Source organism: Amborella trichopoda, chromosome 2, assembly GCF_054954075.1.
Source record: "Amborella trichopoda isolate Santa Cruz 75 chromosome 2, AtrichopodaSantaCruz75HAP2 v2.0, whole genome shotgun sequence".
In the NCBI taxonomy this organism is placed as follows: domain Eukaryota; kingdom Viridiplantae; phylum Streptophyta; class Magnoliopsida; order Amborellales; family Amborellaceae; genus Amborella; species Amborella trichopoda.
This window is the reverse complement of record NC_142337.1, coordinates 56,894,880-56,966,968: the sequence shown is the minus strand read 5'-3', so window position 1 is coordinate 56,966,968 and position 72,089 is coordinate 56,894,880. Positions and strand designations below refer to the sequence as shown.

General features: G+C 34.8%; 3 protein-coding genes and 1 long non-coding RNA gene across 10 annotated transcripts in view; 3 read left to right on the top strand and 1 right to left on the bottom strand.

Annotated features, from left to right (window-relative positions):
- The window catches only part of LOC18431342 (major strawberry allergen Fra a 1.07), a 1,684-nt gene extending 773 nt beyond the window's left edge, over positions 1-911 (top strand). Inside the window, exon 2 of the mRNA XM_006841467.3 lies at positions 410-911. Within this exon, the coding sequence (XP_006841530.2) occupies positions 410-711 (302 nt within the window). The 3' untranslated portion in view covers positions 712-911. The remainder of the gene's footprint in view (positions 1-409) is intronic.
- Positions 912-32,157: 31,246 nt separating this feature from the next.
- LOC18431343 (cation/H(+) antiporter 19) lies at positions 32,158-37,735 on the top strand. Its single transcript, XM_011623948.3, has 2 exons — positions 32,158-32,626; positions 35,235-37,735. Exons 1-2 carry the CDS (start codon positions 32,432-32,434, stop codon positions 37,431-37,433), a joined length of 2,394 nt encoding a protein of 797 aa, XP_011622250.1. The 5' UTR covers positions 32,158-32,431; the 3' UTR covers positions 37,434-37,735.
- An 8,567-nt stretch (positions 37,736-46,302) lies between these two features.
- On the top strand, positions 46,303-58,671 carry LOC18431344 (SNARE associated Golgi protein family). Of its 7 annotated transcripts, XM_020665631.2 has the most exons (7): positions 46,411-46,612; positions 47,649-47,755; positions 47,868-48,063; positions 49,736-50,066; positions 51,213-51,449; positions 51,598-51,815; positions 58,051-58,671. In XM_020665631.2, the coding sequence occupies exons 4-7, from the start codon at positions 49,812-49,814 to the stop codon at positions 58,325-58,327; spliced, it is 987 nt and encodes a 328-aa protein (XP_020521290.1). In that variant the 5' UTR covers positions 46,411-46,612; positions 47,649-47,755; positions 47,868-48,063; positions 49,736-49,811; the 3' UTR covers positions 58,328-58,671. The 7 variants fall into 7 exon arrangements, with proteins under 7 accessions (XP_020521293.1, XP_020521290.1, XP_020521292.1 ...); XM_020665633.2 differs by lacking the exon at positions 47,868-48,063; XM_088858763.1 differs by having other exon boundaries at positions 47,649-48,063.
- Positions 58,672-64,780: 6,109 nt separating this feature from the next.
- LOC110006990 (uncharacterized) lies at positions 64,781-68,051 on the bottom strand. The gene is made up of 3 exons (XR_002280420.2): positions 67,627-68,051; positions 66,193-67,280; positions 64,781-65,159 (listed from the first exon to the last, which is right to left on the bottom strand). It is a non-coding gene; the product is annotated as an uncharacterized LOC110006990 (long non-coding RNA).
- Positions 68,052-72,089: the final 4,038 nt, after the last annotated feature.

The following is a 72,089-nucleotide window of genomic DNA, read 5'->3' as shown; positions in this document are numbered from 1 at the left end:
ATTGAAGTTGGGTAAATTCTTTTTAATACACTTATATTTAAAATTATTATATATATATATATATATTATTATTTTTTCTTCTAAAATCCAATCCAACCAATTCAACTAATGATTAGACCAGTTTGGACTGGACTGAACCCCTCATCCATTTGGTTGCTGGCCCAATTTTGATAACTTACTTTGTTCCAATAAAGCACTAAGCTCAGAAAACAGCAAAACAAGAAAAGTGCTTCGTAATAACAAGTTCTTATGCCTAATCCATAGAAAATGAATAGTGGTTTCATATATCTCTTCCAGTCAATTGGCTTGATATTTTTCTTACATTGGAGTTTGGATTCCTAATAATAGGAGTTTTTAATTCTTTATCTTCCTCAATAACAAGCCATCATGTGTGTTTGTGTCTCCTCAGAGATAAAGGGTTATACATATGTGAAGGATAAGACAGTGGCACTGGATGACGAGAAATTCTTCCTAAAATACTCTCTGATCGAAGGAGGTCTCATAGGTAAGAAATTCAAGTCTGTCTCAATCGAGTTCAAGTTCGAGGAGGGCGCCAATGGTGGGAGTGTGTCCAAGATGAAGACTGAATATGAGACCATAGGGGATGCACCTCTCTCTGAAGTTGAGGGGAAAGAGATGAAGGAGAACCTGCTTTCCATGTTTAAGGCGGTTGAGGGCTACCTCTTACAAAACCATGATGCATATGCCTAGGCTCTCTCTCTCTCATGTGTCTCTTTTGTTGAGGTTTTGTTTGTGCTGGTTGTCTTCAGTGCTTTGTGTGCCTTTCAATCTTTTACCTTTTCAAGAGTGGTTTCTCAGGTGAATAATAATGACATTGCACTGTCGCATTCCAACCTCGGTATGCTGTCTTTAATAAAATGGAAAGGTTTATATAACTCCTCAAAAATAAACCATAGAAGGTTGTTTTGATGTTGAAAAACCCTCTAATTGATCATGTCCATATGGAGATGTATGAATATGAAAAGAAAAAAAGATTTTGAGTCCTAAAAATAGTGTCTTGCAACAAATTATTTAGACCGTCTATTTTCAAGTATTTATAGATCTACTTGATTTGGACCATTTTTTGAGTTTAAGATTTTATATTTAGAGATGAAAATAGATTCTCAAGCCATACTAAGAATTTTTTACACCAAAATTATATTTATAATAAAATTTGGAGGTGCGTCTTAAATTGATTGTTTAATGTTGCAACCTTATACCTTAATAAAATTAAGAAAGTCTTAAAGTGCCCATGGGCAATTTGCTATTTGGGTTTGTTTGGGGGAAATTTATGGACAACTGGACAATTTTCGTGGTCTTTGATCTAGGTAGATCATTTTAGATGCAAATAATCAATTCATCTCGGAGCTCAAAGTTTTTTAGAAGGAAAAAATGATGGAAATTAAATAATTCAAAAAATTTCAAGAAGGTGGCACATATGAGGCCCTAATGGCCAATCGGCTCATGTGGACGCATGGGAGCCCCACACTGGCCCAAATGTTTCTATCTATTGAAAAATTTTCAATACAATTTTTCAACAAAAGAAAAAACCTCCAAGATCAATTTCAAATTCAGCCTCATCATTAGAAGGAAAAACTCGGATAACAAATTAAGAGATTTTTTTTTTTAGGAAGGTACACAAGTCTATAAAAAGGTTACAATTGCCTTGGCTGCCAATCTTCAAAATCTTGAAATCAAGTAGCTTGAAGTGACGAGTGATAATACTCGATGTTAAGAAAGTATTACTTGGGTTTTCCGAAAAAGGATACACTTATAGAGGATAAGTTCATATACGCAAGTTAGAGGTGATTGAGACATTCTTGTTTCAAACTTAAAAGTCAGAACAAATGATGATTATGGAATATGAAGAGTTTAGGCTGTGACCCAGCTCTTCGAATGTAGGGTAGGAGGAATAATTAAGATGGTTTATGTCTGTCATCATTTAAACAGGAGAGCACTTTGCTCAAAGTGCCCTTACAAATAGGAAATTGATCACTAATGGTAGTACTTTTCTCGAACCGCGTGAATCCTGCAATTGGTGTCTTGATCTTTGTAGCGTTATTGCTCTTTGCTGGTTGGTTCCATTGTCAGTTTGTCACAAAGTTGCTCCAAAATTGGCATAGTTCCAAGATGTAGAATCAACATTAAACCACCATCCTACTGTATCTTAAAGCGGCCCCAAAAAACTCCCGTTCTGGCTTGTTCAAGATTGCTTCCTCGGGAAATTGGGCTCTAAAAGAGTAAGGGATGGATCCAGGTTATAACATTACGTTATGTAGTATGCGCTTATGAAGTTGCTCTCTTGCTCTATTGTACTTCTCATTCTGCTAAGATGAACATATTAAATTGTAGAGGTCAAAACAAATAATAAAAAGAAGTGTCCAAACTACACTCGCAAACATTTTTTAGGCATGTATTAACCGAATTTTTCGAAATTTCAACTAATTTTCAGTGTAGGTGATTTGCCGTTGTAGATGCTAATCCTTCATACAGTTCAAGCCTAAGAGAGCAAATGAGGAGATTTTTGGGTTGAAGTTTAAGAATAATATTGCCAACTTTGGTATTTTGGATATGTCAAAGAACCACATGCTATAAAAGTTCACACCATTGAATACCCAAAATAACATGTTTGTATATGGTGGTTCTGCATATCCAAATGGTGCTTTCTCTCCAAACAAAACACTTAATGGGATACTGACCTTGTAAACAACAACAATAATCAACAAGAAGAGAAAATTACACATATATCTATTTTTTAATATAGTTACTTGTAATATTGAAATTGAGTTTTCTTGGGAGTTACTTGCGGTTCCTTGGATGACAGTAGCTTTGTGCTTGTATTTTCTCCCTGGTCGTTGGTGTTCCTTTACACCAAAGGATTGTGAGCTTAGGAGCTTAGAATCTAATTCGACCACTATTATATTGAACACATGTTTTATGGCTATGTGGAGAACAGCTACAATAAATTCCATATCAGCATTGTTGTTTAATCCTTGAATGCCAGCTATCGAATTCGACACTAGCGACACAGATGATTCAACAAGCGTCCTCTGTCTGATGGAGCGGTAATCTCATCAATACTTGATGTGGTGTGGGAACAGAGAGTTTTAACTCACTTCAAAGATGGTTGGGGAGGGAATTAGTTGCATGTCTATATCCAATTCCTGATAATTGTCGTTCTTGCACGTATGAGGGGTCGAGATTGGTAGAGTTACTGTTGTGTATGAAATCCGATGGGTTTATTTTTAGCAAATAAAGTACGAGAAATATGTGAAGAAACACATATCACAATAACACAAATATTTACGTGGTTCACCTCAGAAGGATTACATCCACGGCATGGCAAACTGAAATCCATTATATGAAAGATTTTGGAATGTAGAGTTACGTCTATTACCGCGATGAAAACGCCAAGCAAACCCTTTTAAGTCACTTTCTCTTCCTTCCTTTTACTTCTGACAACCACTATCGACAACACCAGATAGAGATACTAGAGCAACGAGAAATTGACTTCTCTCTAATAAAAAAGGGAACAACCCACAATCTCTATGGGAACCGCTTCTCTACGAAAAACACGTTTCTCAATCTCCAAGAACAAACATTTCAATCTCCAAAAGAACAAGCCTTTCAACCTTTAAATCTTCAGGAGTCTATAGGAGGCACCATCACAATGTTTTTCTCCATATGAAGCTTTCTTCTCTCTCTAGAGGAACCACCATTCCCATATGAGAATATCTCAATCCCACATAATATGGGATTTCTAATATTGGTGATTTTGAATAGCACGAAATCATTACATAGGTTATGTTCCCTCGATTCTCTCATATTTCTTTATTGTTATGTGAACCAGACCGAAGGCAAGGTTGTAGGCTTCTAGCATGCTGAAACCACCTTTAGAGGTCTTGTTATCATTTCATTGCATTTGAAATTTAAAAATTTGGAGCATCACTCTCTAGAATTGGTGTGTGAAGGGTGAGCACACCAATAAATGTTGGTTCTCTGCTTCACCTTCGCATAAGCTGGCAATTTCGACCCCTCCTTACTAGATTTTGGATGCTATGGCCTGCTTGGTTTGGAAGGCAAACCAAGTATACCAAAAAGCCCGGGGGTGAACATGCTTCTACCACATTCATTAGAATGTCTTCTTGGTGTTTGCCTTTATCAAATTAATTCATGCATGATAAAACTCATATAGGAAAACTTCTGAATATTTCATTAACAATTCACAACGTTATATACAATGAAAAATCTTGCATTGCAAGATTGGAGTACAAATTCCCTTTATACCTCCTAGATACAAAATATGCTTGTATCTAGGAGGGTATAAACAACTTATACATTTCATCATTGTACAATTGCCCATATGGTTCTATATTTAAGGATATCAATCCTTCTTGGAGTTTCACACCTAAATAGTAGTGTGACACAACCTTTTCTAGCAAAACTGTAGGGGACTTTTGCTCAAAGTGCCCTCACAAACAGGAAATTGATCACTAATAGTAGTACCCTTCCTGGACCGTGTGAACCCTGCAATTGGTGTCTTGGTCTTTGTTGCTCTTTGCCGGTTGGTTCCATTGTCAGTTTGTCACAAAGTTGCTTCAAAATTGACTTGGTTCCAAGATGTAGACTCAACATTGAACCACCATCCTACTGTATGTTGAAGCGGCCCCAAGAAACTCCCGCTCTGCCTTATTCAAGATTGCTTCCTCGGGAATTTGGGCTCTAAAAGAGTAAGGGACAGATCTAGGTTATTACATTATGGTCTGTAGTATGCGCTTATGAAGTTGCTATCTTGCTCTATTGCACTTCTCATTCTGCTAAGATGAACATATTAAATTGTATGTGTCAAAACAAATAAGGAAAAAAAAGAGTCCAAAGTACACTTGCAAACATTTTGGGGGCATGTATGAACCGGTTTTTTCGAAATTTCAACTAATTTTCAGTGTAGGTGATTTGCCGATGCTAATCCTCTATACAGTTGTAGCCTAAGAGAGCAAATAAGGACATTTTTGGGTTGGAGTTTAAGAATGAATATTACCAACTTTGGTATTTTGGATATATCAAAGAACTACATGCTATAAAAGTTCACACCTTTGAATTCCCAAAATTACATGTTTAAATATGGTGGCTCTACATATCCAAATGGTGATCTCCCTCCTAACAAAATACTTAATGGGATACTCACCTTGTAAACAACAACAACTTACATGTATATCCATTTTTTAATATTACAAATAACTATTGAAACATTGAAATTGAATTTTCTTAGGAGTTGCTTGCGGTTCCTTGGATGACAGTAGCTTTGCGCTTGTGTTTTCTCCCTGGTGATTGATGTTCCTTTACACAAAAGGATTGTGAGCTTAGGAGCTTAGAATCTAATTCGAACACATGTTTTACGGCTATTTGGAGAACAACTACAATAAATTCCATCTCAGCATCATTGTTTAATCCTTGAATGCCAGCTATAGAACTCGACACTAGCAACACAGATGATCCAAAAAGAGTCCTCTATCTGATGGGGCGGTAATCTCATCAGTACTTGATGTGGTGTGGGCACAGAGGGTTTCAACTCACTTCAAAGATGGTTGGGGAGGGAATTTGTCACGCCTCAAGAATTTATAATACTGATATTTCGAGATGTGACAGTCAAAACATATATATATCTCTTTTTAGGACAAATTTACAATGGCGAAATCTTACAAAGTAACAAAAGAAAGTTTAAGTACAACTACATTATCTTCCAGAGTTGATCTTGACGAGCACTCAAAATGAAACCGCAGTTATCTTGAAAAAAATGTTTACCATAATTTAATGAGTTTGGCTACTCAGTAAGTGATCATCATAATCTTAAAAATAATCATGGTTAAAAGATATCAATATTTTTAAAAAGAAGATCTATTAACAGAAATGCATTAACAATTTCACTTTAAAAAATACATAATTAAGTATAATCCGAATAATTGAAATGCATATAACATTTTTACGGCAGTGCATAATTCAAAGGATTTCACAAATTATCCTACTGGCATCCCAAGTAGGTCACTTATATACCCCATCAGCGTCTTGATGGGTCTACTTAATCCCTATCGACATCCCAGATAGGTCTACTTAATCCTTGCAGGTCCACTTATACCGCACCGGCGTACCGGATGAGTTCACTTAATCCCTACCGGCATACCAGATAGGTCCACTTATACCTCGCCGGCGAACCAGATGAGTTCACTTGCATACTTAAAGTATTTCTAAATCTCTTTAAACATTCGAAAGTAGCAATATCATGTACTCAACATATCACTGAAATTATTAATATGAATTTCACTGAAACCATTAATAACAGTCACTTTCAATAACATTTAAAAAATCACCAGTCAAATGTTTTGGGTTCAAATTTAGAAAGGTAGCAATTCGTAAGGACATTCTAGCATAATTGCCAATCTAGTATGTATAGAAAATTCTTATAGAAATCCAAAAATACGGAATTATCACAATTTATGGAATGTCAATTTTCAAATAAACATTTCACAGACAATGCTATAATCAAATGCAAAAATATCAGTTTTCAAATAATAAGGCAGTCATTTGCACATGAATTTTACAATGTCTAAATATTAAAAAACAGTAGAAAGAAATCTCACAATTTTACTAAAAGCAGAAATATCACATTTATTTCTAATAATTTTACAGTATCTAAAATTCTCTAACAATAGACAAGAAAAATAAATAAATTTATTTCTAAGAATTTACAGTATTTAAAATTTCTAACATAGATAAAACATCACGATTTTATTAAAAAGAATATTTTTCAAAATAATGAGGTCGCTTGCGCATAAAATTTATCGCTTCTAAAATTCATGATAATAAGCAGAAGTAATTATTTCATTTCATTTTTAAAAAGGACGGATTATTTTTCAAGATAATGAAGTCACTTACATAAAATACTTAAGTGGGAGCTTCCGATAATAATTCGGCTAGAGAGAGAAAGAGCTCACTGCGTTTCGATTAGAGAGTGAGATCTCAAAAATTTTTTTAGGGTGGAAATCCTCACCTCTCCTATTTAAATTCGTAAGACATATTATTATATTATCTTATTAAGCTCCACCTCATACATGAGGTGTGACAATACTATTAAACGTGAAACCTTTAAGGCCCACGTCACCTAAAGGACGTGGTAAAGGAAAGGAAAAAGTTAACAAAAGTGGTGATGGTCCCTAAGGACCATAATACTTATATGGACCATCACACTATAAAGAATTATTTATTTATATATATTTTTATTTTATTTTTTTTTTGTAAGTTTTAGGATTGTTACATAATTAGTTGCATGTTTATATCCAATTCTTGAGAATTGTCGTTTTTGCATGTATGAGGGGTCGAGATACTGTTGTGCGTGGAAGCTCTAAACCCGATGAGATGATTTTTGGCAATGAGAAATATAAAAAAAAACACATACCACAATAACACAAATATTTATGTGGTTCACCCTAGAAGGGCTATGTCCATGGGCATGGCAAACTGAAATCCATTATATCAAAGATTTTGAAATATATCGTTACCTCTCTAACCTCGACGAAAATGTCGAGCAAACCCTTTTAAACCACTCTCCCTTCCTTCTTTTTATTTTTGGGAACCACTACCGACAATACCAGATAATGATGCAAGAGCAACCAGAAATTGATGTTTTCTATAACTAAAAGAGGAACAACTCAGAATCTCTATAGGAACCGCTAAACAAGTCTCTCAATCTCTGGGAACAAGCCTCTCAATCTCCAAGAGTTTACAGGAGGCACCATTACAATGTTTCTCTCTATAGGAAGCTATCTTCTTTCTCTAGATGAACCACCATTTCTATATGGTGACCCAAATAGGGCTTCTCTACACTTTCATCTCATATATATATAAGGTTAAGCATCCATACTAAATAAGAAACTTCCTATACATGTTATATTTATTCCAAATCAACATGTATATTCATCCAAGAGTCTTAATCTTTATGGATTTCTATTTCATTTAAGAAACTTATCAATATCAATCCCACAAAATATGAAACTATCTCAGTCAAGTCCCATATAATATGGGAATATCTCAATCGCACATACTGTGAGATTTTCTAATGTGGGTGATTTTGGATAGCACCAAATCATTTCATGGGTTATACTCAATTCTCTCATATTTCTTTATTGTTATGTGGCCCAAGTAACCGAAGGCAATGTTATAGGCTTCTAGCATGCTAAAACCGCCTTTAGAGGTCCTCTTATCATTCCATTGAATTTGAAATTTGAAATTTTGGAGCATCGCTCTCCATAATTGGTGTGTGAAGGGTCAGCACACCAATAAATGTTGGCTCTCTGCTCCACCTTCACATAGGCTGGCAATTTCGACCCCTCCTTACTAGATTTTGGATACTGTGGCCAGCTTGGATTGGAAGGCACACCAAGTATACCACAAAGCCCGGGGGTGATCAGGCTTCTACCACATTCATTGGAATGTCTTCTTGGTGTTTGTCTCTCTCAAATTAATTCATGCATGATAAAACTCAAAGTCTGGGGGTGAACAGGCTTCGACCACATTCATTGGAATGTCTTCTTGGTGTTTGCCTCTCTCAAATTAATTCATGACTAATAAAACTTAGACAGGCAAGAAAACTTCTGAATATGTCATTAACAATTCACAATATTATATACAATGAAAAATCTTGCATCGCAAGATTGGAATACAAATTCTCTTTATACCTCCTAGATACAAAATATGAGTGTATCTAGGAGGGTATAAACACATTATACATTTCATCATTGTACAATTGCCCATATGGTTCTACATTTAAGGATATCAAACCTTATGGGAGTTTCACATGTGAATAGTAGTGTGACACGGCCTTTTCTAGCAAAACTATAGGAGACTTTTATCTTTTAGGCTAAAAAAAGTTGAAAATTCAAACTGGTTTATCAAAATACACCTAATTTTTCAATAATTCAAAAGTTTACTCTTTTCAGGGAGGTTGCAATCACTCTTGTCTGTCAAATTTTAAATCAGGTGATTGTGAGTGAATCATTGACTTGACTCAAAGTTCAAAATAAATTTAATAGCTACGATATACATAATGTCAAAATCAATTTTCTACTTCATGATATACCCAAAGTCATCTAATTCGACATCTAATGGCTACGAGTAACTTTGACCTCTTTGTACTAAAGATAAATGGTCTCATAGTATACAATCCCTTTCAAATATTCAAACTAATGGTTATGTGTGTTTTGAAACTATAAGTAAAATGTTAATAGTTGATCTTGTGATCTTGTGTATCTTGATAAAGTCCCCCCTAAATAATTATCCAAAGTTTTTAACATTTTGTTAAAAGATGTTATAGATTTGAAAGCATGCGAAAGAATATTGAAATACATGGCATCCATTATTTCAATAGAAGATTGCTGAGACCTTGGGGTGGAGACAAAACCCTCATTTACACGTAATTATTTTGCTTGAAAATAGAACCCCAATCAAAGCTCTCAGTGCTGTAGAGTCTAGAGAGTGCAAAGGCCATTGAGAGGAAACAAAATCCAACAAAAAGAGGCAAAGAATAGACGAACTTCATAAAATAATTCAATGAGACTTGAAAAATGAGGGGGAACCGATGTGAGAGAATGCACACCAAACAAAAGATAATGAACGAATGTTGAAAATTTTAACAAGTGTTGTGTATTTAAGTATGGTTAAAGATTTATGAATAGACAAGGAAATCATGTAGTATATAATTTCCATATAGGAATGGGTGATTGTTTAGGTAAATGTACACAAGTCTAGATAAAGGGTGCGGTTTGTGTAGAGCCAAGGCTCCAAACAATCAAGGTAGAGCGTACCTTCAAATAGTGTCAAGAAATGTGATTTCAATACTAGATATTTTTGTGATAGCCTTAAAATATAGTTTCATCGTTAATTATAAAATTTAAAGCTTAAACAATAGTGTAGATAGAGCAGATCTACGAAAACTTGAAAATCTTGAAAATTGACAGTCGAAAAATACATTACAAGATGCCTCAACTCTATATAAACTTTTTCCTTAAATAGAAGTGATAAGACAGAGTACAGGGTATGATTTCCTTGTAGATACTTGAATTGTAATGTGATTAAAGAAAGAGAAAATGATAAGCTCAAAAAGAGATACTAGGGGAGAGAGAGGCATATAGATATGAGAGAGAGAAAGAGAGAGTGTTTGAGACTATAAATAGAGAGCCAATTGCATCGACATCTCTTCTACTTTCTAATTCCTTAGAACTATTCTTTTAATTTTCATGTTTTTTGCAACCGTATAGAAATAGTTTGTCAGAATATTGTTTATTACTTTATTGTTATTTTTTTTCTTATGTCCAAAATTTTTGTGGGATTATCTATAAAGAGACAATTTATCTTTTGTACATGGAGATCATAATCATTATTATCCCTTAAATTTTAGAATGGGTAGTCGTAAGAATGTCATTAAATAGATACAAAGTTAAAAAAATAAATTCTCGGACTCCAAGACTTACCCCAAGCCATCCAATTTGACATTTAATGAGTATGATAGATAATGACCTCTATTTAAAAAAATTAAATGGTCTTTTTGTAGACGATCCCAATGTTTTATACTAACACTATGTTTGCATAAGCATTCTTATTGAACCTTGACAAAATGTTTTTCCACCCATCAAGATATGTTATAAATTTGATGCTTAAAAAAAAAAAAAGATATGTTCTAAATTTTTCTTTTTTTATTGATTTTGATATGTTCTAAATTTTTTTTTTTATTGATTTTTCAATTTATTCTTCCTATTGTCAAACTGAATATAGATTGAGCTGAGGATCAATGCTAAGAGAAGTAAATAATTCTTAAAGAAATTTCATATTGCTTTATTTTATGATAGTTAAATTTATGGTTATTACAATTTTGTTTTGAATGCAAATTCTATAAAGCCTAGGCTTTATGAAAAAATAATAATAATAAAGCTTCACCTCAAAACCTCGTCCGGAAAACACTTTGGCTATGAAAAATCCCTTTGATAGCTCTAAAGCGTATTTTCACCAATGTTTATAAAATTTGTTGCTAAAAAAAGAGTACATGTCTTGTGGTTCGGTGAACACCTGAAAATGGGCGGTCTAGATAATGTATATGTACTATTTTTAAAACTTGAAATCCTATTTTTTTCACAATGGCCAAGGTCAAGATAATTAATTTGAAGATTTTTTGATGCCAAAAGTACAATTTTGATGAGTTTTTTTTATGAGGCTTTACTTTTTTTCCATAAAGCCTAGACCCTATTTTACTCTTTTCTATTTTTTTTTAAAAATGCAGCCATTCTTTTTAGTTTTAAAAAAGTCATGTTTTAATAATCTTATTTTCCTATCATCATAAAAAATACTTTAATATATTTTATATTTAATGCATTTAATGCAAGTACGATGTTGTATTTCAATAATTAGTGATATGGAAAATATCATTTACATGGTCATAACCTACTACCAAATCATTAATGGGAAAAAAACATCCCAAATTTTCCTAAAAACGTATCCTTAAAAATATCCAAATTACCCTTATCTAAGTTCATAATAATCCTGAACAAGCAAGGTATTTTAGTAATTTAACCCTAGGCCTCAACAAAATGGAGTACCCCAGCCTTTTCAAGATAGGTAAAATAAGGAAATGTCTTTCTTTGTTTAGAGTTTTGAATTCTGTACAAAAGGTACTTTGAGCATTTTTTTTTTTCTTTTTTGACAAATGTTACTGCATTTTACTGATAAATAGTATTCATAAATACATCATATATTCTAGACATCGACGTGCCTTAAAAATCCGAGAAATCAGATACTACAAGCAACTGTTTAGTGATACCTAGCCGTACTAACCCATAAGCTAAATCATTAACCTCCTCGTAAACAGGTGTAAATGAAATCTCCAGATCAATACAAATATCCATTATCTGTCTCAAAGAATACCTTTAAAGTCTATGGTGGTGTGGATACTATGTTACACCAGTTGGTTATATTGAGTGATTCTCCTTTCACTACATATGGATACCATGTTACACCAATTGATTACATTCAGTGAATCTCCCTCCACTTCATGGAACTTTGCCTTTCTTTTAATAATTTCAATCCTTGTAAAAACGAAGAAATCTTAGCTTCATTTGCTGTTGCACTCCCACAGTAAAAGAACACAGAACCCTATGAATCCCTCACCACACCACCTGGATATTTTGTTTGAAAAATTGGAGAAACTTGGAGCAGCCCTCAAGATACTTTATTGAAAGAGACACCTGAGCTCTAATATTAATTGAGACCTTTTGACACGTTTAATCATTTTGCATATTTCGACTCCTAGATGATATTTTTACCTTATTTCTACTTCGTAAGAAGTTTGTGAAAGGGAAAATTATGTCCATATTGCTTTATTTTATTGTTATTATGTGATGGTCTAAAAATATACGATATTTATGTAGAGGTCTTTGTTCTCTCATGTTTTCATTTTTTTTACCAAATTTGCCCCTAGTCCGATGTTTTAACCATCGGATCGCATTAATTTTTTAATTTTTATTTTTTATTTTTTATTTTTATGATATTTGTATGTCAGATTGATGTAGAAAACATTGAATGCCAATTTTGTAAGGTGGTTCGATGTTCCAAGCATCTAACTGGCCTACACATTTTAGTCTGTCGGATGTCCCAAGCATTGAACCGCCTTAAACCTTCAAAAAATGAATTCTAAATGCACTCCGATGTTAGAAAGCTATGTCTCGTTCATGTACATCCATTAGTATTATCCTTAACATGCACTAATTAAGATTTTATATGTATTAGTACTTTGGAACACGACTCCCTTAATATTAACCAATTAACCAAATAATGTGGTCTGATGTTACAAACATCGGATCGCCCTTAAACCTCATTTTTTGAAGGTTTAAGGCGGTCCGATGTTTTGAACGTCACGCTAACTAAAATGTTTAGGGCGGTTGCAGTTTGATGCGAAAATAAATGTCAAAAAAAAAATTTAATACATGGTCTGATATACGAAACATCATACTAAGAGCAAACTTGGTAAAAGAAAGAACGAAAGAAAGAGAACAAGAGGAAACTTGGTAAAAAATAAAGGGAAAAGTTTATAAAGCCTAGGCTCTAAACAATCAAATTAGAACCTACATCAAAACTTTCACTAGAAGAGGTTGTTTTGATGCCCAAATATCATCAAATTGATCAGCTTGACATCAAGATGCATGGACGTGAGAAAAAAAATGGATTTCAAGTTTTAAAAATAGTGCATCTTGTAACGTATTTTTGGACTGTTAATTTTTAAGATTTTCAAGTTTTTATAGATCTGCTCGAGCTACACTATTTTTTAAGCTTTAAATTTTGTAACTAAAGACGAAAATATAATTTAAGGCTATCACAAAACTTTCCAGTATTGAAACTATATTTCTCGATACTATTTGAAGGTGGGTTCAAGTTTGATTGTTTAGAGCCTTGGCTCTATACAAACCAAACCGCACCCCTAAATAGAGAACAAACTTGGTACAAAACATTGTTTAAAGGGAAAAGTTTATATAAGGTTGCAACCTTAAAATGTAGAACTACGGATGCACCTCAAAAATCCATCGGAAAAGGTTGTTTTAATATTGAAAAACCCTCTAATTGATCATCTCGACGTCGAGATGTATGACTATGAAAAAGAAAAGATTTGAGTCTCAGAAATGATGCATCTTACAACAACTTATCTAGACCGTCCATTTTCGATATTTTCATATGTTTATAGATCTACTTGATTTTAATCATTTTTGGAGTTTAAAATTTTATAATTAGATATGAAAATAGATTTTGAGATAATCTTAAGAATATTTTAATATCAAAATTATGTGCTATGATAAAATTTGGAGGTGCTCCTTAAATGGATTGATTAAGGTTGCAACCTTATGGAAAGCCCACCGTTATTTAAATAGTGATCTGTTTGGAAGAAATCCGACTACGTTTCTCTCTCACACCACCCATTCTCTGCCACGTCACTATTTACATTGGAGCGATGATCTAATGCAATGGTTGTATCATAATATATTGCAACGATACTTCTAAAAAATCATGTTTGTCGTATTTGTATGACCCAAAATTTTGTACACACACTTTTCATCTTAATAATCAATCCCCCAAAAAAAAATTTCAATTTGAACTCTAGATATGGTCAAAATGAGTCCCTTCCAAAAACGAATTTAGACGACCACTCATTTGGTGAATTTCAAGATCCTGGCCTTTATAAACTCAAAATCATTTTTTTTCTATGTTAATATTATTCATCTAATGATAATAAAGCCATCCAAAAAAATGGAAAATGAAAAAATCCTTCTAAAAGCTAGATCTAAGCATCTAACCAAAATGAACGGTCAATGTTAATTAGGCAAAAAAAATACTTTTGAAGTTTTGATTCCAATTTTTTCTTTGTTGTGATTGTTTATTAGAATGAAAAGAGTGTATATATCAAATTTTGGATCAAACAAATGGCCATAACATGATTTTTAGGATTATTGCATCATATAACTATGCAATCGTTGCATGAAATCATCTTTGTCATTCATCTTTGTCATACTTAAAGAAAGAAAGCGCCCTTATCTATATTGGCTGTCATCCTCTTTCTTTTTATTGGCTGGAATTTGAAATTTTGAACCGTTATGATAAGGCCTTGCCCTAACGGCAAGCCAATCCACCATTGGCCTCGTATTCTCCAAAAACAGATGGAGAATGGGACATCAAAACATAATCTAAATTTTGATATTCGTCATTGCTATTACTATTGGGGGATAGTTCTCAAGTTGATTCTCTTGCCGAAGGAGGTGTCCACCAATCATCGTTGGTGATTATTGTTTGTATCACTTATAATTCTGATTTTTTATTCGTAAATTTTTTTTAATGTTAAAAAAAAAAAACAAACGGAGATAGAAAACAGAGATAAAAAAAAGGCCTAAGAGAAAAAGACAGAAAAGAAAGCAATTGGAGGAAAAGGGTGCACTGCAATTTTCCTTATATTTATTTTCCCTTGTGTATAAAAAATGTCAATAGATGATGTTTGGATGTAATGCGAAGATGGTTTGATGTGTATATATATATATACATACACAATTACACACACATTGGAAACTTAGGGTTAGGGAGGAATACTTGCAGTTTGATTACTTCTTCTTCGATGCTATGTTCTCTTTGAACTGGTAATTGTTCTATCAGTCATTGGGAAGCAACATACCAACATTCTTTTTCATTATTGTGATTTTGATTAGCTTTGCATAATTAAACCTTGTCTTGAGAAAGTTTGTTTCTTGATACCATGATGTTATAGTATATGTTTTATCATAGGAAAATTGTTTCATGCACGCTGGACCGCATTTCTACAATATGCGGTCCAAAAGCGTCCATATTAAAGATGGATGCAAATACGTGATCTATCAAAAAATAAGCATAACTAACGGTCCAAATGTTTTTAATATAATTATTATTGCTAGTTTTCATATATATATATATATATATATTCATCATCTCCATGTTAAAGATTATATATTCTCTAAAAATTACAATCAAATTATATTTAAAATATATATTTATTGCCAAGCCCGCATTTCTACAATATTCGGGCTAGCCGCATAGAAACCATGTCGTTTATCATATTCTCAAAATTATATAGGAAATATCTTTCTGCTCATAAGACAAAATGTAACTATAGTATTGAAATTGAATTCTCAAGAATAAAAACCTGTTTAAATATTTCTAGAATGGATTTATTGAGTTTCATATTTCACAGATTTTGATGTTTCCTAATTCATTTCCTGCAAATACTTCATGAAGGCATGCAAAATAGAATTTGCCAATTGAGGAGATCTTTTCAAATATTGAAAATATTGGCGACCTCTACAAACATGTAAGTTCACTTCAAAATAGCTCAGACGGTAACCACATGTACACACAAATACACATCCACGAGCGCACTCGTTTTTACGGTGTGTACAAAAATGTTAAAAAAAAAAAAAATTTGTTTGGATAGTTAAAAGTTGGACTTTGTAACTGCACATTTGCAGCATAGTATTTTAAACACATTTGCAGCATAGTGTTTAAAACAGTTCAAAAGTTGAACTTTCAAACCATCCAAACACTTAATTTTTTTGTAGTTTGGATATCTCAAAAGTTAAAACTTTTGAATTGTCTAAACATTTGGTGTGTTTTTTTTTTTTTTTGTTATGTTTACAGTTGACTTTCAAATCACCTAGACACTTGCTTTTTTTCTGTGTTAGATGGTTTTTGTTTTTAGATGAGTAAGTGGGGAGAGGACCCTACCCATAGTAGGAATTGAGCTTAGGACATAATTGCAAATCGTCAAGTACTAACCGATAAAACTACTTTACCATAAAACAACCTAATATATGGACCACTTTTTGTTTGGTCCATATGTAAATTTTCTTAAATTTTTAAAAGGTTGTGAAATATTCAGCTGAAGCAATGTTAAAAAAGCGAACAGCAGCACGGCAAAAACCAAATTGACATTTTTATTTCAATAAAAAGATAGGTTTTTTTATGTCAAGACTCAAAACGTCCCAAAAATATATACAAACCAAAATCTCTGGTGCATCAGAGTTTTCATTCCAAAACAAGGAAAGAGGGCAAGAGTCAGAGTTGATTCGCAAATCACAGAGCTGAAGTTCTACACTACCGGCTTAGCTCAGTCAAATTCACCCCAGAAATAGCAAGACATTTTCCATTGGGAAAATTGGGCTCTCGATGCCCTAGCTGCAGTGTTTTAATATGTCATCATCATCAAAATCTTTTTTTTGCAATTAATTAAAGTTGGCTACACTCTGCCACTCTGCTCCATTAAAGGCTATGTACGAAGTTTTTCCCAGTGCTTTAACACACGCAATGAAATTAAAGACGAAGCTTCGGCTTGACTTGGGTTAGCAGCAGCAATGCACAATGGTTGATGCTAGCAATGCCATATCTCCAGCTTTTGCTACTGCCGAATTTACCAATAAGACAAAGAATCCACAGAAATTACGAAGAAACTAACCTTAAAATATCCAAACCTGCATACGAAAACATAACAATCCAAAGTAAAAATGTTTCAAACTGATTGAGACTCGATGGGAACATGACACCTCATTCAAACAAATGATTTACGCCTTCTTTATGCATGCAACAAATAGAGGTTTTAAAAAACAACGCTCGGACAACACCCGGCAGGTTCGCATTGAGAATCCGAATTGGTCGGTTATTATCTGACAAAACCGGCTAATTCTATCATAGAGTCCGTCCTACTTTATTTTTTAACATTTTTGAATATTTTTGTTCCCTAGTTTTTAAAAAATTTTATTCACTGGTTCACTAGGCCGGATTGTGATCCAAGCTGCCGATCCATCAATCCAGACTGATTTTCTAGAGGGGCGATTAGGGTCACCAAACCGTGTTTTTAAACCTTGCAGCAAACTATATTTATATGAATAGCCAATTTATGATACAAATTGAATCTTGTTTGCAAGCACCTAGTACCTTGGTCAAGACAAGAAGGGTTTTTATCAGGTCAGGTCAGCTGGTCGGCGTGGATCCGGACCTGACCCGACAAGGTCCCACATGTTAGGGTCCAAATCTAGCAGAACCCAGGTCCAAGTCATTTAGATCCAAACCCGACTTGGACCTAAGTCTAGAAATTAAAAAAAAAAGAAATAAATATTTTTATTATATAATTTATTTTTATATATTTTATACCGGGTTGGGTCAACCCGACCCATACCCAACTTGACTTGATATGAGTCCAAGCTAGAGCTGGACCCGAACCCGGACCCAACTTGACTCGATATGAGTCTAAGCTAGAGCTGGACCCAGACCCAGACCTGTCGACCTGACGGGGTGCACAAGGAAAGCCACTTAGAAAGAAAAGGACCTGGCATAAGGACACCAAGAAATGGTTATTTTAAACCGCAAATAATTTAAGGGTAAGAGGTTAAAGAAAAATGTCAAACAAGAAATGATGTTTTGGTTTATTTGTATGGCGCTTGTTTGGCAGATGCAAGGATGAGAGAGAGAGAGAGAGAGAGAGAGATTAAAATTTTGTCACTTATGATCTCTCCTTGGTTTTATAGGAAAAAGTGGATCATTAAGGAAATAATGGAAGATAGAATCCAAAGAAGCCAATGTAGTTGAAGGTGACCCTACCTTTTACTCTATTAATAACAATATTAGAAATCCATCAGGTCTAAATTTTGTCCCCGTCCATGTTATGCTTATCCATTATTACAACCTTGATGTCAGAGAGAATTTCAAAGGTGCTCATACAATTATTGAGCGAAATTAGTTAATATATGGATTATTAAACACAATTCATGAGCCGAGGCTCTAAACAACAAAAGTAAAATCTAGAAATGTGGTTTTAATATTGGAACTATTTGTGATAGCCTTAAAATATATTTTCATATTTAATTATAAATTTTAAAACTTCATAAATAGTGTAGATCAAATAGATATATGAAAACTTGAAAATCTTGAAACTTGACGGTAAAAAATGTATTATAAAATACACTATTTTCAAAATTTGAAATCCATTTTTTTTCTTATGTCCATGCATCTTGATGTCGAGATGATCAATTTCACGATATTTGGGCATCAAAACAACCTCTTCTAGTGAAATTTTTGAGGTCTGCTCTAATTTGATTGTTTAGATCCTTGGGTTTATATAAACTTTTTCCATTTAGGAATGGTTTGTAAATAATAAAAACAGGTTATAACTTATTTATTCCATTATTAATTTATAGCGTTTTACTTATCCTTTCACAAAGTTTTGGCTCATTAGCTTCCCTATATAGAGAACCATTCTTGGATACGGGGAACCTACATGAGCCGTTCGATTTGATTCGATGGTTGAGGTGACTTCAATTATAATATCATGCTTAAATATTATTTTATTTTTAATTTTTTTTACATATTCACATCTAATGGTCAAGATTAATATGACCACCTTGCACTAAAGGTAAATAGTCTCATTCTATACTTTTTTTATCCCTAAAATAACTAGATTTTCCTAATTTCTTTGGGATTGAGTCAATGAAATAACTAATGGGTTAGGTACATAGAAATTCCCAGTCCTGGTTAATCTAGATCATCAATTTTGATAATCCTAGGTTACCTGGTCAATATTTTAATTAGGGATAGGTGACTTGTTCATATATATATATATATATATATATATATATATATATATATATATATATATTGAACATGGGATAGGTGCCTTTATAGAGAAGTCGTACATTACGTTACACTTCAAACTAAGATAAAACGGTTCAAAGCACACCTCTCAGATGGTTCATAATACGACGTGTACACTACTTTTGAATATGGGGGTTTTGTAGACGTGTCGTACATCGCGTTACACTTCAAACTAAGATAAGATGGTTCAAAGCACGCCTCTCAGATGATGGTTCAAAATACGACATGTACACTACTTTTGAATATGGGGGTTTTATAGATATAAAACAGGTGAGACCACACGATTATTGGACTAATTGCTTTCTTAAACCAAATTTTTAGATGCAAATTCTTTACGTAAAGCCCAGCCCTTGAGAAACAATGAAAGGGCTGGGCTTTTCTAGCTGAAAAAGCAACAGGCCATTTGTCTCTAAAATACCAAGTCATAGCACAAAATTGATGAAGAAGTCTAATCTTCTTAGGGTGTGGTTTCTATGAGGCTAAGGCCTTAAACAATCAAAGTAAACCCATCTTTAAATAGTGTCGAAAGATGTTATTTCAGTACTAAAAATCTTTGTGATGGCTTGAAAATTTATTTATATATCTAATATAAAATTTAAAGCTTAAAAAATAGTGTAGATCAAACAAATCTATGGACACTTGAAAATCTTGATTGAATGTCCAAATATAATTTGGTGTCAAAATAATTTATATAAAAAAAAGCTAAAACTTCAATAGTGTAGAGACGTGACATTGTGATTGACGCAATCTTAACCCTCCATTAAGAAAGAACATTATAGATGAGGGGAAGTATGTAAGTTTTATGCGGTAGAAAAAACATAAAAAGCTTGCCCATAATATATTACATAATGCACTATTTCCAAAACAAAAAATCCAATTTTTTTCATTAATTTACGTCTTAAATCCAGATAATCGATTTAAGGATTTTTTTTAGCATTGAAACAACTATTTCTGATGATTCTTTTAGGTACGTCTTAATTTGATTGTTTAGGGCCTCACCCTATATAAACCTACAGCTTTTTGAAAAATATGAAAGTGACAGCATGATGAATTTAGTGACTAAAACGCTTCTCTTTATCCAATTCTTTCAGCGCCACATATTTTTCAACACATGTGGCGCTCAAACCTTTCCTCGGCTTTAACCAATGGGAAGGTAACCCTTTGCAGACGTGGAAGGGAGTACAATTTGATTGAACAAGGTACCACCCAATGGCTATAAACAAAATTTTGCTCTCTATTTTTTTCAAAAGATTACTTTTATAAATTTGGGGCCTAAATTTAATTTTACATAATACGGCAAATAAAAACAGTAAAAAATATTTCCAAGAAAAATATTAACCATAATGCCTTGAAACATGCAGGGGTATTTGGTTAATTTTTTATTTAGTGCTCTATATAAAATTGCATATATTCCTTAAAATTCATATAAAAATAAATTTTAAATAAAAAAATTTCATTTATGGTTATTGGATGAGATTAGGTTCAATCAAAACCATTGAGAGTATCCACAACAAGACCTTTCTATATGTTTATAGATCTACTTGATTTGAGCTATGAGTTTTAACAAAACCAAACTCCTCCCCGATTCAGTAGATCATGATAACAGTCATTGTCATCTGCCCTTGGTTGCATCTGGTGAGATGCTTAAGGGCTTAAAATTGTTTTACGAGTGAGATTCCAGTGAAGAAGTGCCACAAGAGTTTTTCTAGACCTTAAAATATAGAATTAAGGTGCATCTCTAAAATCCTTCGAAAAAGTTTTTTTTTAAGTTGAAAAACATATAATTGATCATCTCAACATCAAGATGTATAGATATAGAGAAAAAAAAGAAATTTCAATTCCTAAAAATAATACATCTTGCAACACATTATTTGGATCATCTATTTTTAACATTTTCATGTGTTTATATATTTGCTTGATTTGAACCTTTTTGGAGTTTAACATCGTATAATTAGAGATAAAAATAGATTCTTGCACCATCTTAAAAATTTTTTGACGCCAAAATTGCATCTCATGACAAAGTTTGGAGGTGCACCCTAATTTCGTTGTATAAGGTTGTAACCTTATACAACCACAAGCTATATCTACCCACTTATTTATATTGGATTGCCCGATCGTCTCTCTAGATTGGTATGAATCAATGATCATGACAAATATTAAAAAATAGCAAATTAAAATAGGGATTTAACAAGGGGATTTAGAGAGACCTAAGTAAGCATCAGATAAGATTAAAAACCTATAAACTAGGGATTTTAAGGTAAGGGGACACAATTGGTATTGATACCTTCGCAGAGCTGATTCCTGATCTAGACTGACATGATCCAAATTTGTGGGTTTAGAGCACCATTGCCATCCACTACAAACATGCTTTCAATGTATCTCCCTTTTCATCAATTTGCATATGCCATTTTACTAGCAGTCTCTCTCGTGATCCATCTTATGTTATTAGTGACCTTTATTAAGAATCACATTCGTATTGGTCTTTCAATGGACAATAAGATGTAGGAAAGTAGATTTAAGTGGGTTAATCATATATATCTTAGACCTAATTCAACACCAGTTAAGGGAGGTGATTTGGTTCAAATAAAAGATAAAAACCGGAATACAAAGAGAATGTCTAAAATGATATAGATAGAAGTAGTCAAAAATATAATAACTTATATGCTATAACGGATTATGATCTGATTAAGGATATGATATTTGATAGTGTATACTAATGGACCATGATTCTCAACGATGATAGCCAACCCTGAATAATGATGATTCGTACAAGTGTCACATAGAGACAAAGTCGTTACATGTGGTGGCTACATGGCATGACTCCATCAAAGTTCATATTGTTTGACTTAGGATGCTGACATAACTAATGCGTGTTGCTTGTTCGAGTTAGAAAGGCAAAATAAAGTGCATAGCTTGCATGATATATATATATATATATATATAAAGAGAGAGAGAGAGGGTTTCAAGTTGGAAGATTCTAAGTAGAACAACCACTAATGGATATTCTTGTATATTCCAAAGCTTCTAAGATTTGAGTTTTTTAAGATTATCCAATAAACTCTTCCTATGTTTATCTTAGAGAAGTCAAAAAAGAAAAAAGAAAAAAAACGTCTATGTTTTAGAGAGGTCAACAGTGTCCATAGCACCTGGCCTCAATGTGCGAGTTTTGTCAACACCATGGCTAATAATTCACTGTTAAATTATGCATTAATGCACTATTATAACAATATGCACAAGGTCTAAATGGGACAAGGCTTATCCCTAACAGGAAGAACACTGTAGCGGCATCACCTATGTTCAATAGTCAAACTTCCTCCTTTAGTGTTTCCAATTCAAATGGCTGACACCCTGATTGAGCTTTAGTATTATTAGTCCCTTGTGAGTCTATTACAATGTTGAGTCTATTACAATGTGCTGGGGCCCTGTTTAGACAAATTTGTAGCCATTTCCAGTGGAGATGTTTAGTTACTTTTTGGGCAATGGTGAAGAAAATGTAGTCTTGAATAATACCAATCATGTGGAAGATATCTGTTATGAAAAAACATTTTGCCAAGTTCCAAATTAAGTTTCAACTCATTAGCATAAGCTGTATTTTCGTTTTATTATTAATGACAATCAAGTAAGGGCCTTCTCCTCCATTGACTTATCAAAAAAAAGCCTGTTTATCCAACCTAGGCCTTAGCGACTATATAACCATATTTTATCTCAATAATAAGGTCATGTTTGGTACATGTGAAAATAAGCACGCACACTACCCAAGAAGCCATTTGTCTTTTTTTTTTTTTTTTTTCTACTTATAATAGATATATTAATCTCTATTTGCCAAGTTCCAAATTAAGTTTCAACTCATTAGCATGAGCTGTATTTTCGTTTTGTTATTAATGACAATCAAGTAAGGGCCTTTTCCTCCTCTGACTTATCACAAAAAAACCTGCTTATCCGACCTAGGCCTTAGCGACTATATGACCATATTTCATTTTAATAATAAGGTCATGTTTGGTACATGTGAAAATAAGCACGCATGCTACCCAAGAAGCCATTTGAACTTTTTTTTTTTTTTTTCTACTTAGAATAGATATTAATCTCTAGTTGCCAAGTTCCAAATTAAGTTTCAACTCATTAGCATGAGCTGTATTTTCGTTTTATTATTAATGACAATCGAGTAAGGGCCTTCTCCTCCACTGACTTATATAAAAAAACGCTGCTTATCCGACTTAGGCCTTAGCGATTATATGACCATATTTTATCTCAATAATAAGGTCATGTTTGGTACATGTGAAAATAAGCACGCATGCTACCCAAGAAGCCATTTGAACTTTTTTTTTTCTACTTAGAATAGATATATTAATCTCTATAAATTATGCATGCATGGATGTATAAAACACTAGTGAAACCATAGGATCAGCCCGAATAACTCAACTGAGTGTGAGTGACCTCAGCCAAGCCCTAACAGACTGATTTCAAGTGTCTTTCTGGCTCGGATCCTAGTTATCCGGCCTTTGGTTCAAATACGAGCATTTCAAGTGCCCTTTTGGCTTGAATCCAAGTTTCTATAAGGCCTAGGCTTGATAAAAACACTAGGCTTGATAAAAACAAAAGAAAGCCTCACCTAAAATTCTCGTCCGAAAAGCACTTTCGGCAACATAAATCTTCATGATGGCTCTAAAATCAATTTCCAATACCAACAATGAAATTTGAAACTAAACAATTGGTATACTTATTTTTAGGGCAAAATGGATAGTCCAGATAATTTGTTACCATATACACTATTTTTAGAATTTAAAATCCTAATTTTTTTTACAATCTTAATGTTCAAGCCGAGACGATGGATATAAATGTTTTCCAATGCTTGAATTGCAAATTTCAATCAGTTATGAAGTGAAAAGCTTTACTTATTTTGATAGGCCTCAGCCCTATCAAACCATTTTCCTTTTCTAATTGACCACATCTTTTAAGGAATAGATGCTTGTTTATTTCCTCTATCTAATCCTCAAAATATTGCATCTTTGTATTTCCTTCAAAATCTCTCTCATGCTATTCAAATTTAGATTTTATAAACATGAACAATTGATAAGAAATAGCAGTAGCGTTAAGAATTTATGGGAGCTCCCACCAAAAAGGATTTCTTAGTAAGATAAATGGATACCTAACTATCTCTTGATCGAAATTAGGCAATAAGAGAACTGTAAAGAAACAAAGTCAAATATAAAACAATATTAAACTAAACACAATTAAAAATAAATTAAATAGCTAAAACATTAAGTCAAAAGCAATACACTATTTTTTCAACAATCAAATACTAAAACCAATTTATAATTAAATTTCTCAACAAAAACATCTTCCAACACACTCGTCATTATATAGTTAAATAGTACTAATTGTGCAACTCAATTTTTATGAAAATGTACTAAGTTTTTGTATACATATTGCATGTGATATTCGAATAACCTTTAACCGATTAAATAAACACAAAAAGTACCCGACGCCCATAACTAGAAGGCAAACCTTTACCCTACCCTGATGACTAAATGGGAAACCTCCGCATATTGTACCATCCGCATCCAAAATGCATATGGATACTATTTTGAGTCGTTCGATCTGAATGGATAGCTAGAAAAATTTTAGTTATAAATGTCATGAATTAGTCTTGGTTCGTGTGATCTTAATTGGTTAGCACTGAATATTTTATTATTTATTTTTTTTATAAATTATTTTATATGAAATTTGTAGTATTCCCACTTTGTGTAGGGACACAACTAATAAAAAAAAGAAAAATCATTGAAAAGGGATTTTTTTTTACATGGTAAAACCATCTATTTGATCATCTCGACATCGAAATGTATGCATATGAAAATTTTTTAACAAAAAATAGTACATATTGCAACACATTATATGGACCGTCCATATTCAAGTTTTTCATGTGTTTAAAGATCTATTTGATTTGAACCGTTTGTTTAGCTTAAACTTTTATAATCAGAGATGAAAATAGATTCTCAGGGCATCTTAAAAAAATTATAAACCAAAATTGCATCTCATGACAAAATTTGAAAGTGCACCTTACTTTGAATGTTTAAGATTGCAACTTTATGCAAACCTCACCCGTAAAAATAAGGAAAAAGTTTCTGATAAATGAATTAACAAGATGCCTTGTAAATTGCATAGTCATTTTAGCCCATTTATTTCAGCAGAAATAATCTTTCTTTTGTTAGGTGTTTTACTTTAAGGAGTAGAAACAGAAGAAAAGTTGGGAAATAACTAAGAAAATCATGTTTTGTGAGATAATCGTTGTGAAAATTCGTTGGACTAGAGTTCGTCGCCATGATCCTCAATTTTTAAAATTTGATCCAAAATAGGATATTTATAACAATTGAAAAAACCGTTTATCTACTATAGCTAAAGCGGAGTTAGTGGGGGAACAGGGTTAAGGTTGTGGTGGTAGCACTACATGAGTCTCAATTACTGGTCTAAACCCAAAAAAAGCTTCCTATGATTCTTGGGCACTAATCTTGAGATTAGCTTGAAAACCGCTTTTGCCCATTAATCACAAGAAAGACAATCACTCTTTTCCATTTTATGTTAAATCTGGTGTTTGTGAGTATATTATTTATTAGGTTTAAATTTTTTTATAAAAAATAAATAAATTTTTTAACAAATTCCAAACCATCTAATTTGACATTTAATTACTAATAACAATTATCACCTCAAATAAATAATCTTCTAATATACAATCCCTAGTAGCCAATAGCCAAAAAGGTGCCATGAGAAGGGTACCACCGCTCTTGGTAGACCTGTGTGGCAAAGGAATGGTTAACTATTTTTATTGGTTTGAAGTAAAACTCTTGATTTGACAACGTATTCACCCATTCGAGGACAAGTCAGAGAAAAAGATTACTAAAAAAAAATCCTAATTTATTTAGAGGATTTGATAATAATTACTCGGATTGATCTATGATTACTTGGTGCCAGGTGTTTCGGACCCTGGGCTTTGAGATTATTATTTAACAATAGAACAGCAAAGTTTTCTAAAGCGAGCAAGAGTTTGTTGATTATAAAAGAAAGGGCAGTTTCAGTTGTTTAGTTATGAAATTAAAAAAAAACTTTTTTTTGAGTAAACTTTCATATAATTAGATTTATAACGTTGAATTTATGATATGTTTTAGGACTCAGGATAAGATTCAATAAAGTTTTGCAATGGTAGCCTATCTAACATAACCCAACTCTTTTATCCGAACATGAGATAGTCTTAAAAAAAATTTAAAATCCTTACTTTTCTTAGACTAATTCGTATAGTATTTTATAATCATAAAAGGCGACTTGGCTACAAAGCCTAATCACCCCCAGTCACGATAAATAACTTGCATGCGTGTCCCTTCGAAATAATATCATATTGCTATGGTCAAGAGAATCATACCCTTCGAAATAATATCATATTGCTATGGTCAAGAGAATCATACTATCGAAACTGGAAAGATTAGTAAGAGTGGAGAAAACGACGTAGTATGAATCGCCATCCTTTTATGCACAAATTATGGGATTCCCAAATTTTATAGTTTTAGCCACAAATTATGGGATTACCTAACTTTATAGTTTAACCCAACTCTCCCTCTAGGAATCCAAAACTCATTTTTTATCAAGGATATCATAATTGTTTTTCCACTCCATTAATCTTTTCACGTGTAGAGACCTCTTCATAAGGGCAATGGTAATTCTACACTATAAAACCATTTACAGAACCTAGGTTCTAAACAATCAAATTAGAGCCTACCTTCAAATAGAATCGAGAAATGTGGTTTCAATACCGAAAATCTTTGTGATAGCCTGTAGAATATATTTTTATCTTTATTTATAAAGTTTAAAGCTTAAAAAAATGTGTAGGTTGCCAGATTTGTGAAAACTTAAAAATCTTGAAAATTGACAGTCAAAAAATGTGTTACAAAATATACTATTTTCAAAATTTGAAATCCATTTTTTTCTCATGTCCATGCATCCTGATATCACGATGATCAATTTGAGGATATTTGAGCATCAAAACAACTTCTTCTAGTGAAATTTTTGATGTAGGCTCTAATTTGATTGTTTAGAGCCTCAACTCTATATGAACTTTTGCCTTCATTTTGTTTTGGTATAATGAAGTCACAACCTTGCATATAAAATCTAGACGAAAATGTGTAAAAAAAAAATTGAAAAAAATTTATTTTAAAACTTTGTGCCCTGATACATCTTCAACTAGTAGATTTTAAAAATAAATTTGGTCGACATTAAAAGAAAACAAATCGATGCCCAAGTTGTTTGGGTCATTTCAGTAATCCTGAACAGGATTTTGGATATTAAATTTTATTTTTTTATTTGTTTACCATGAGTGGTAATGCAGAGACGAGGATATGGAAGGAAAGTCCATTTACCAAAACGGACAGATCCAACTGCCACGACATTATCAACCTCTTAATACTGCTTCAGTTCCACGATCTTCGTCTTCTTTAATTAATTAAATAATCATTTCTATTATGTAATTTTAAATGGGTTCAAGGATTATCCTTTGGGGGGCAATTATTCGATTTAAAATTTGTTGTTTATTTTTTTATTGATATTTCGTGGCTACTTATTGCGAAACTCTTGGGGCTCTCAATGCAGCTTGTTCGCAACGACTCATTCTCATTTTTTCTCTTCCTGTGCTGTGCAAAAGGGTTAAAAGGTAAGGCCCCCATCTCTCTCTTCGACTTCCTTTGCTATGCCATTATAATTTAGTGCTGCAATTTGAGAAGATTTTTATTTTTGAGATATTAGTTTTCTTGTTCCTTCCATGAGATTTCCTATTTTCTTCCAAATGAGTTGTTATATCAATGCTCTCTTTTCGATTTAACTTAGGCAAAAATTTTGCAGTCATTAATTTTTATGGGGTAAATTAGCAGGGAATGGGTCTCCTATCTATATTAGAAATAAAAATAGTTATTTCGTGGTATCCACCACCCTTACCATCTATGCCTTTAGTCTATTTCTTATTTTGTATTTTGGATTTTAATATACTGTCATAGAACTATTATGTCGGTAACGAGAGTAAAAGTGTTATCTATTAAAAAATTAAAAAGATATAGTTATGGGTATATTAAACAAGAAAATTTAATATACTTGAGATACATAAAACTTTATGGGATATATTTAATAATTTTATTAGAATGAATTTTATATTGGAAAATTGGGTTCCATTTATGGGGGCGGTACTGGGAATAGGGATGGTTGAGTCGAGGAATGGTTCGGTCATTTCGTTAAAGTAGTCGTCCAATTTTTTGTTGAGTTGGCTGGTGGCTTCGCCTCTTTTGTCACGTGTGAAGGAGAATTCTTCTTAAAGCTTTTTTGTATGTGCTACTTTGGTTCATCCAAGTGCAGTAAAAGCTTTTTCATTCTCTCGCTCCTCACCATGATTCGCAAAATCGCCTGATCTAACCGTTAATCGTCTGGTTAGAGTTGGTTTCGATTTTAGGCAGTTAGGGTGATCAACCAGTATTTTTAAAAAAAATTAAAAATATATATATATAAATTCTCAAAAATAAAGAATTTGATTTGTAATTCATTTTTATATATTTTTTACATTATGGTAAAGATTTATAATTGTTTTGTTCATTAATACTCACTTTTATATTTTCCCATCTTTTTTTAGAAAATTTTAAAAATAGCCATTGAAAAATATAAAATGGGTTAAAATCCATTTTTTTCATTAATTTTCAACTTCATTTGAATGTGTTTTATTTTAATAATTCTTTATACGTTTTTCATATTTTAGTACATTTTTTTTGTATTTTTTATTTTTTATTTTTTTAACACTTTTTTGGCTGCTCGAGACTTGCCCGGTTAGAGCAGTTGAATCGGCCGGTATATCGGTTAGAATGATTAAACCGCTTCCAAGCCCATGTCCGGTTATTCGTTCCGGTTCAATTTTGCGAACGCTGCTCCTCACTCTCTGTCTCTCTCGCATGTTGTGCATTGATAATGGAAATATGTTCCTTTTTTTGTTTTTTATTTTTATATTCTTTATTCATCCAAGGTTGAGTACGTTATTTTATTTTTCTTTTACCCTCTTTAAAATCTCATCCCAAGAATCTTTTTGCTCTAAAAATTCCTTTAATTTGTTATATAAGTTAAATGCTAAAAGCTTAATTTACATTTCGTTAATTTATAGCCATGAATTAAGGATATCCAAACCACCACGGAGCTTAAGGAGGAAATCGATAATTTTTATGGATGTGTGTGAGGGTCTCCAAATTTCATTCAAGGGTATCTATGCAGAATTTGTTTATTTCAGATGATGTTTTCCCTTTCTGATGAGCGGTAACCTTTAACTAATTAATAAAGCCTTATTAACATTGTAAAAAAAAAAAAAATTTATAGCCATGAATTGGTGCGTTATCATGCTAGGAAGGCAGCTAGATCCAATTGATCTAATCTTTGATTAACTTAAAAGCCATGTTCAGTTGAAAAAATTAAAATTAATATTTAACTTATCGGACTAACTAATTGGATAGGAAACAAACATTTCGGTCACGAAAAAAACATTTATTTTGGCTCTATTATAGTATTAAGATTTCCCAATAAATGCCTGCCCCTTGCCAAATATCGGACGGATTGCTTTCTTTGTTCAGAAGATACATATCCACGGATCCGGCTTTGGAAAGTTTATCGAAATAACAATTCACTCAATTTTTCCAATTTTCCATGGGTCGGGACAAAAGGGCAGATCAAATTTTGTTGTAAAGGTCCATTTTCCGCGTCTAAAATGAGGAACTTCCACTTTTTCACCTTTCAATCATACGGTGGCCGACTCTACTTCTATGTTTCACTGACCCAACCTTTTCTCACATCTATACTATGGCGGGCCCGTGGTCCGGCCTTTGTCCACATAGGACCGGCCCAGGCCAGCCGGTTTGTTTGGGCCAGTTGGGGTCGGGCTAAAATAAAACAAAAAAAAGAGGGCTGCACAGGCCCTAACTTGACAAATCGAAACAGGTTGTGGCTCAAGCCCTACTTTCATTTTTATTTACGTCCGCCAAACCGGTCTATTGCCGTTCGAACTACGCAAGCAACCTCTCATTCATAACCGGTCGATTGCCGTCCGCACTACGCCTACCACAACTACGCAAGCAACATCTCATTCATGGGTAATGTGCTCGTTGAAAGCAGTATGTATACCTACCAGGCCCATCCAACCCAATTGGTCGACAGTCACTATTCTTGTCAATTGTAAGGCCTCGTCCTATTCACAAGACCTTCGTGATTTCACTTTCTTTCACTCGATTTTTTTTTTGACTTGTGCGGCGCCAGTGCGGTATTACCTTCTTTCCTCTTAGGACAAGAAAGATACTCGTGACTTCTTATCCCTTCCCGCCCAACCCCACAAAAATCCTTCACGCAAAAGAGAAACCAGAAACATTGGAGACATTGAGCCAATCTCATGTGGTCCAAACTGTTTGTTAGGTCTCCAATTGACGCGTGGCTTTCCAAATATCTATATTATAACGTTAAATCAACTTATTTATTTTCCACATACAAACTTTTAGTGGACAAAACAGGACCCTTCAACCAATCACTCTAAAATTATAAACGAATCGGTGTTCAAGAATTCAGTGGAATACACTTGGACTTTAACTCTTTTCTAAGAGTTTTAAAAAATCACAAATCTTATTAAAAATCATTAACATAATACGTTTTCTATTATTTTTACGGTTTTTGTGATAATTGAGAACTTTTCTTGTTGCTTGCTCCAAATTTTTTATTTTTAAAATTATTTCAAGGTACAAATAAAATTTTTCAATCATCAGCCGTTTTTTCTTTTATAGTTTAATTGTTTCTATTATGCATTTTAATTTTTTCATGATTTTAAATATTTAAACACATTTTCCTCGATTTGTTTTTTTTAAGTTTTAAAACATTTCATCTTTGTATGGGACTCGACTGTGTCCACGTATGCTCAGCCTAGTTGCCTGGCTCGGGTTGGGAGGAGTCCAGGGCCTGTTAGGTTTCAAAACATTGGTATGAGTCCATGCTTCAAGTATGATTAAGAGCTGTGAAATGCACAATGGAGGATGGTTTTGTTGGAGTATGGTCACAAAGACTTCATGATCCATCTCTGTTTGTTTAAAATATATTTAAAAATATTATTTATTTTATATAATGGTCTTGTTTTATTCTTCTTCTTTTTAAACATTTTTATTTCCTTTAATTTATTTGACCATCATTTTTTTATTAAATGTCATTGACTCTCTTTTTTAGGTTCCTTAGCAGAAAATTTTTTAGGAGGCTTGTGTTTTACAATAAAAAACTGGAAATCAAAACCCCATGGTAGAAAGAATTTATAGTATGGCAAAAGAATTGAAAATGATAATCTTAACATGGATGATTATAGATATTATTTCCAAACAATAATACAACAAAACCTTAATTTAAATCCATAGTAAAATACAATATTCTCTTGACCATCAATTTTTAATTGCTCATGGACCTTTCACAGCTTTTTCGATATACAAGCTATATAAATAAGGGCAAAAGCAAGCTTTTAAGCCATCAGAAAGCTGTATATAACTAAGTGTAGGACCGCGGCTCGTGCAAACCACTCTGAGAAAACAAAAAGCGGCCCTCAGATTAGAGGGCGTGGCATTTTGGTCAAGAATCTCACATTTCAAGTGAGACACGTTGGCTACCCGTGTGGGACCCATCTGTCCCCACACGGGCTAAGCGGCTGGTGCTCATGTCACGTGGTCCAATTTTCTATTTCTAAAGTCTAATCATACTCATACTTTTCAAGTCCAACGCACACACGAACCGATGTTCCTCAGTTTTAGGGCGCTTTTGGTCCAAGATTTCTATAAATACCGGATCAGTTTTCCCAATAAATACCGGATCACAAATTAAGGTAAATTTGTTCTATCTTCCCTTATTTGGCCTGCCCTGCCCTGCAGTTACAGAGAGACAAGGGCTCCATTTTCTTTCTCTGGAAAGAGAGAGAGGGGCCCCTCTTGCTTTAAAAATTCAACTCAAGTTTTTTCAATTTTGTACGGAATTTGAGCCGGCATTATTTTGACAGAAACGCTGAGAGACCGGAGGTCAATCTGTGATACGATATATCTGCAGCAGAGAGAGAGAGAGAGAGAGAGAGGGATTTGAAGAGAAGGGGCGGACTCTTGCGCTTGCGGCCATGGCGAATGCGACCCAAATGGTGTGCCCGCCTCCGATGAAGGCAGTCTCGAATGGGGCTTTTCAAGATGAGAACCCTTTGGACTATGCTTTGCCTCTGGCAATGGTCCAGATCTGCCTGGTTCTGACAGTCACAAGATCGCTCGCTTTCCTTTTGAAGCCGCTTCGACAACCTCGAGTTATAGCAGAGATCATTGTGAGTGGCTCTTCTTCTTCCTCTTAATTGTTTATTTATTTATTTTGGTTGGTATTGATATTTTTTATGATTAGAGAGAGGCGATGTGGTTTAGCCGAGTCTGGACAAATTTAGGGACCACACTATTCTGAATCTTGTGTACGAAATTCCAAAATTCCCCAAAGTTTTCTACAAAATCACTCGCATGAAACTTCGGTCCCATGACCCATCTTCGCGATTGTTCTTTTTTTTTTCTAGAGATGTAATAGGTTTTTTTATTAAGTTTCGGGATGGTTAACGGGGGGACGTTATAACGAAGCATGTGCCGCTTAACCACCGATGTCCCATGTCGGCTTCACGATTGTTTTTGATGGAGCCAAAGAATGGTCCGGATTGGTTTTTTTTGGGGTCAATTCGTTATATAATATTGATGTTTGCTTGTTGGGAATCGGAAATCGGTTTTGGTGATCAGCAAATTGCCTTTTTTTTGTCCGGAATTGGAAACCTGCTTTGGTCATCAGCAACTACGACGATCCGAGCCTCTTTCCAAAGCCTTGACTGATCAGCAACTACGACGATCCGAGCCTCTTTCCAAAGCCTTGACTTTTCATAAAGTAGAGAGGGATTTCCATAGATAATCTTAGGGCCATGTTTGCATCGGAGGAAATTAAGAATATAAGATACTTTCAATATCAAGGATTTTTGTCATGAATTCTTCAAATCTCTTGTTTGAATAAACTATACAAAAATTATAGATCCTTGCAATCACTTTCATGTCCATTGTTTGGTACCAAAACTTGATACAATTTCTTTCTAAAATTTTTATGTGCTTTATCTCTTTCGAAAACTCAAAATTTGAAATAATGTATCTATAAAAATTTGATATAGTTACTTTCTTAAATTTTAAGATGTTTTCTCTCTAAAAAATTATTTAGGTAGTTTCTCTATCTAAAAATTTGATGTAATTTTTATCTTTAAAATTTTAATATAGCTTCTCTCTCTAAAATTCCAAATTCGAGATAGTTTCTCTCTAAAACTCAAAATTTGAGATAGTTTCTCTCTCAAAAAAGAGATATTTCTCTCTAAATTTTTTTTTTTGCAGTTTTTTTCTCTAGAATTTATAATAATTTATCTCTAAAAGTTTAAGAATACCCTCTCTCTCTCTACAAGTTTAAGAATACTTTCTCTTTCTAAAACTTAAGATTTGATATAGTTTTTCTCTCTAAAAATTTTAAATTTAAATATAAGGTTGTTTCTCTCTCTAAAAGTTTTGAAAATAGTTTCTCTCTCTAAAAAATTTAGATAGTTTCTCTATCTAAAAGTTTGTAAGTATTCTCTCTAAAATATAATAGTTTTTCTCTAAAACTTAAAATTTTGAGATAGTTTCTGTCTCAAAAAAAAATTGGTACTTTCTCTCTTTAAAATATTAACATATTTTCTCTCTCTAAAATATTAACATACTTTGTCTGTCTAAGAGTTAATTTAAGATAGCTTCTCTTTCTAAAATTTTGAAATAGTTCATTATTCTAAAAAATTATGATACTTTTTCTCTTTAAAATTTTAACATACTTTCTCTCTCTGAAATTTTAATATATTTTCTCTCTCTAATAGTTAAAATTTGATATAGTTTATCTCTTTAAAATTTGGAGATTGTTCATCTCGCTAAAAAAAAATTTGGTACTTTTTCTCTTTAAAATTTTATCATACTTTATCTCTCCAAGATTTTAACATTCATTTTCTCTCTTTAAATTAAAATTTGAGATAATTTATCTTACTACAAATTTTGAAATAGTTTCTTTTTATAAAAAATTTAATTTTTTCCTTCTCTAAAACTTTTATACTTACCAGGGGCACCCTATGTTTCGAGTCAAGGGAGCTGAAGTCTATGGGCTTTGGAAATACAAAAAAAAATAAGTTTTTGTGTGGAAATGAAATAGTGAAAATGGGAGTATTATTTTCATAATTTTGATTTTTTTTATTTTAAGTATTCTATTCATTAAGCAAGTCAAAAAGCGGATTTTGACAAAATCCAAGATATTAAGTATCCATGCCTTAAAGTCCATGTACAGGGCCCTTAGGGTTCCAAGGCTCTAAAAATTTAATGCGGTTCGCTTTATTTTTGTGGTGAGTTGTAACTTAAAAAGATTTGCCGAGTTTTAAAGGATTGTTGCATTAGTGGATTCGGATTTTGGGAAGGTTGAAGGAGGTTTTGGGATCGTCACTATTGCCACGTTGCATAAGACTGTCCTGCGGCCCTTTCTGTGATGCTTACGCAATGTTGGTAGAAAAAAAAAATATCATTCTGTATGTATGGAGCATATATTTTTTAAGTTTTTCATATATTTGCCCTTGTAGATGTTGTCGATTCGAGTTATTTTTAAAATTTAAAAATTATAATTAAAGATAAAAAGATTAAAATTTCGCCACCAAATTTATTCTTATAAGAAAGTTTGGAGGTAATGTAAACCTCATCCCTCCCCTAGCTTATAAACTTATAATCAATAGAGAAAGCTCCTCTCTCGTTACGGGCAGGCACTTGTTATCACTGTAGCAGTGGGATGCGTATTTTGAGGAGTGGGCGGGCCTCTTTTATAATAAGTTTGGTTTCTCATAAAGTGAGGATGTGCAGGGCGGGATATTACTGGGCCCGTCGGCTGTGGGCCGCAACAAGGCGTACCTGCACAGGATCTTCCCCCCTCGGAGCATGACGGTGCTCGATACCATCGCGAACATCGGCCTGCTCTTCTTCCTCTTCCTCGTTGGTCTTGAGCTCGATCTGAAGTCCGTCCGCCGCACCGGGCGCAAGGCCCTTGGCATCGCCCTCGCAGGTATCACCCTCCCGTTTGTGCTCGGGGTCGGCACCTCCTTTGTCCTCAAGTCCACCATCGCCAAGGGTGTTGGCACTGCCCCCTTCCTTGTGTTCATGGGCGTCGCCCTCTCCATCACCGCTTTCCCTGTGCTCGCTCGTATCCTCGCTGAGCTCAAGCTCCTCACCAAGGATGTCGGTCGCATTGCCATGTCGGCTGCCGCCGTCAACGACGTCGTTGCGTGGATTCTCCTGGCCTTGGCTGTAGCCCTCTCAGGCAGCGGTGGGAGCCCGCTCGTGTCTCTGTGGGTGCTGCTCACAGGGATTGCTTTTGTTATCTTTGTGGTGGTCGCGGTGAGGCCTGGTCTTGCATGGATGGCGAGACAGTGTGATGATGGCGAGCCGGTGAGCGAGGGGTATGTGTGCGCGGCCCTGGCGGTGGTGCTGGCAGGCGGGTTCGCCACCGATACAATCGGGATACATGCTTTGTTTGGGGGGTTCGTCGTGGGGCTGGCGATGCCAAAGAAAGGAGCGTTTTCTGGGGCGCTGATTGAGAAGATTGAAGATTTGGTGTCCGGGCTGTTTTTGCCATTGTATTTTGTGTCGAGCGGACTGAAAACAGACGTGACCACCATACAGGGGGCTCAGTCATGGGGGCTCCTGGTGCTGGTGATCGTGACCGCATGCTTTGGGAAGGTGCTTGGGACAGTGGGCGTGTCCTTGGCCTTCAGGGTACCTTTCCGTGAGGCCTTGGCGCTCGGCTTCCTGATGAACACCAAGGGCCTCGTCGAGCTCATCGTCCTCAACATCGGAAAGGACCGGAAGGTGCTGAACGACCAGACGTTCGCCATCATGGTTCTGATGGCCTTGTTCACCACCTTCATCACCACGCCCTTGGTCATGACCATCTACAAGCCCGCCCGCAAGTCCATCCCCAACAAGTACCGCACCATCCAGAGAAAGAACCTAGACAGCGAGCTCCGCATCCTGGCCTGCCTCCACAATGTCAAGTCTGTCCCCGCGCTTATCCACCTAATTGAGGCCTCGCGCGGCATGCGCAGGCGCCCCCTCTGCGTCTATGCCATGCACCTCATGGAGCTCTCCGAACGGCCCTCCGCCATCCTCATGGTCAATAAGGCCCGCCGCAACGGCCTCCCCTTCTGGAACAAATCTCGCCCCAACTCCGACCACATTGTGGTGGCCTTTGATGCGTACCAGTGTCTCAGCTCTGTCTCGGTTCGTCCCATGACTGCCATCTCCTCCCTCACCACCATCCATGAGGACATTTGCTCCTCTGCTGAGGAAAAGCGCGCGGCCCTTATTATCCTCCCATTCCACAAGCATGCTCGGATCGATGGGACCTTCGAGCCCACCCACGCTGGGTTCCGCCATGTGAACGAGCATGTCCTTGACCATGCCCCCTGCTCTGTTGGCATCCTCATCGACCGCGGCCTCGGTGGCGCTGCCCGCATCCCTGCATCCGACTTCTCGTCTTCAGTTGCCGTCCTCTTCTTCGGTGGCCGTGACGACCGTGAGGCCCTACATTACGCCGCCCGCATGGCCGAGCACCCCGGCGTGACCCTCACTGTCTTTCGCTTTCTACCCTCGGGAGAGCCAAACAGACGTAACGTCAAGATTGAAATGGACATCGAGGAGCGCGAGGCTGATGACGCCTTCTTCGCCGACTTCCAAACCAGAGCCAAGACTCTCGAGTCAGTCAAATATGAGGAGAAGGTGGCGGCGACTAAGGATGAAACCGTCGCAGCCATCAAGACCGTGGCAAGGTGCAACCTGGTGCTGGTGGGGCGTGGGGCGGAGGCTCCCGGGTTCGATGAGAGGGTTGGCAGCGACAGTGCTGAGCTCGGGCCTGTGGGAAGCTATTTGGCGACGCCTGAGTTCTCGGCTGGGGCATCAGTGCTGGTGGTGCAGCAATATAACCCGGGCTCGGGAAACAGCTCGCCATCGCTGGACGAGGTGCAGGAGACGCCGAAGTCAGTGGCGGCCTCAGACTCGGAGTGCTGAGGGTGTAGTAGTGGACGGTGCGCAGGTTCGATAATCACGTGTTGTTTTGTGGTTTTTGCTTCTTCCCAAGCCCCTCGTTCTCCCTTGTCTACACATTCCCCGTATTGAAATCTGTGTATGGCTTGGTTGTGTAAGGTAGGGTAGAGATTAACAGTGGCCCGGTGATTGGTCAATATCTATCATCTGGAAGCGCGGCTGATCTGCACCGACCATGGTTGAGGAGACGGTGGATGGTGCGATTGGGTACCCACCATGTGTATATATCGCAATAAATTCTGAAACAAATTCTTATCACTAGAAAATGACTTTATTACTCGTATCTGGTCGCGATGATAATGATTCTGTAAGCATGTTTTGTTTCATTTGATGAAGGTTTGTTGGAGGCATTCATCTTAAACAATCAAACTAATATGTACTTCTAAATTTTGTTTGAAGATGTTGTTCATGTGCTAGAAAGTCATGCAATGCAATGGTATGAAAATCTTTGCCACCAAATTTAAAACTTCAAAAATAATGTAGATTGATGAATAATAATTTTTTTAAAAAAAATAGACAACCTAGATAATACATTACAAAATGTACTATTTTTATATTAAAAATTACTGTTTTTTGTCTTTCATATACATGCACATTGAGGAGGAGATTATCTGTTTTCAGAGTTTACCAATATGGACACCATTTTCCAATGGTTTTTTTAGATGTACATAAGGTTGATTTACATAGAATTTTTCCTTCACTTTATCGAGGAAAAACACCATTAAAATGCTCAAATAGTTAACGGTGAGGTTTGTAAAAGGTGCCCACCTTGTAATTTACGAGTAAGGTGCACATCTAATTTTTTGCCAAAAAGATGTTAGAAACTTTATAATGGCATATGCAACCATAAATATAAAATTAAAAACTTAAAAATAGTACGGATTAAACAATATATAAACACTTGAAATTCTAAAAAATAAACGATCTATATAACTTGTTACAAAATAAATTATTTTTAGAATTAAAAATTATCTTTTTCTTTATCTCCATACATCTCAAAGTTAAAATTATCAATTTGAAGATTTTTCAACTTCAAAAAACTCTTTTCTACTGGAATTTTAAGGTGTGCTTGTTTCTATAGTATAAAGTTGCAACCTTATATAAACTTTTTCCATCATTAAATGGCAGCTTATCTCTGGGATGCAAATCATTACCTGGCTCAAAGTTACATGAGGGATACAAATCAATTTGAATTTTATTTTTTTATACAAATTGTATTCATGTGAAAATGGGGGCCGTATGTCCTTTATAGGGTGTATTCAATAAAAGTAAAACTAACTCGAATAAATAAATAAATAAGTTTATATAAGTACACAACTTTAAACAATCAAATTTGGGCGTACCTCAAAAATTTCACTAGAAGATGATGTTTTGATGCTCAAATATTCTCAAATTAATCATCTGGACCTCAAGATGTATGGACATTAGAAAAAAAATAGACTTAAAAATAATGCATCTTGTAATGCATTTTTGGACCGCTATATATTATAGATTTGCTAGAGATGAAAATATATATTAGAGATGAAAATATATATTATAGATTTGCTAGAGATGAAAATATATATTAAGGCAATCACAAAGATTTCCAATATTGAAATCACATTTCTCGACACTATTTGAAGTTGCGCTTTACTTTTATTGTTTAAAGCCTCGACTTTATACAAATCTCACCCAATAAATAATACATTGAAGGTTTCGGGTGGTGTTTTGGGTAATTGTTTTTTACCCCTCATGTATTAGGGGTACTATCATCATTTTTTATTTAAATTAATTTATTTATTATTACTAGTATTTTTAAAGATGCATGTATCCCTAGATTCATATGAATACAATTTGTATAAAAATAAAAAATAAAAGTAAAATCATTATGTGGCACTTAGACCTAGGTATTTTTGTATTTTATTCTATTTAAATTTCTGGGATGAAAAATGGAATAATTAAAATTTCAAAATATTGGTAGTTATTCATGGTAAGCAATATGAAACTTGGGGTATCTTGTGATTTGATAGTTGTGTTCTCAAGCTTGAACAATCACAAGTATTCTAGGTTAAATTATAAATATTAACCTTGTTGTCTAGGGTTCCCAATTTAGAATATGGATAATTTGAGAATTTTTTAAGAAGCCGTACCTTTATGAATGAAACTTAAAAAAAACTAAACCTTGAAGTGATGAATGAGATTTTTTTAGCACTTATTTGATATTTCCCTTGCGATTTAACGTAAAAGATTGTGTTGTGAAGAAGGCTAAAGGCGTTAGCCATTTGCATCCTAATTATTTTGAAAAACTTCCCTTTTGAAAATATTGTATTTTCCAATCAATTTATTCTTAGGACCCCAAATTTACTCACTCAATCCAAGATTACCTAAAAAAGTTTTTACACATCCTTGAGCTATAAACTGTTCGGTTTAAGTGGGAATGGTCCCTTTTGGTGTGGCAAATAGCGAGAGGGGCTACTCTATAGGAACTATGGAAAGAAAGAAATAGGCGAACTTTCGAAAGAGAGGGTTTATCTTTTGATAGAAGTAAAGTCAAACTGTCTATTTGGTCTTAGCTCTTAGTTATTAATGAGGGTTGGGGGATTTCACAATCAGATGTTTTGTTGAGTTTGCCAAATTTGTTTTTGATGGGTAGAGGAAAGATGATACCAATGAGTATTTGGGTGGCACCAGAGAGTGAGAGATTTAACTTAAATTTTGATGGGAGCTCTCTGGGCAATCCAGGTTTGGCATGCATTGGGGGTGTGGTATGAGGTTGTTTTGGAGAGGTCATCTTTTCATATGCTGTCCCTATTGGTATAGTCATGACTAACAAATTGAAGTTAATGGCTTTGTTGCAAGGGTTAAAATTTTTTATCTCTAGAAACATCAAGAGTAGCTGCATTATTGTAGGATACTATATGAACGCAATTAATTGTTGCAATAAGGAATAGCGTATTCCACGGGAACTGAGGTCTAGTTGGTTGTAGATTATGGATCTGGTGGCTCAACTTTCAGTTTTTTTTTGTCATGTCTATCGCGAGGCGAATTCCTTGGTTGACTTTCTTGCTAAAGGAGGGGCCTCTTTGTCCACTTTAGCTATTTTTTTTGATGTAATTTCTTTTGAGTAGATTTTATAAATAAAGTAAAGAATATTTGTAAAAAAAAAAGAGTATGATCCCTTATGAACCAAGATAGACAAATGTTATTGTGGCTTAACGTGCTAGGCCAGTTGAATCGGAAAACCCCAATTGCCTAGGCATGGAACAAAGAAGATGAGGGTTTGATGGGTCATCCCATGATGATGTCAGAGTTGCCCAGGTTTGTGTGCTAAGGGACTGTGTAACCCTTGTGTGTGATGGTAGGCCTCTAGAGACGAGGGCCAAAGCCATATTACTTAACCATCACACGATATGTAAATATGATAACCATATCAGGAAAGTGAGTCACTAATGAACATGAAGCCTGCACATGTGCGAGAGATTACCCCTATGCACCATAGAGCTGTGATTGCATCAGGTCTATGTGATATTGGACTCGTCTCTTGGAGAAAACCTATAATCTATAGATGTAAATTGTGTTCACTTATCTATTCCCTGACTTTGGTAGCGCAATCATGAACCCCTGCAATGGTCTGTAGGTCATGAAAACCAATGGGTCAGTTTGAGAAAGTAAGTGTGATTATAGTCCACAGTAGAAGATAGAGTGCTTCAACAATATTATAATTCATAGACTTTGACGAATCCGATTCCCATCAAAATTATTTAGATTTAATTATTTTGATGAATAATGATTTTTAAATTTATTATTTGATTTTTTGTGAGTCTCTAGATATTTTGTTTTTGTAAAAAGACTTGATTTCTATGTGACCAAGTCCGCATATGTAGAAATACGTGCCTATTAATAAATCTTTTTTTGAGATGGATTTTTGGACTTAATTTTAAGGAAATGTAATCTCTAACATGGAGATCATGAATATAAAAAAATAAGTAAGTTTTAAAAACTAGAACTAACAATTTTAGTAAGAAAACATTAACCGTTAGTTTCCACTGTTTTTAGATGGAACACCTTCTTGCATTCATCTTTAAGATGGATGCTTTACACTTTTTGGACCGCACATGTAGTAGTCATGCGGTCCAGCCCGCATGAAACAATTTTCCTTTGTAAAAAAAGATTTATAAATTAAGAGCTATTGTTCTTTTAGTATTTAAATATTTAGAGAAAAATAAAGTTTATTTTCCATATTCTAAAATTCAATATCATATTTTTATGATTCATATATGATATGGTGCCCTATGGGGGCCCACCATAGGACTTCATGGGATATGCATGTGGGGCCCATTTGGAGCCTCATGGATATCACGTCACCCATAGTGGGTATATCTTTTTCCTATTGTTTATATCTTGTTAACTAAGGCAATTAACAAGATATGTATTATGAAAACTTTTGATATATTAGAAGTTTTGGATATTCAAAATTTGATATATAAGAACTTTGAATGTTGAAAAAGATATGTATGAATAAAGATATTTACACAAGAGATAGGACATTATCTAATATTTTTTATATTTTTTAATATTTGATGGGATAAGGTTTAGAAAGCTGAAGGATATGTTATAACACCTTCCATTGAATTATGATGGTTTAAATAAGGAATGGATTGATCAAATCTCTCACTCCACAAATCTCCTATGATCAATGGTCTGGATCTAATCTCCACAAAGATGATTATCCTTTAGAAAACCCTAACATCTAAAAACTCTATAAATAGAGGCTCTGGCATCTTGATATATCTGCACCTTTGATTTCTCTTCTTCTTTCTCTCCTAGGGTGACACGCCACCCTTAGGGTTCTTCTCTTCTCTCTCTCATCTATCTCTTTCATCTCTCTTAGATCAGAGAGAATAGGGGGCCCAAGATAGACTCAAGACGAGGCACACCCACTCACACATAAGTTGCCTAAGGCATTGAGGCATTGACTTGATCTTAGTTGTTCTACGTTCTCATATAGTTAAAGGGTTGAAGCCTTGGAAGTCGCTAATACAGAGGCTGAGTGGCTAAAGAACTTGTTGGTAGACGTATCACTTGTTTCTAGACATGTTGCCTAAGGCATTGAGGCTATGACTCGATCCTAGTTGTTCCATGTTGTCATATTGTTAAAGGGTTGTAGCCTTGGAAGTCGCTAATACATAGGCTGAGTGGCTAAAGAACTTGTTGGTAGACGTACCACTTGTGTCTAGGCATGTTGCCAAAGGCATTGAGGCATTGACTCCATCCTAGTTGTTCCACACTCTCATATTGTTAAAGGATTGTAGCCTTGGAAGTCGCTAATATAGAGGCTGAGTGGCTAAAGAACTTGTTGGTAGACGCACCACTTGTCTCTAGGCCCATGCCTGCAGTCTCAATATGGTGTGATTATGACGCAACAGTATACTAAGTGAAAAGTAAGATTTGTCTTGAAAAATCTAGATATATTCACTTGAGGCACAATTAGTTGAGATTTCAGTAGGAAGATGGAGTTATATCAATACTCCATATTCGTTCTAACTAGAACTTGGCAGATCCACTAATCAAAAGCCTAGTAAGGGACCAAGTCTGAAAGACAGTTAGAAGGACGAGATTGAAGCCTATTTGTATTATTCCATAGAGTGATGGGAATTCCACCTAAAGACTAGGAGCTCCCAAGTTTAAGGTTCAAAGGGAAAAAAAAAAAGTCGCTCATGTGATGTCTGATGTATGTTTGTACCAAAGTTTTATGTTGTGAGAATTTATACATTTCGTTTTCATCCTTGCTGTATGGTTTAATTATTGCAATGAGTAGAGAGGTTGAGCATTGTTCTTAATGATTTCATTTGCCTAGATGATGTAAGCTCTAAGTTGGGATGTTGTATTGCAAACGATCCTCCATGGGCTCACTTATATGAGTATAGAAGTGGAGGCCGCCTTCTATGGGAATTGGGCATTCTCTAAAGCACTCATGAAAACCAAGTAGGGTACATGGCCTTAAATACACATGCCTTTCAGAAAACCACAACATTTAGAAAAAGAAACTGTGGTATGTGAGAGGCTTATAAAAAACAGATATAGTTCAAGGTTGTGTCCACTCACTATCCTGATAAGTGTTCTGCATAACACTATATGGAGGTTCAAGCCTGTAGGACACATTCACTAATGCATTCTTCTTTCATGTTCTATTTTAAGGGTATCATATTTTTTTGGGAAAATTACAACCCCCCCCCCCCCCCCCACCCTCCCCCCTAAGTAACATTATTTGAGTTCTCATACAAGGACTCTAATCAACTTTCCTACAGTACTTAACATCATCACACCTGTTAATGTCAACCATAAATCCACCGTTTGGTTTGGCGTTCTAGGCCTCAATATTTTATTTCTTTTCTTGGACTTTATGATATTGTACAACTGCCATATTGTAGGGTTATAAAGTAGTATGCAGTAATTTTTTATCTTCTATTAATAAAAACCCGGTAGGGGCCTTCTCCCCTACCGATTTATCCAAAAAAAAAGAAAAAAATGCCATATTGCAGGGTTATTTTTATTGAGGGACCAATTTTATTTTTATGGTCATATAAAACCACCTTGTTATGATGGAAACTATTTTTGACCATGTTTCTCACTCATGAGGGGGGCATCATTCAATATCCACCATAGCATGCGGCCTTTAGGAGCCTCATTAATTGTCCTCTTGACACGTCATTGATGATGTGGTAGTCTTGACCTTTCGTTATTTAAGGATCATGGTCGTACCCACAACAAGTTTCTTTCTTTTCATATTTTGAATGTACGCTGCTCTCTTGAAGGGGTTTCTCGCTCTCTCCCTAAGAACGAACATGCTCTCTCACCACCTCTTGTTATGCTCATTCCTAATCCAAGTCCCATGTAACATGCACAGTTATGAGGCTAGTATGTACTCATTAGTGATTTGATTCTTCATTTTATTGTAAGTTGAGCATTATAGGTACACGGTAAGTATACCCTTCTAATTGTAGAATATTTTCAGTATTTTGTGTTACTATATTTTATTAAAGCATTGATAGATATTAAGGTATAGTACTTCAATGCAGCATTTTTAATTGAACTTATAATATTTAATATACAGGTTGGAAGACTTTTTGATATGGTTTTTATTTGAGTATACTGATAATACAATTGAAGATTTTGATATGACTGTATCTTAAGGTTGTGTTAACCATGGGCTTTATTGCATCTCGAAATTCTATTTTACTGGGTATAGAGTGATCAACACTTCAAAAAAAAACGAGCTCATCAGGTGCCTCTATATTTTAGACATCCATTGTCATTTCATATAATTTTTAAAATCTGATCTAATTATTACAAAAATTCAACTGATATTAGAAGTTGGCAGATATAACTTTTAAAATAGGTTCTAATTCTTACGGGAATTCGACTGATATTAAGTGTGTTTAGGTATTTTTCTTACCCTAACCTTGGATAAGGGTAAGTGCTACCGAATTTTCAAAAATAGGTGACAGTGAAAATTGTAAAAACTTTGTTTCATCGAGCGACTCTTCAAACACTGTAGAAAACCATTCTTCCACTTGATATTACGACGCTATCCGAGATTCGTGACCCACATGTTCTGAGTCCTATGAGGCCATGTCCATGCGACTAAGCAATTTATCAAACACTGGATAAAACAATACGAGGCTAAATTTCAACCAGAGAACAATTTCTGTTGTGTGTGTGCAGAACAATTTCTCTGTTGTGTGTGTGCATACAACATACTTTGCCAAAGGTGCAGTTCATAGAATATGCTACACTGTTCCGTTGTGGCTGCGCTCCAAAATATAATGGCAACCTAGTCGGTCAATTTCGCAAACAGAAAGCGCGTGTATGCACTTGCAATTCAAGAAAAACATGTTTAGTCACTTCTAAAATAGCTAGCTCGCCCTACAAGTTTAGGGTGTAGAACAATTTAGCTACCACCTGCAAGTCCACTTCTATAAAAAGTAGAAGCGACTAAGTCCGAAACTCGGAGCCACCATTGGCTTTTAAATGAGTGTGGAGAACAAAGTAAAGGCTTTCCTTTAAGTAAAGAAAATGTTTTCCACAAGGGCATGCCTCCACATGAAATTATATATGACATAAAAAAGGTTGTTTTGGCAACCGCTTGGATGGATGTGCATATTTGGAGCACCTTAATTGAATTTAGTAATTAATTCTCTTTTACAAGAGGGGCGCTTTCATCTTTAGTCTTGCAATTCATCAAACAAGAAAAATTCTTATGGGTATTTTCCCTCCCTGTTTATTCTACTCAAGAGGATAACTTAGGGTTAATATCCCTTAATTTTTGGGAATCAAAAGGCCCTCTTCATACGTTGTAATAATTTACACTCACGTCTTTATTTTTGATTTTTTTTTTTTAAAAAATACTGTCGGTTCAAAGTTTTAAGATCCAAATCCAAAACTATCGAGAAATCGGTTTGGAAATTCCAATTGTGAACATATTCTTTTGCGAACCAACCAATTCGGATTTTGAAATTCCAAATTAATTTATTTTGCATTTTGGCTTTGTAATTTCAAAATCAAAACCGATGACCTCACCCTTCAAGTCCCCTTCAAACAACCCCCTTAGGGGTCATTTGGATTTATGAAAAAATATTTATGCCGGTTCGCAAATTCCACTTCCAAACTGACAACTTGATAGTTTTGGTTTAGATATTGAAAGTCCAACCAAAAAGATGGAATTTTGGAGAAAAAATTGATCTAAAATAGAGAAGTAAGTGTGAATTTGGACACATGGGGGTGGATTTTTAATTATGAAAAATTAGAAAATATTAGTATGAATTTCCCTAGAAAAGAAGGATAGTGGGTTTAAAGTTGGGGTTTCGTTGGCTTGTTTGAAAAATCAAACTTGAGGAATGCTCTGCGTAAGTTCAAAAATAGAAGGTTATTATGGCTATTTGTTCTAAAAGCAAGGGCCTTCGACGGAAAGGTCAGCGTATCATTTTCCTTTTGTCCGTTGTTTAGCACTTTGAATGGCCGAATGCTCGGATGCTGCCCTTTTCTTGCACCGGAGGATTTGTTGCTTCAAAACGATCATTTTTGTTTTCTTTTGCATTTTTGATGGTTTTTATAATTTTCTTCTACATGAATATGGCTGGATTCTTGGACCATTTATCTGAAAGGTGTTCAATCTTTCCTCTGAATTTAGTGATCATTTATTTTACATATTGCATTTTGAATTGGGTTTTTTATTTTATAATTATGGAATTATTTCATGGATCTTCTTTTGAGTTCATGTTTCGCCTATAAAGTGGTTTTTGATGGGTCTGCTTATCTCAGAGTTGGGGGTTTTGCTGTTATAGTTTGAAATTGTTTTGGATTTGTTTATGTTTAGAAAGAGCTGGATATTTGTTGTTGCAGGTTTCAGTTTTCTCGTCCCATATCGAGTGTTCCTGAATCTTTTGATGTGAAAAAAAGTACATGTATTTTTTGATAGTTTATTTTGCAAGAAGTATGGTGACAATTCATGGGAAGACAAATTAGGGATTTAATTGATTAAAAATACAAGGAGTTTATCGGAATGGTTCTGCTACTTTTAGGGAAACTGATTTTCTGACTGCTAAATTTAGAATTTCCTAGGATCTTCTGAGGTTTTTCTTGGCTCGTGTTTCTTTGATTAGCATTTGTGTTTTATTTTTTGGAATGGGTTCTGAATGAATGTTGTGCTGGTTCTTTTGTAAATACGTGTTTCGCTTTATCTGTCATTAGCCTTTGGGTATCCATTCATTCATAGTTGTGGCTATGATACTTGAGCTCATAATGGTAACGGGCCTATTGTTCTTATACTTGTAAACAAGTGGCTTATGATGGTTATAAGCAAGAGCCCGTTGTTCTTATACTCGTAAACAAGTGGCTGGTGTTACAACTAAAACTAGATGGGGTGTGGATATTAGGGTTTGAATTGTTAGGAATTGTACGAGGTTTAAGGGTACAGTTGAATTAAATAATTTTCTTGAGATGAATCTCTATGTTAGCTGCCTGTGATCCTTGGTGTTCCCTCTATCACATGCCTATTTAATTACTTCTTTGCTTGCAAATTTCTTTATTTCTGTCTTATGTTTGTTTATTTTGGAATAGTCTAATCATAGTTGTGCCCAATATAGATCTGGTTAAAATATCTTTTTTACAAGGCTTTACGGATGGTGCTCATGGTTATAGATGGCTATGTATGGTTATGGTGTACATGGGGACTGCGCTGAAGTAACTATTAGATAAATTGAAGGCTTTGGAGAACTGGGCATTTGTTTCACTTATTTCTCAATAAGGTCTGATATGGTCCCAGACTTTTTCTTTTTTTGTTTTAGTCAATAGCCAGATAGTGTGTGAGAAAGAGGAGAGATGGAAAGGCATGACCCTTAAGCTTTAGCTTACCTGTAGATATCCTGGTTCGGGTGAAGGAGGTCATGGTTTTGATCCCTTAATATTTTCTGGGATTCCCAAACATTGAAACAAGCTGATCTGCCATTTTGTTAAATGGGGAGACATGGATTGATATTGGATATTGACTCTATATGTGACCATTCGCTGATGGCTTCTAATGTTGCTGTATTAGTAAAGGTCCTCTCAAGAGACAGTTGAGTATTTACATGCTGTATGTAAGTTTTAAGTGATGCTCTCGATTGGTGTTTCTTCATAGATGTGATGACATTCGGTTTGACAAGCTTATTCTTTTCCTGTTTTCCCTATAGTGGACCTAAAGTATCTAAGTCTTTGATTGTTTGTTTAAGATTTCCGGACAGGATTTGATCTATCATAAATGCCGCTTGTAAGCATTCTCATTGTCTTTTTATAGGAGATTCTGGTTTCCATGAACTGTTGTTAGTTATAAATTTATGCTAGTTATATTTGCCAGTAGGGAACCGAATAAAGGAAAATGATTCAGGAGCTGTGTGGGAAATAGGAAATTCAGAAAATGTTCATGATGCAGAAAACAAGATATAAAATTATACACAGGAATACTCACTTCTTACTGGCTTGGATAAAAAACACCACATTTCTTTTCAGTTGACTGAAACACCTCCAAGTGCATTTACAATCCTGGAAAATAGCTAAAAAAGCTTTCTTTTTTCACAAAAATTTGAAAAATTGACTTTTGAATAAATATAATGTCCCCTCTCTCTCATATACTCTCCGACAGCCTCACCTAGGAAGCCATAAGCACTGCCTCTCTCCAGCTTCTACATCTTTTACGTGTGTCACTTGTTAATCTCTATCATGCTCATGTGCAACTGAGAACACAGACATGTCGGCACACATATTTCTTTGATCTGTTTCTCACAAGCATGTGCCTTCTTCTCACTCATGCATATAGCTCTATATGTATGAACAAGGCATACACATATGCAAGCATGGAGGTCCACACTTAATATTAAAACGAAGGCTTGCTCATGCGCCTGTCTCACATGCATATGCCGATACACAAATGGTGCAAACTTACTGGCTCATTATCTGAGTTCACTCTCACATGAGTATGTATTTTTTATGTGTCTGTGCATACATTAGTGTCATATGATGTTTGCAGAAATTAGTCAGATTGTTTTTTGGGGATCACATCCAACTGTTCTGACTAGTTTTGCGATTGGTGAACTGGCACCAATTTGAGCTAGTTGCAACTGACCTAGGCCTCCATTAAGTAGTCTAGAGTTTAGATTTTATATTTCATCATCATCATTATCAGAGCCTTTTCCCAATTATTTGGGATCGGCTATACGAATCCTGGTCCGCATTGTAGATCAAGATTCATGGAAAGTTTTGGCAAAGTTTTATGTTGACTTCTTACTTAACACAATCCACTTCCTTTACCCGGGCTTGGGATGGGTATAGAAAAAGTTTAAGGTCTTCACCCTTCTTAGATTTTACATATATATTTGTATAAAAGCTACAGAGACAGCTGGCTTGTTTGCATTCTGATCTGGCTCTGATGACATTAGTACATATGTATTGACTTGTTTGTTGCAACAAGTGAAAATACTTTCAGTTATGTATATCACCTGACAGTTCGTTGTTTAAAAATATGAGATTATCTTTTGTTGATCTGGACAGTAAAATGAACCACGGTTAACTGAACCATTTGGTTGTTCTAAATTAAAAAAAAAATGAAAATGGTAGCATCTGAACCTTTATATGTAATTGCTACCTTTGGCTGTTCTACATGGATATTTTCAATTTCTTGTACTGTGACTTTAGATAAAGAATTATATTCTCCTTGGTCGTAGACCCTAACCTGCTCATGTTCCTTTCTGTAGGTTGATATCTACCCTTTTTGGTTCAACATTTCTATACAGTTAGTGCCACAACAGTGGGTGTGTAGGACCTTGAATAATGATGTCGAGATCATCAGAGGTTCCTAAAAAGCAAGACACAAGTTTGGAAAGGTATCCACATAGAAGTAATGAGTATGTTAGGCTGGATTTATCTGATGAGCCAAGCATTGATGGATTTGAGCTTCCACAACCTCAAGAAAGTTCCCGACATAGATCTTTCATTTGGTGGACTAAGGCCATATTGTGCTCCTTGGTCTTACTGATACTCATTACTGTTTTCGGCATTTGGGGAGTTCCATTTCTCCTTGAAAAGGTTGTCCTATTGACCCAGCATTTTTTTATATTTAATTTGCATTTATGTTACACTACTACACGTTTCCATGTTTGCCATAAGTTCTAGAATATGTGCTTTGAACATTTGAAAGTTTTCAGCTTCTTTTGATCTGGTTACCAATTCGCAAGATTGATACTAATTATGGCCGTTTGGAGTGCTACTGATAATGATGTTCATATGGATCTTTCATGTCGTGGACTAAGACCATATTGTGCTTCTTGGTCCCACTAATACTCGTTGTTTTTGTCATTTGGGGAATTCTGTTTCTCCTTGAAAAGGAAAAGGTTGTCCTATTGACCCTGTATGTTTTTTGATTTAATTTGCATTTATGTTACACTATTATACGTTTCCATATTTGCCATAAATTCCAGAATCTGTGCTTCGAACATTTGAAAGGTTTCAGCTTCTTTATACTCAGCTAGATACTAACTATGGCCGTTTAGAGTGCTACTGATAATGCTGTTCATATGTTCTTGGGTTAGTACTTGGTGTCTTAGTTTCATTTGGTTCCATGGCTTTCTGCATATATTTTTCAAATACTTTTAGGGCACATTAAAATTCTATCCTGTGTAAATTACTCCAATTGTGCTGACACTGATCTCTATTTTTTTACCAAAGTCATGTGAAAACATTGGACCTTTCTTGAAGATTTTCATTAACAGTGTGATTTTCCTTCTTTTTTGTTTTTTCTATAATCTGTAGAAAGTAAATCCATATACCAAAAGAAAATGTTAACTTATCAGAAAAAATTTAAGACTTATAAACTTGTGTCGCACAATACAGAAGTATATTGTTTCTTAACTATTATTAATTCTTAATTTTATATTTCCTTTTTCAGAAAATCCCATTAATGTCCCAAAGTAATCTTTGATAATCTCTCAAGAAATTACCTTGCCAAGAACTTCCTAAGAATGAAATTTACCATCATGAATGTTAGTTATTTTTTGTTGTTTTCAGAATCGAGTAATTCAATGAGTTAAAGCATCGTCTAAACTTGATAGTTTTCATGTACGAACACAAAATACCTTGCTCATATCACATAGTTTTTTATATCATAGGGCACTTATTTTTTGCGGTAGGACTTTAGAGTGTCAGATGCTTATTGCTGATTTCCATTTTCTGCAGGTTGTGGTGCCACTGATGCAATGGGAGGCGACAGCATTTGGGCGTCCTACCCTTGCATTAATTCTTGTTGCTTCAATGGCTTTTTTCCCTGTTCTCTTAATTCCTTCTGGACCTTCCATGTGGTTAGCAGGAATGATTTTTGGATATGGTCTTGGTTTTTTGATAATTATGTCTGGGGCCACCATAGGGATGACCTTGCCTTATTTCATTGGATCGTTGTTTCGCAGTCGTATTCATGTAAGAGTCGAAGACTTCTCTTGGTTTAATTAGATTTGGCTTTTTTTTGTTGGTGAGTTTATATTTTGTTGTTGATAAGGTTTTGGCTTAAATGCATCTATAGCTGTTTTCATAAGTGAGTTTATAAATTTTGCTATTCAATGTACAGAGATGGTTGGAGAGATGGCCCGAAAAAGCAGCTGTTATTAGGTTGGCTGGTGAAGGGACTTGGTTCCATCAATTTCGAGTGATTGCCCTCTTCAGAGTCTCTCCATTCCCATACAATGTTTTCAATTATGCTGTTGTGGCAACAAATGTGAAGTTTGGGCCATACATATGTGGTTCATTGGCTGGAATGGTTCCTGAAGCTTTCATCTCCATATATAGGTCAGTAGAGCTAGCTATTTTGAGGAATTTCAATTGGTCAGTGCTTGTTCTTGATAGAAGTTAGCTTTAAATAAGTGACATTGATATCAATTTTGTTGGATTCTAAATGAGTAACAGTGATATATCCTCATGGAATATATTTTTGCTGGAAAGGGCAAAAATACTTTTCAAGGATATATCCTCATGGAATATTACTTTTGACGATTTGATCATGGGACCACTAATAAAAATTCAAATTAATTGTTTGTGTTTCGGGGCATTTAAATTAATATGCTGTAGTGAGATTTTTGTTATAAAATTTTTTAGGCATTTTAACTATCTTTTGTTATGGGGGTACGGATGGCAGTATCCTTGTTTTAATGCTTAAGAGTAGACCTCTAAATCTAATTGTATATTATTGTATTGCTTCATTACATCTCTAGTTGTCTATTATTATTGTATTGGTTCTGGTGATATTTTTCTCATTTCCTTTCCGTTCCTTTGAGACTTGATTATAGATGGATATTAATTATCCTTATTGGTTTTCTAGTGTCAAATGTAATATGCATAATGCCATTAGCTTGAGTATAACATTGTCTTTATTGCAGTTACTCCTTGGCATGCCTTTAACTTAATGTCTTTAACTTGAGTGTGTATCCATTGACATACCGACATGATGAGAAAATAAGTGCAAGTAATACTTCTAAAGTTAATTTGGTCTCTTTGTTGCGCTATCGTCTATGGCACAATAAAAAATAGCTGCTATAACATCATCCTCTATTTGTATTGGTATAACATTGTCTTTATTGCAGCTACTCCTTGGCCTGCCTTTAACTTAATATCTTTAACTTGAGTGTGTATCCATTGACATACCGACATGATGAGAATATAAGTGCAAGTAATACTTCTAAAGTTAATTTGGTCTCTTTGTTGTGCTATCGTCTATGGCACAATAAAAAATAGCTGCTATAACATCATCCTCTATTTGTAGTTCTTGAGATATATATGCAGAGTGGATGCTCTGAGGTGTTCAAATTCATCTTCGCTACCTGTTTATATGTGCGTGTTGAGGGATTGGCCCTGATGCTGCTCCTGCATTGCGTCACTGCATTTGCCCAGGCTCCCCTTGAGCATGGGAGTGAATAACTTTGTGGAAAAAATGATAGAAAGGACTTCTGCAAAATCTGCCTTGCTAGGCAAATAGGCTTTATCCAAATGTAGAATAGCCCTAGTACATGACACTTACTAGAGTCCACTAGCTAAGTGATGATTTTCCTGTAGAAAAAAATAAACATAAGTTATGGAAATGATTAACTGGAAAGAAAGAAGTATCACGACTAAACCTCCTTTATCTAGTGCATGGAGTAGTTCATGGTCTGACAAATGAAGACTCCTCATGATGGTTAATGATTAGTGATGTGTAGGAAGGGGCCCAAGCTGTTTGCTGCATTTTGGATCTTATTGGGCAGTTGATCTATGGTTAAGATTTGATGAAAAAATAGTGTCCCCTCTAATGGGCTGGCAATGCAAGATTGGTTAGTGCAACAGTTTTTATTTAGTTTGAATGGAGGCTTATCTTCTTTGTAATGGATGATCCAAACTTTAGCACACCTCCAAATCCATGACGAAAACAACAGTATTAGATTGCACAATCGGGGGGCCTTGTTCGTCAATGTTCATCCTTTTTAGATGTTTCCTGATTCAAGTCTTTATCATTTTTTTGCAAATGCCCTCTATTCAAATAATCTAGAGCTTTTTGCTCCTCCTCTGGGAAGATGGGCCAGTCTTATCAGGACAGTTGACATGGTATGTGCTTATGTGATCAATCAGCTAAAAAAAACCTTCTCCAGGCAATTTTCAAGGGGAATTTTTGTCTCTAAAGATTATAAAAAAAAAAAAAAAGAAAAAAAAAAAGAATTATCTCTAAAGATTAATATTGCCCAAGACTTATGTGTTATTAGGTCGCATTGGCATTCCTAAAACCTCTGCTTGAAGCTGATGCAAGCAGAATCAATCAACTGCTTGCAACTAAGTGGCTGCCTAAAAATGTGTTAAGAAATATATACATGATCTTATAACTCTATATCAGCTCAATAAACCAAAGAACTAACATAACCAAGGCCAATTTCGCCCCTAGTTTCATATTATGAAAAAAAAAGAATTACATATACACTAGATACGTGAGGAAATCCAGGAACTTCCAATTTCTGTTGCAATTCACATCAACCCTCTATACGTGGTCAAATACCGTTGATTTGGGCCTTGAAGCATATACATTCATAGATCTAAAAGCAAAATATATACACAAATAGAGAATATCAATACCAAGAGGCATATTGGGACCCGTATACCTGACTATACGTAAGGGTATTATCCACAAATCTGCTCCTTCTCGAACTAAGGCTTCAAGTGAGTCAAGTAATCAACAACTTTCTCTCTCCTTGATGATTTTCACAGTCACAAAACAAAAGATGGCACTATTGGGGGCCTATCTCTTCACTCTCAGTGCAATAAGTATGGCGTCACTCTCTTGTCTCTCCCTCTTTCTTAATCATGCATAAAGATGGGAAGTGCAAATGGGAGTGTATGGATTCAGCCCCCCTTCGCAGTCCCTGAGAAATGGGTTTAAATAGACTTGGGAGAAATCATGTAGTGGCAGCCAAGCTTTTGCACAATTTTTATAGTTATTGCTGCGAAGCTCGCCACTCTTATATGAGAAATTGATATGATGCCACACTTCTATGTCTGATAGGGCATTGAGCCTGGAATCCAATGGTCCAGGTCCCATGAGAAAACTCCTTATAGATTGGGAAAAATCTGAAATTTAGCGACCGGAGGTCATCCTGGCTATCTTTTCGGCAGCTGATGTGTAAGATTCTGGCTGCCTGTGGTTATGGATGAGGGGTTGAACCATCTCCAAATGGCCTGGAACTTTGGGATGAGGGATATGATGTCTCGAATATGATTTCTTACGAGTTTCGGACCAATCCCTAAAATACCATGTTTGGAGTCGTCAGTAAGGCATATTGTGGCTGACGACGAATATAGGCGATGAGCGAAATGATGTCCAATTTAAATGATTCTTGGACTAGCAGCACATGAGGCCTCATTGAATATACATGCAAGGGGTGCCCTCAATGTGATATCATATGATGAGGTTTCCTTTGGATCCGGCTGTCAAACACTCCTTTGGCAAATGACATATTGGAAGACGTACCATACTGTATCCAAACTCGTCCAATATTGTGTGGAGAAGGCATATTGTGGCCGTGGGAATATATGACCCAGTACTTATCAAATTGAGATGGCCGGATAGTTTTTTATGACTGGTCGTTAGCCAAAATGCACATACTTGATTGACGACAGGTTCGAAGGTATATCGTACTGTATTCAAACTCTTTCAATATTATGTGAAAAGACAATATTATGGCCTCGGGGATATATGACTAGAGCTTGTCTTAAATTGAGATGGCTTGATACCCTTTGCTATCATTGGTTGTTATCTAAGCCATATGAATTGACCGTCGACCATGACTCTTAACCCATATAGGGGCTCTCATATTACGAGTCCTAGGCACATCATACTCCACTATCATACCAGGAGCATGCCTCGCAAATATTTTTCAAGAATCATGTCCATTGGGTTTGTATAGTGACCACCACCATCTTTGTCAAGGTATATAGATTTGGCATCCGTTCGATACTTATCTCTTGCATTAAACCTTCGGGCTTGTATTTAAATTTCTCTTAATGTACTTCGTCTCGTATTATGACCAAAAATACACCCAATACTAAGGGCCACTCTTATAGAACTTCAGAAGTAAAGAATTATTGTTTTGATATCTTTTTTTGAAAGAGAATGTTGCTCTTTTTAATTAATAATTTTGTGAATAATAAAATCCTATTAGTTAATATATATATATATATATATATATATATATATATATATATATATATATATATATATATATATATATATATATATATATATATATATATATGGAAAATGAAAAAATGAGCCCAACGGCCTAGATTCAATCTGGGCCGATCTGATGATCACGAATGTCTGGTAGTGTTTGAATTTTAATGTTTTTTTCTACAAATCCAAGTCACTTGAAATTTTAGACGTGTGTTCTTCTCATCAAGCCGCACCTAATAAAAATATAAAAAAATAATCCTCAAAAATAATATTGACCACAATACCCCCAAAACTTTATGGGGGTATTTTGGTCAATTTTTTTCATATAAAATATTTTTTTCATAATTTTTGAAGATTCACCTATTTTTGATGAACACACTTCTAAAATTTCAAATGATTTAGATTTGTAGAAAAATAAATAAAATTCAAACACTATCGGATATCCGTGATTGTCAGATTGGCCCAGATTGAATCTGGGCCGTTGCGCTCATTTTTTTCTGTGAGCCCACCGGCTCACAGGTTCATTTTCCTATATATATATATATATATAACAAAAGTCTTTCCAACGTCTATAGGCGAAAATGAACAGTTATTTCGCCTACCCTCATCACCGTCCAAAGTTCATCGCACGGTTACGATTGTCCGGTAGTATTTTATTTTTCATTTTTTTTTACAAATCGGAGTGACATGAAATGCAGAGCGTATGTACATCTTAGTGCGGCGCATCTAATAAAAATATAAAAAAAAATTCGCAAAAAAATATTGATCAAAATACCCTCAAAACTTTTTGAGGGTATTTTGATCAATTTTTTCATGTAAAATATTTTTTTGATATTTTTCGTAGATTCGCCTATTTTTTTATGAATACACGCTCCAAATTTCAGGTCATTCCGATTTGTAGAAAAAAAAATGAAAAATGAAACACTACCTGATGATCGTGACCGTGCGATGAACTTTGATTGTCCATACGATAAACTTTGGACAATGATGAGGGTAGACGAAATCACTGTTTATTTTCGCCTATAGGCGTTTTGTAGTATCTTCCATATATATATGAGCATGTATCCTTTGAAAGTTTTGTTAGAGCAAGTACATCGCATGTTACCCGATTTCAAAAAAAGAAAAGAAAAGAGGTACATCGCATGTTACATTTGCTGGATGCCTGACATGTGTATACATTGCAGGCTTGTTCATAACAACAGACCTCTTACAGTGATGAAACTCCCTTAGTAATTTACAACTACCCTACTGTAGACATGGAACATTTCTAATATATAACCGTTTTGACTTGATTATTTTTGTGCGTAACCCCTCTCTGAGTTTTTTGTGGAGTGATATTGGAATAGTTCCCATAGAGAGAGCGTAGGTATCATCTTTTATCAAGTTGGAATACAACTCGATCGTCACACGTATTCTTTATATTGGATAATGGGAGACATAAGAAGCATTGCCTTTTTGTGAGGGGTAACCATGACATCATTTTTTTATTCAATGATTTTCCTTGTAGTTTCCAATGGGCTGAAATTTTCTATGGGCCAGGGTGCTGTGACTCACTCAGACTCCGCCGAGTAGCTAGGCCTCTCGCCAATGGGGAGGCGAGTTGGGGCAAAGTCAATCAAAAATACATAAAAAAATTAAAAAAAGAAATATTAAAAAATCTAAAAAAATAGAAATCCATCTAAAAAAATAGAAATCTAACTGATATCCTATTTCCTAGCCAAAATATTAGAGAAAGAAAGAGTTGGAGAGGGATAGGGGTTCTAAAATTTTGGTGAGAACAAAGGTGACCCATAAGTCACTTTTTCTGTCTTCCTCTTGCATCTTCCTGTCTTCCTCTTTGTGTCTTCCTCTTGCATCTACTTTCTTTTTTTTTCAGAAAAAAGCTCCAATCCACTCACCACTAATACCAAGATCTTAGAGAGAAAGAGAGAAAGTTGTTGAAGAGTTTAGAGAGAGAGGAAGGCCACTTGCCCAGGGCCCTCTCCTCTTCTGGGCACATGGCCAACCTCCACCCCCTTCTCTTTTCTTAGTTTTTTGCCTGTCTTTTTGGTTTTTTGAAGTGCCTGATGCTCAGGTGAGTCCATGCACTCGCCCGAGTAACTCCTCTTATGCGAGGATCGAGTCCTTGGCCCCAGACAAATTGTGAAACACTGATATGAACATTTGTTTTTCCCCTAGACCCGTATTATCTTTTATTCTAATATTTGGTGCATCAAATTAGTATGATTGGTGTGTGAGAGAGAGAGCATCAAATTAGTGTGATTGGTGTGTGTGGGAGAGGGAGAGAGCGAGAGAGATCTTTCACTAATTTCTTGTCTTGTTTTTCTTCTAATGCAGTGGGCGGTTAATAAAGACATTGGCAGACTTGAAACGTGGGCATGCGAGCGTGACACCCATTGAGATTGCCTACAATATATTGTCCTTCATCGTCGCCATTGTCATGACTGTTGCTTTTACGGTGTATGGGAAGAGAGCATTAAACAATCTCAAGAAGGAAACATCCAACATTGAAGATGGAGCAGCTCCTCATAGAAACCCTGCTGATCTCGTAGAGTTAGAGAAGCTTCCTCTTGAAAGACCCAAGAATATGAAAATCTTTTCTCTCTTGCCTTGATCTAGTGAAGGCTAGGGTAACATTGACGTGAAAATTTTTCTTTCTTTACTTTTTCCCTTAACAGATTTGATCCCCATATTCTTCTGATCATATAATCAGATCACTTGTAAAGGTGTTGAGAAAATGACTGCCTTGTGTGCAGTCTGTCGAGGCATAAATAAGAAAAGAAAAGAGAAAAGAAACCGGGGACAAAAAAGATGGGGATATGGATATTTAGGTTCTACTCCCCGTGATATTGGTATTTGGGCTGCAGCAAGGTCATGTGAAATCTCGGTTTGTAAGGGGCTGGCTCTCTGTATATTCTACTTGCACAGAAATTTGTATACATTGTTGTAGGTTTTTCATTGCTGGATTTTATTACCAAATTTAACTGAAAAATAGAAAGAATTGTATCTTAGGAACGCTTTGGAAGAATTGGACGCATTGAAATTTAGGCAATTATATAAATTTTTTAAAAATTATATAAATCCCAAAAATATAAGAGATTTTGTTTGTAATGCATTTTTTAAATTTTTTCATCATTCTGGCAAGATTGGAAATTGTTTGATCCATTAATAATTATTTTTACATTTTCCCTTCTTTTTCTTATTTGAAAAATTTTAAAAATAAATCTGGGGCACAAATTGATTATTTAAAATCCATATGTTTCATTAATTTTCAACTAAATTTGGATGTGTTTTGCTTAATCATGTTTTAAATTTGTTTTTTATATTTTATTATAATTTTTGGTTTTTTTTTTATATTTCTAACACTTTTTATACTACCTGATACTTGCCTTGTTAGGCCGGTTAACCAAGCCAGTTTACCGGTTAGTACTGAGTAGCTGCTTCTGGTTCCATATTCGGTTAACCGTTGCTATTCGATTGTTTTGTACATTGGAATCTCCTACAAAATGTCGCCTAAACCGAAGCAACGCACCTTTACTTACCCAAAAATAACGCACCTGTACTTACCCAAAAAAAAGCGCACCTTTTGCCCCATGCATCTCCTACTCCTTCAGCCTCTCGGTAAATTTGTGGACTCTCTCTCTCTCTCTAGCTTTGGTCGCTGCTGGTCGACTTGAATCCAGACCTAACCCAGATCCAATTTAGGTCTAGGGTTTAGGATTTGGACCTGACCTAGTTCGGGTCTGGGGCAGTTTTGGGGTTAGAAACTTACTCCTCGTGGTCCATAACATTTGCCAAGATTAAATCTTCGGTTGTATTTTGGGCAATCAACTATAGAAGTTTCAAAAGGATTCCTCCATCTGCCTTTTATTAGGATTGGTTGCAATCCTTCAATTTAGTCGTAAGCTCCAACCAGGGGTGACAAATTGGAGGTTACGAGACCCAGGTAGTTTCAAGCGTAACTTTAATGGTTGCTCCTTGGGCAATCCCGACCTTAACCACCTTGGTTCAACAAATGCCTCTTTTCTCTAAAAACTCGGCCATGCCGATTCTATGGAAGCAAGGCGACCCCTCTACTCGAGGGGTGCTCAAGCTTTGTCACCTCCACAAGATAATTTCCATTACCATTGAGGGAGATTCCAAGAATATCGTTGCCTAGGCTTCAAACTCATCCTCCTCTTTGGGTCTTGGCTCACATTTTGGATGAAATTAACCACTTTTACAGAGATATGCTCGTCTTATGGAAGCATACGTGGCGGGAAACAAACTAGGTAGCGAACACCCACGCTAAGGAGGCGGTGACGCAGGACGACCCGCGACAACTTTGTGGATCGTCTCCTTTTTGTCCATTGCTTTGTTTATTTATCATTGTAACTTTTAAAAGGATAGCTTTTTTATTCTCTCTTGCCCCTTGTAGACAGGGGATTTTGTATTTAGAGCTTATAGAGTATACTTTTTCCGTTATTGTACGCTCTTGTACTATTGATTAAAAGTTAACATTCTCAAAGAAAACCTAAAAAAATATTTTGAAAAAATATTCAAAAAAAAAAAAATTCACACGTACACACAACATACATATATAGGAAAATTATTAAAATATTAAATATTCAAGAAATAGTATATATATATATATATATATAAACCTAACTGTCCAAATTCAAGTTGGGCCAATCTGACGGTCACGATCTTATTTCATATTTAAACTTTAACTTTTTTTTTTTTTAAAATCGAAATATGTTGGGCTCATATGTAGTTGTCAGCCCACTAGCTGACTACGGTAAAGGCTCAATGACCTAGATTGAATCTGTGCAGATCCAAGGGTCACAATTGCATTTCGTATTTAAATTTTATTTTTTCTAGAAATCCAAATCATTTGAAATTTTGACGGTATATTCGTAAAAACTAGGTGGATCTAATAAAATATTAAAAAAATAATTTATTTACAAAAATTAAATAGATCAAAATACCTCTGAAATCTTTCAGGGGTGTTTTGGTTAATTTACTTTTATGTATAATTTCTTTTAATATTTTTATTAGGTGTGCTTTTATGAGAGTGGATGCCCTAAATTTCATATGATTTAGATTTGTAAAAAATAATTAAAATTCAAATGCGAAATGCAGTCGTGTTCGTCAGATCGGCCTAAATTCAATCCGGGTCATTGGCCTTACCATTTTCTATCAGCCCATATATATATATAGGGTGCGATTTGTATAGAACCGAGGCTCTAAACAATCAAATTAGAGCCCACCTTCAAATAGTGTCGAGAAATGTGGTTTCAATACTGGAAATCTTTGATTAACCTTACAAAATATTTTCATATTTAGTTATAATATTTAAAGCTTCAAAAATAGTGTGGATCGAGCTAATCTATGAAAACTTGAATAACTTAAAAATTGAAAATCCAAAAATGCATTACAAGATGCACTATTTCCAAAACTTGAAGCCCTTTTTTTTTTCTCAAGTCCATGCATCTCTAGATGATCAATTTGAGAATATTTGGGCATCAAAACAACTCCTTTTAGTGAAATTTTTGAGGTAAGCTCTAATTTGATTGTTTAGAGCCTATGCTCTATAAAAACTTTTCTCATATATATATATATATATATATATATATATATATATATATATATAGCAATTATCCAATGCAACGGTTGTATCATAGTATAATGCAACGACATTTCTAGAAAATCATGTTTGTGGTATTTGTATGACCCCAAATTTTGTACACACTCTCTTCATCTCAATAATCAATCCCTAAAAAAAATTCAATTTGAATCCTAAATATGGTCAAAATGAGTCCCGTCCAAAAATGATTATAGACCATTCACTTTGTGAATTTCAATATCTCAACCTTTATAAACTCAAAATTATTTTTTTATTTTTTAACATTGTTCATCTAATGATAATAAAGCCATCCAAAAAAAATAGAGATGAAAAAATCTTTCTAAGGCCTAGATCTAAGCATCTCACAAAAATGAACGGACTATGTTAATTGGGCTAAAAAATACGTTCTAGGTTGTGTTTTCAATTTTTTCTTTTTTTGTAATTGTTCATAAGAATAAAAAGAGTGTATATTTCAAAATTTCGATCAAACAAATGACCATCATATGGTTTTTTTAGGATGTTGCAGCATATTACTATACACATCATGTTACTATACAACGGTCGCATGAAATCATTGCTCATATATATGTGTGTGTGTCAAATCTAGGTCGGGTCAATCTAGACCCAGATCCGAATGGGGTCCAAGGTTTCAGACCCAGACCTGATCCACCGGGTCCAACCCAAACGTCGGGTCGACCTCACCCGATTGCCACTCTCCCTCTCTCTCTCTCATAGTACTTGTGCGCGAAACCATAAACCGTCAACATCAAGTGCTGTGGCCGTCAGCAGAAGGGCATATATACATGAAGAAAACGGTAATACACACAACAACTACGCCAACAAATGCATTCATTCACTCGTGCTATAATCACGACAATTGAAAAAAGAAAAAATTATAAAAAAAACTCAAACATTACACAAACTGCATTTTTTGTATCACTTTGTTCCCCATAATATATTTTCTATGCAAATACCCATGACCAATAAAAAATAAAAAAATACCTAAACTACCTTCCCTTACTTTTTTATCTTACCCACACCTCTCTCTCTTCTACCCCACTAAAATAGGCTCTAAGACCTTTCCCTCCTCTATCCCACTAAATAAGGGCTTCTCTCTCCTCTATCCTACCAAAATAGGAGCTCTAACACTTCTCTCTTCTATCCCATCAAAATAAGGGCCTCTCTCTCCTCTATCCTACCAAAATAGGGCTCCAACACCTCTCTCTCCCCTATCCCACCAAAATAAAGGCTCCAGCACTTACCTAGCAGTAGCAGTAGGGCTCCGACATGGTGCAAAGTGCAGTCCGGCCGTAGGGCTCTGGCACTATGTAAAATGCGGACCGGCAATAAGGCTCTGGCATTGTGTAAAGTGCAGTCCAAAATAGGGGCTCCGGCGCTGTGTGTGGTCTAGTAGTAGGCTTCTGGCACTGTGTAAAGTGCGGTTCGGCATGAGGGCTCGGGCATTGTGTAAAGTGCGGTTCGATAATTAAGCTTGCACTGTGTGCACTTGTAATGGACAGTCCTGCAATAGATGTTACTGGTTTCCAATGCACTATGTGGGCTCCGGCACAGTGTAAAATGCGGTCCGCGGTGGTTTGGCAGTTGCAAAGGGCGGTCTAACAGTTGCAATAGGAGGTCCGGCAGTAGATGTTACTAGTTTCCAATGCATTATGTGAAAGGTGTAAAAGGCGATCCAATAGTACCCAGTTTCAGTCCGACAGTTGTCTTAAGGCGGTCCGACACTTGTGCGCTCCGACATTGTGATGGTGTGCTCCGGCATTGTGATGGTGTGCTCTGGCAATGTGCTACTGGGTCCAAAAATCAACATTGGCCAAAATGATTTTTGTATACGGGAAAAGCACTTCCGTTTAAAAAAATTGAATTATCCTTGACGGTATTTGCATAGAAAATTTGTTTTAGAGAAAAAAATGAGAAAAACTTAAATGGGGTAAGTTGTATAGAAAGTATGGTAATAGGTTTTTTTTTTGTAAAGGTGTAGGTGGAATACAGATGCACTCATAGCTGTAGAGGTAAAGTGCACCTTCAAATTTTATCATGGTATATAATTTTGATAAAAAATATTCTTAAGTTTATCTCAAAATCTATTTTTATATTTAATTATAAAATTTTAAATTTTAAAAATGGTTAAAATCAAATAGATCTATAAATATATGAAAATCTTGAAAATGAACAGTGTAGATAATATGTTGTAAAATGTATTAATACTTAAATTTTTTTTTATTTTTCATGGTCATACATCTGGACGTCGAGATGATCAATCAAAGGGTTTTCCAACATTAAAACTACATTTTTGGATGGATTTTTTAGGTGCATACATAGTTCTACGTGATAAAGTTGCAACCTTATATGAACTTTTTCTTTTTTGTAATTTTCCCAAAAATAATTCAGGTCCTCCGTCAAAGTCCGTAAAGTATATTACATTTTGTTATCCTTTGGATAATGAAATTGCATCATGTTTATTCCGAATAAGATTATATCCCGAGACCACGTTCTTGAGCATCTGTGAGATGCAAACAAACCTGTAGTACGTGGCACAATCCAATAAACTAAGTCGACTTTATGTCAATTACATCGCTATCAATTTCATTTTTCTTTTGGCCTTTTCTCGGTGAAAAGGTTCGTTGTCGATTATAGCTGTGAACCCACAACTCCCTCTTCATTGACAAATGCCAAAGGAGATTCAATCAGGAGGCAATGATATATGAGTGCGAGAGATAGAGATGTAAATTCCCCACTAAGCTTTTTGATTGAATTTTGTCCCACATCACTAGGCTAATAAACTTCTAAATCAACATTATTAAATTAAAAAAAAAATTTCATAAAACACTGGAATCAGATGTTTTATAACTTAAAAACAAGTTTAGGGACTCTGTGCTAACTCTTAACATATAAGCAAGTCTTTTAGGATATTACAAGACAAAAGAGAGGCCTAATTATGCCCCAGTTTACTTGTTTGTGTTTACTACTACAACAGGTGCCAAACGACTCACATGTTAAAGTTGGGACTCAAGCTGTTGGCTCTATAGTTAGAACACTGTAGCAATTGCACTCAAAGTTCACCACAATTCATCTTCATAATATTCATGCATTGATGCATCCGGTTTCATCCAGGCTTACCATGAAATAATACAATGAAAAGCTTGAATTTTAAAAAAACCATAAAATATATCAATAAAAGGTCAAAAGATACAGTGAACTATGAGACAACTGCGGATACGCACGAAAAGTTAGCCTCCTTTTAGAAAACAGAAAATAAACGAAGAATTTATACATGAAGGAGAAAGCTCACAAGCTACTCAATAGACACATGCTTAGTAAAGCAACTTATACAAATGTACCTTTAGGGCGTTATGAATGAATTGGGCTGCAGCCACCAGCCCTTCCAGAGAAATTAATCTCACAGTACTGACTTTTTTAAGAATGAAACTCATCATAATTCCATTTCTTTCTTTTTTTTGGTCCTTTAGGAATAAATCTGTACTTATATTATTTAGTAACAGTTCTATTATCTATTGTTTGTTCTTTCTCATATGGCTAAAATGGATTCTCATATAACCAGTTCATTATCCAAATAAAAAGAATCGATGAAATGCTACTTCTGTCTGAAGTTTACAGTTATTAATACATGATCTCCTGGTAAGAACAAGAACCATGCTACTGAATAACAAGACCTGTGTTAATAAAATTTATGGCATTGATTTGCGATTGTAGGTAACAGATGATATGCTAGAGCTCGTGCAATACCCTAGATATCTGAGCTGCTTTTTCTCAAACCCGTGGTTTTTGGTCTGAACCCCACCGCACTTCCCTTTAATTTGATCTGTTGCAGATCAAATTAAAAGTAAGCACTCGTGGAAATAGAATCAATAAAGAAAATGAAACAGAGGGGGAAGATAGAGAGAAACTCAAAACTCATCTTATTCGTTTTGAGGATGTTATCAGTCATATGAGTGTTATACATATTTGGTGATATATTCAGTTCCTGACATAGTTTCAAATTCACGAAAAGTAAAACCTTGACGGTAATGGATTATCAATAGATTAAAAGGTCTTTATGAGATGGACAAGTATATTGATACTGTAAAAAAGAAGGCATTGTGTTAAAAAAGCACATACTAAAGAGAAATAAACTCTTCATAATGTTAGGCACAACCCCTACATTAAAGCTCCAATAAAATCCAGAGTGCTAAATGATGATTGTGGTGTAGACAGTGGTGATGGTGATGGTGATAGGGTTATGGACTGTTATAATAACTTAAATTTATATCCTTTTACTCAAAAAAATTTATATTTCTATCCTTTAGGATTCTTGTGGAAGTGCCAAAATAGGTGCTGAATGTATCGTAACCTTGCAATCGAGAGGGAAGGAAGGGGGGGGCCCTCCCAAATAGAATGCAAGTTTCCTCTAAGGCAAACAGGGTAGGGCGAACTATAAGCAGTTGACCGATGACACACTGTCACCTAAACTGCACTAGACTGACTTTCCCAAATGAATCCTTACCCCTAGTTTGGCTGCAACTCACATTCTAGTCAATATGTGGTTGGCATTAACAAAATGCTGCTCTTTTGCAACGCTGCTCATTTGCAAGTGGGATGAAAACTGATTTTTTTTAGGGTGTTTGAATCCTAAAGTGACATCTGAAGGGACCGCTTAGTTACAAATGGCCCTTCACCCATCCAGATAAGGCCCCAACTGGAAAGAAGTAGTTCATTTAACAAACCAAATGGTACACTTGGCTTCAATCAGCAGGAAATGAAGTTAAGGGAACTAATCTATACATTTTTCATAAAATCCAAGAACCAATTTCTCAGAGAAAATACTGCAGAAAAGGGCATATCTAGAAAAGACTTACCGATCTGAAAATTTTTCTCCGAGTTCAATAATATTGTGTGCAAGGATTTAAACAAGTGTGACAGCAGACTATACTCTTGAAAATCAGAGTGTGGTTTCCTGCACTAACACAAAAAATAAACCCTTAATTCAGTTCTCTCTCTCTCTCCCTCTCTCTCTCATGTATAGATGTGATCTTTCCATTACCAATTTGAATTAAGCCAACAAAATCAGAGACGATGCTAAGCTGAGATTGGAGTGTGCTGCCGATTCATCGAGACAAGTGTAGCTTCTATCTCTATTCACTTTTTTCCTCTTAGTTCATATCTATGCTTCTCTTTATCCCCATTTTCTTCGCGGCGCATACAAGTGACTTGAGTGTTTTGTTACAGCTTTCCATTTAACCAACTAAATTGAATAATCACCGAGACAACAATTTTACATCCCATAGATGAACAAAAATTTTCATCACTCCTATAGTCAATGGATCAATGATCTTTCATCCAAAATTCATGGCCCCATAGAGATCAAAATCTTCTGCAACTTTTCCTCCTTGTTTCCAATATCTTACCCTTTTGAAGCTTCAAGTAAGAACATTATCTTTTGTTCCTCTTTTCATAGCTTAGAGAGGGGCTTGAAGTGCCCTATGAATTTCTCTACATTTTTTTTGTATTCGTCAGCCATAATTATCCAACCACTTGTAGGAGTTATCAATTCAGTTCAGCCAATCACCATTGCAGTCCAGATACTGAATTTTCAATTAAAGCTTAGTACTTGTCCGAATGCTTCCATTCTTCCAGATACTGAATTTTCAATTAAAGCTTACCACTTGTCCGAATGCTTCATATCCCAGAAAACCCTTAGTTTCCATGATCCATTTTTTAATAAAGGGCCGTAACCCGGTGCTGGTATGGCCTAAGCAGGGTCCTCGGAGGGGTGGGCTAGAAACAGTCCTAAGTCCTGACCTTTGGCTTATGCACAAAGTGGCTGATCTCAGGACTCAAACCCACGTTACCCGAGCCTTTTACCGTCACACCAAGTGACAGCCCCTTGGATCCTTTTTTCGATACTGAACCAAATTCCCATCATCACTCACTATGCCAAAGAATTCTAGGAAGCAAAAATGAAAACGTATTTATTAAATATCAAGAATAAAATCTAGAACCAAAGCAGAGCAAGATAGAAAAAAAATTCTAAATTCCAACTTCTACAGAGTACAGACAATTCTCCTCTGCAAAAGCAACTGAAACTGGGTATCTGTTGCTGAATTTCAGCATCACAATTTCAATGAATCAATTAATCAAATAAAAAAATCATCTTCCCTGTTCTTCACCACGGAGTCAATTTTCCCTATGAACATTGCACTCTTCGGAGTAGAAATCATTGCTCTCAATCAACGATTTCACATATTCATAAGAAAATTCATTGATTTTGGGCTTATTTTTCTGAGATCTACCTGGTGATTCCGGTGATACATGTGGCTTAAAGCACAGGCAACAACTCTTGAAAGGATTTACAGGTGCAGAGATTTTCCTGTATAATTTCCTAAATCTTTTGAAAGGAGAACGTAATCTTATCCTCCTCCTAAGACCTTTGTTTTTCTTCTGCTCTCCGCTACTGCAAATTTCCTCGTCACCATCTCCATCTTCATCAGACATAAAACCCGAATTTACAGGCAGGATTTAACCCTGAAGAATACCATCAAATTATCCCAAAATTGAGAGAGAGAGAGAGTAGCTCTAAACGGTGAGTTTGAGAAGAGTTGCCTGTTTGGAGGGAGAGAATTTGAGGAAAGTAGCCTGTTTACAGAGAGTTTTTCAGGGATCAATCTGAGAGCTGCTTTTATTTTCGTTTTCAGAGCGCGTGTTTAAACATGAACACGATTCAGGTGACCAAGGGGAGCCACTTATTCCTATTCTATTATTTTTTATGTTTTACCGATAATTACCTGCCACGTATGCGACTAAATCTGACCGATACCAGAAGAATCCGGACGTACAACGTGTGAAGGTAGCAACTTGCTCAAACTTAAAGTTTAGGGCCGAGGCCCTAAACAATCAAAGTATAGCGTACCTTCGAATAGTGTCGATTAATGTGGTTTTAACATTGAAAATCTTTACCATAGTTTTAAAATATATTTTTATTTTTATTTATAAAATTTAAAGCTTTACAAAAATAGTATAGATCGATCAAATTTATGAAAACTTGATAATTTTGAAAATGGACGGTCCAAAAATGTGTTACAAGATACACCGTTTTAAATTTTTAAATTTATTTTTTTTTCATGTTCATATATCTTGATGTAGAGATGATTAATTTAAAGATATTTAAACATAAAAACAACCTTTTGTAGTAAAAATATTGAGATGGGTTCTAATTTGATTGTTTAAAACCTCGGCTCTCACAATATATTGAAGGGACTGACATCAGAACGAATCGTACTCAATCTTTTAAGATGTATTCCTTTATGCTGAAAATTGCGAACTTTGCTTTTTTTTTCTTTATTTTCAATGTTTCCTTTTTTTTCTCCTTGAGATTCACGGTTTTCGAGAAACGTGACAAGAGTTTGACGGTCCAAAACTTCATTTGGTTTGCATCATTATCGCAAAAATTGGCCTTTGGATACCCAATTTTCCGAATCAATCCCGAACTAGCAAGTAGGCACAAAGACCTAAAAATGTATTTATTTTTTTAGTATAGAGAAATAATAGAGAAACTTCTCTTATTCACGTAGAGACCTCCAAAAGATCAACATTAAATTTGATATAGATTTATAAGAAAGTCAAATTTCATATACATATAATAATTTTTTTAGAGATCCGTTTCAATTTTAATGATGATTATTTGGGGTCCTACACACATAGATAGAAGAGAGTCCCGTACGATCATTATTCTTTATTATAAAACCATTGTTTTTTGAACGATTTAAGGTTTTTAGACTTTATATATTTTGATTACATTTTATTTTATTTTTCTATTTTTTAATAGTCATCAAGTCGGCCCAAATGACAAGGAACTAGTGGGCAACCGGTTCAATCTACTTATCTAATTATTTAGTTTGTATATTCTATTAGTATTTGGGATCCAAATACTATTAAGATGGGTAAAAAACTAACATAGGATGCGTGTAGCTAAGATTAGGACTTGAGATGGATGAATAGCAAGACAAGAAATTATAGAATTTGAAATAAATAAAAATAAGAGAACTTAAGTATAACTTCAAATAGACAATAAGATAGGAAAAACAGATTTAGGTGGGTCAACCATGTGCAGCAGAGACAAACTATAACACCTGTTAGTAGATGCGATTTATTTAAAGTGAAAGGTTTTAAAAAAGCAATAAGACGTACCAAAAGAATATAAATAGAAGTAGTGAAAAAAGATATGGTAATTTTTTATCATACTGATAGTATAACCCTTGATAGAGAAGAATGGAAGAACATAATTCTTATAACCGACCCTAAACCATTGGGTCAAGGCCTTTTAGGATCCAAATAGAGTCGTAGTAACTCTTCAATATTGATGTCAACAGCTTACGTTTGAGGAGTGCCTTTTCTGTGCATATTCCATCGATTCTCAAGTGCTTTTGCCATTGGACAGATGGGGAGTTGCTAGGATACAGATTGATACCCAAAATTCTAGCATTGTATACTGTTTTTTTAAAAATCCAAAAATAAAAATAAGAAAAGTATAGAATGAGACTATTTACGTCTTAGATGTGAAGTTGGGTGGCTGCAACTATTCTATTGATCAAGCTCAAACTTCAAAAGAAATTTTTTCAAATTTTATGATACATTCAAGCTATCAAATTTCACATCTAATGATTGTAAGGAATAGTGGCCACCTTACATAAAAGGTAAATAATCCCATTGTATGTAATCCTATAAAAATAAAGGTATTTGATCATATGAGAAGCATATAGTTCCCAAACATATTGCTAACAACTCCTTTTAGACTACAAGAACTTTTTCCTTTATATATATATATGGAAAACACTACGCAATGCCCATTGGTGAAAATGAACAGTGATTTCACCTACCGCCATCACCTTCCAAAGTTCAACGCGTGGTCACTAATGTCCGGTAGTGTTTTATTTTTCATTTGTTTTCTACAAATCACAATGACTTGAAATTTGGCATGTGTATTTATAAAAAATATAGGAATCTTTAAAAAATATAGGAATATTTGAAAAATATAAAAACAATATTTACATGAAAAACATTGACCAAAATACCTCCAAAATATTTCGAGGGTATTTTGATCAATTTATTTTTTGTGAATAATTTTTTTTTATATTTTTATTAGATGTGCCTCAGTATGATGTACATACTCTCTAAATTTCAAGTCATTTCAATATGTAGAAAAACAATGAAAAATTAAACACTACCAGACAATTGTTACATCGCGATAAAATTTGGACGATGATGAGGGTAGCTGAAATCACTATTCATTCTTGCCTATAGGCGTTGAGAAGACTTTTCCTATATATATATATATATATATATATATATATATATATATATATATATATATATATATATATATATATATATATATATATATATATATATATATATATATATATATATATATATATATATATATATATATATATTTAACAACCCCTCAAAATACAAAAGTTCAAGCTAAAAGGGGTTGTGATGGGTGTATTTATCAAAAGGACAAGCTTTCTATGCTTGCTTCCCCTACAGCATAGAAGTTCTATCTTCCCCCTTATCCAACCATCTATTCTGAATGGAGGGCTAAGATTGCCCCAATCACAATGTCGCATCTCTATACTATTTTAATTTCACTTTTTTTTCTATAAACTATTTTGATACCAAAATGTGGACGTTCATTCTTCTATTAAACTCACACTAGCGAAAAAAAGAATAATATATTTTCAATAAAATAAAATGACCAAAATACCCTTAAAATTTTCAAAGGGAATTTTGGTCATTATATTTTATCGAAAAATTAGTTTTAATATTTTTTTTATAAGTGTGCCCCAATGAGAAGATGACACGCACCAAATTTCATATTCATACAATTTGTATAAAAAAAACTAAAAATAAAATACTTTGAGACGTCAGATCTAAGATCAAATGGTGAATAGCTCTCTTGATCAAAATTAGATGGATGGATAGTAAGGAGAAGATAGGACTTCCATGTTGTAGGGAAAGCGTAGAAACCTTTGACTTATCAAAATAATCAGTATTTTTTTATTAAAAAATTATTTAAATAGGTAAGTTTACCATTAAACAAAGGCAAATTTGAAATTTTCACAAAGGTACAATGTCATTTTAAAAGTTAGTGTCCTCGAACTTTATTGGTAGAGTGTCGTTGTCCTTTAGTAAAAATTTCAATTATACCTTTTATGGAGATGACAAAAATACCTTTTATCTTGTAGTAATATTTACAAATTTTTCCCACAAAAGTAAAAAAAAAATAGACAACAAATTTAATAAATCTACACTTCATAACTCTCTCTATCTTGAACCTTTGCAATTTGAAGGGTTATATATATATATATATATATATATATATATATATATATATATATATATATATATATATATATATATATATATATATATATATATATATATATATATATATATATATATATATATATATATGAGTAATGATCCTATAGGACCCTCCCTTATTCATGTGTGTAGGACCTCAAAGGATCACCATTAAAATTGGTGATTTTTCTATAGATCCGTGCCAAATTTAATGGTGATCTTTTGGCGTCCTAAACACATGGGTGGGGGAGGATCCTATAGGATCATTAATATATATATATATATATATATATATATATATATATATATATATAAAGGAAAATGCTACAAAACGCCTACAGATGAAAATGAACAGTGATTTCGCCTGTCCTCATCACCATCCAAATTTTTT

Excerpts from the sequence above, each read along its gene's own strand:
- LOC18431343 (XM_011623948.3), top strand. The coding sequence starts at position 32,432 with ATGGCGAATGCGACCCAAATGGTGTGCCCGCCTCCGATGAAGGCAGTC. Across the intron at positions 32,627-35,234 it reads GAGTTATAGCAGAGATCATT|GGCGGGATATTACTGGGCCC; the intron begins GTGAGTGGCTCT and ends GAGGATGTGCAG.
- LOC18431344 (XM_020665634.2), top strand. The coding sequence starts at position 49,812 with ATGATGTCGAGATCATCAGAGGTTCCTAAAAAGCAAGACACAAGTTTG. Across the intron at positions 50,067-51,212 it reads TTCCATTTCTCCTTGAAAAG|GTTGTGGTGCCACTGATGCA; the intron begins GTTGTCCTATTG and ends CATTTTCTGCAG. Across the intron at positions 51,450-51,597 it reads TGTTTCGCAGTCGTATTCAT|AGATGGTTGGAGAGATGGCC; the intron begins GTAAGAGTCGAA and ends TTCAATGTACAG.